Here is a 72,089-nt window from a genome sequence, read left to right on the forward strand (position 1 = left end):
ACCCCCCAGTAAGTAGGGCCCCACCAAAGTCAATTGCCCAGGGTCCCGCAAACCCTGAATCCGCTACTGCATTATGGTCTGATCCACTAGTGATACAGTATATTACCATGCTAACAATATGGTCTGATCCACTAATGATACAGTATATTACCATGCCTGCATTATGGTCTGATCCAGTAGTGATACAGTATATTACCATGCCTGCATTATGGTCTGATCCACTAGTGATACAGTATGTTACCATGCTGTCGTGGCCATAGGCCGTCGGACTGACCCCCTATAGATACCAGAGGGCCTCCGTTGGGCCCAGGCAGTAACACAATAATGGTTCAGTAGAGTAGAAGACATCCAGATATGAAGGGTGATACAGTGCATTTCCTTAAGGTTGTTGAAGGGTGGACCAAAAAGTCATTTTATCTGGTGGGTCCAGAAACCTCGGTCTGACACGGGTTATAGGGCCTGATCATAAAATTTTGGGGCACTGTCTCTTACTTAGCCGCGTCAGGCCTTTAACCCTTAAATGGATTAGACAATAGAGATGCATCTCACACTTTGTTCCTTCGCTGCCTTTCATATACTTACTTTAAGCGTTAAGGTCACTTTTCAAACCAAGATTATAATCCAAAAATTTACAAGCTCTGAACCAAGTGTTTTTGAGAAGAATCCTCTCCTGAAGTGACCTCGTCCGGGCTTTATCATCACTGAGCTCGGTCTCCTCCGCACGAATCGTCTCATCTGTTAGCTTGTTATTTTTTTGGTTAATTTCCTCTTGCATAATTCAGGGTAATATGGCGAGGTCCCGTAAGTCAGTGGCTCGGCCTCTCAGGGCAAATAATTGGGGCCATACATAGTGAGCGCAGCTCTGACAGACGATCGCCAGCCGGCCAGTTATCCACACTAACGAAGCCGCCTGACACAGCCAGAAGCATAAAAGGCCTGGAAACGACCCCGGCGGGATCTCCCCCCACACCGCACATTTATATTTAATAAACCCATTCGTCAGGAATTATTCCGGATCACAAACATTATCTGCGAATGACCGCAACCCAAAAACAACACTCACTGCCGCACCCCGACCATCAGACCCGGCCCCACCAATCATATCTGACTAACTATTAACCCCTGGAGCCATGAAAACAATACCGCACCTCATCCAGGAACTCATCAACAAAACCATACAGAACATGTCTTAAAGGGGAAGGAACATTTTATGTCTATATAATATCTGGACCAAATAGTAAGCGACAAAATCAATGGATAAAACATACAAAAAATAATAATCACACTTCATAGCAGGCGGCACAGCAGAAACCATAGCAGGCAGTATTATCGTAGTTATATTCTTGTACATAGGAGTAGTATTATAGTAGTTATATTCTTGTACATAGGAGGTAGTATTATAGTAGTTATATTCTTGTACATAGGAGTAGTATTATAGTAGTTATATTCTTGTACATAGGAGTAGTATTATAGTAGTTATATTCTTGTACATAGGAGTAGTATTATAGTAGTTATATTATTGTACATAGGGGCAGTATTATAGTAGTTATATTCTTGTACATAGGAGTAGTATTATAGTAGTTATATTCTTGTACATAGGAGTAGTATTATAGTAGTTATATTCTTGTACATACGAGTAGTATTATAGTAGTTATATTCTTGTACATAGGAGCAGTATTATAGTAGTTATATTCTGGTACATAGGAGCAGTATTATAGTAGTTATATTCTTGTACATAGGAGGTAGTATTATAGTAGTTATATTCTTATACATAGGAGCAGTATTATAGTAGTTATATTCTTGTACATAGGAGTAGTATTATAGTAGTTATATTCTTGTATATAGGAGGTAGTATTATAGTAGTTATATTCTTGTACATAGGAGGTAGTATTATAGTAGTTATATTCTTGTACATAGGAGTAGTATTATAGTAGTTATATTCTTGTACATAGGAGCAGTATTATAGTAGTTATATTCTTGTACATAGGAGTAGTATTATAGTAGTTATATTCTTGTACATAGGAGTAGTATTATAGTAGTTATATTCTTGTACATAGGAGTAGTATTATAGTAGTTATATTCTTGTACATAGGAGCAGTATTATAGTAGTTATATTCTTGTACATAGGAGCAGTATTATAGTAGTTATATTCTTGTACATAGGAGCAGTATTATAGTAGTTATATTCTTGTACATAGGAGTAGTATTATAGTAGTTATATTCTTGTACATAGGAGTAGTATTATAGTAGTTATATTCTTGTACATAGGAGTAGTATTATAGTAGTTATATTCTTGTACATAGGAGTAGTATTATAGTAGTTATATTCTTGTACATAGGAGCAGTATTATAGTAGTTATAATCTTGTACATAGGAGGTAGTATTATAGTAGTTATATTCTTGTACATAGGAGTAGTATTATAGTAGTTATATTCTTGTACATAGGAGCAGTATTATAGTAGTTATATTCTTGTACATAGGAGTAGTATTATAGTAGTTATATTCTTGTACATAGGAGGTAGTATTATAGTAGTTATATTCTTGTACATAGCAGGCAGTATTATAGTAGTTATATTCTTGTACATAGGAGCAGTATTATAGTAGTTATATTCTTGTACATAGCAGGCAGTATTATAGTAGTTATATTCTTGTACATAGGAGTAGTATTATAGTAGTTATATTCTTGTACATAGGAGTAGTATTATAGTAGTTATATTCTTGTACATAGGAGGTAGTATTATAGTAGTTATATTCTTGTACATAGCAGGCAGTATTATAGTAGTTATATTCTTGTACATAGGAGTAGTATTATAGTAGTTATATTCTTGTACATAGGAGCAGTATTATAGTAGTTATATTCTTGTACATAGCAGGCAGTATTATAGTAGTTATATTCTTGTACATAGGAGTAGTATTATAGTAGTTATATTCTTGTACATAGGAGTAGTATTATAGTAGTTATATTCTTGTACATAGGAGTAGTATTATAGTAGTTATATTCTTGTACATAGGAGCAGTATTATAGTAGTTATATTCTTGTACATAGGAGATAGTATTATAGTAGTTATATTCTTGTACATAGGAGGTAGTATTATAGTAGTTATATTCTTGTACATAGGAGGTAGTATTATAGTAGTTATATTCTTGTACATAGGAGGTAGTATTATAGTAGTTATATTTTTGTACATAGGAGCAGTATTATAGTAGTTATATTCTTGTACATAGGAGCAGTAATATACTAGTTATATTCTTGTATATAGGAGGTAGTATTATAGTAGTTATATTCTTGTACATAGCAGCAGTATTATAGTAGTTATATTCTTGTACATAGGAGCAGTATTATAGTAGTTATATTCATGTACATAGGAGGTAGTATTATAGTAGTTATATTCTTGTACATAGGAGTAGTATTATAGTAGTTATATTCTTGTACGTAGGAGGTAGTATTATAGTAGTGATATTCTTGTACATAGGAGTAGTATTATAGTAGTTATATTCTTGTAGTAGGAGTAGTATTATAGTAGTTATATTCTTGTACATAGGAGCAGTATTATAGTAGTTATATTCTTGTACATAGGAGTAGTATTATAGCAGTTATATTCTTGTACATAGGAGTAGTATTATAGTAGTTATATTCTTGTAGTAGGAGTAGTATTATAGTAGTTATATTCTTGTACATAGGAGTAGTAGTATAGTAGTTATATTCTTGTACATAGGAGCAGTATTATAGTAGTTATATTCTTGTACATAGGAGTAGTATTACAGTAGTTATATTCTTGTACATAGGAGTAGTATTATAGTAGTTATATTCTTGTACATAGGAGCAGTATTATAGTAGTTATATTCTTGTACATAGGAGTAGTATTACAGTAGTTATATTCTTGTACATAGGAGTAGTATTATAGTAGTTATATTCTTGTACATAGGAGGTAGTATTATAGTAGTTATATTCTTGTACATAGGAGCAGCATTATAGTAGTTATATTCTTGTACATAGGAGGTAGTATTATAGTAGTTATATTCTTGTACATAGGAGGCAGTATTATAGTAGTTATATTCTTGTACATAGGAGCAGTATTATAGTAGTTATATTCTTGTACATAGGAGTAGTATTATAGTAGTTATATTCTTGTACATAGGAGTAGTATTATAGTAGTTATATTCTTGTACATAGGAGGTAGTATTATAGTAGTTATATTCTTGTACATAGGAGCAGTATTATAGTAGTTATATTCTTGTACATAGGAGTAGTATTATAGTAGTTATATTCTTGTACATAGGAGTAGTATTATAGTAGTTATATTCTTGTACATAGGAGTAGTATGTACCTACGGGTGAGCGGTGAAGTACATATTGTAATCCGATGACTGGTCAGGTAATGGAGGGGGTGTACATCACACCAAGACTACTAAGGTGGGTGAGATGAGAAAACTCCAGATAGAACGAGTCCCAAGCCTGCTTCAGTCACATCCCTGTCTCTAGGTCTTACAAACTGAAAGATCCCTTTAAGATGTCCTGTTATAGATGTGGTATATTGACTAGTTAGAAGACCTTTCACCACCTCTACCTGTTGATAGACTGAACCCCACTGATTCCAGCACAGTTGGATTTTTTTTCTAGTCCCCACCACTCTTGAGAAATAAGTGTGGTTAGTTTTTGTGTTATTTAGACTCTGTACGGTCAGGAGGGCGGTGTCAGGCAGGAGCAGACAAGGGGGAGTGACTCTGCCTTGGAGATCTGAAACCTGCTCCTGCCCGTCATTACCCACCTGATAGTACAGATCCTAAAATAACCGCATTGATTGCTCAGGAATGGTGGGGACTAGAAAGAGAATCCAAACTGTCCTGGAATCGGTGGATCGGCGTTTATTGAATGATACAAAGACCTGGATTGGGCAGATCTGGGAAAGGTCCAAAAGGTGGAAAATGCCCCAGGACCAATCCCTCATTGATAAGGAGCAGGTTTCATCAGTTCTCTGATACTTTGTTGCACCCTCTCTCCCTGGTTACTTGTATCCACCCAACCAGTCACATTTCTGCCGTTTGCGTCATCACCGGTCCCTTTAAATAACACTTCCAAGCAGCTGAGTCATCCAGAAGATCCAGTGTCGTCGAGAGCAAACATGACCCCGCCGGACTGATTTTGTCCATCATTGTCTAACACTCGGGAATATTTTGCAAAATAGTCAATCAAGCGAGAGGCAATTTCTTCCTTAAAGACAGAATGAGGTTACATTACAGCGGAAAGTTTATCTGCAGCGTATACATAGACCATGGGCGAGATAATCGCCTCTAATGACTGCATTGTTTTACAGAGTCCATTCTAAAGGGTCGGACGGAGCGGGGGGAGGGCTGGAGGGGTTGTCGGTAATAAGTTGCCGCAGTTCCATTCTGCCTTATCTCCATTATTTAAATTTAGGAGGCATTTGTACCGAGGATCGGCTGCTGAGCTGGACTCAAGCTGCTTACAAGTGATAAATGGATTGCGATCCTGCCTGTGCCGTGCAGCCGCAGTAACCAAGAAGTCTGATGATATATGAATTGCACTTTGCCTATAATGGATGAAATGGAGGGTTTTGTAGTGTGTAATGTAGGAATTACAGCCGAGGCATTCAGCGCGACACCCTTTCGGCTCCAGCCTTCCCTTATATTCGGCTTTTAGAAGTCAGAGATGAAAATATTGAGGAGCAAAAATGGATATCTCAAAGCAACAAAGAGAATCGGAAACTAGAACGACACAGACGTGCCAGGAACAGGCCCCGTATACATGTAGTGTATAGAGAATTTATGGGCTGCAGGGAATCTGTACAAGCCTGCCAGGGGCTCTTTACCAGACTGTGGCAATTCTAATGCACCAGTCACAACCAAAGCTGCATTAAAAAAAAAAAAAAAAAAATCGAATGATGAGCGAGTACTGTTCGGATCAGCCGATCCGAACAGCACGCTCGCATAGAAATGAATGAGGGGGCCAATATGGGATATAATACTGCATAAAAGGGTCACTATGTGACATTATACTGTGTGCAGAGGCCACTATGACATTATACTGTGTCGAGGGGCCACTATAGGATATAATACTGCATAAAAGGGCCTATATGGGACATAATACTGTGTGCAGAGGCAACTATGGGATATTATACTATGTAGAGAGGTTACTATGGGACATTATAATACATCTGGGCCACTATGGGACATTACGGTACATGGAGAGTTACTATGGAACACTATTCTGTCACAGGGATCTTTTGCATGAGAGGGGCATGCTGAACAGCCAAGGACCCATCGCACCCTTAATCCACCGCTATATAGCACATGATTAGAGATGAGCGAGTAGGTATTCGACAGAATACTAGGGTATTCGAAATATTCGTACTCGATTGAATACTACTAGCTATTTGCAGTAAATATTCGATTCAGAGCCAGCGTTGATTGGCCGAATGTTGTACAGTGTACAGCATTCGGCCAATCAACGCTGGTTCTGCCAGACGCTCGTCTGTGAGGAGGCGGAGTCTAAGATCGGACCACAGTAGTCTCCATTGTGATCTGATCTTAGACTCCGCCTCCTCACAGACGAGTGTTTGGCAGAACCAGCGTTGATTGGCCGAATGCTGTACACTGGCCAATCAACACTGGTCAATTCATTCCTATGAGAAAAAGTAAGCTCCCTCATAACAGCAAGCTGCCAGCTCTCCTGACTAGCAAGGACGAGCCTGCTGCAGAACCAGCTCTGATTTGCCGCAGGCTCGTCTTTGCAAGTCAGGAGAGCTGGCAGCTTGCGGTTACGAGGGAGATTACTTTTCATCAGCGCAACTGCAAGTGCTGTGCAGTTAAAGCGCACGGACCCGTTATAGTCTATGGGGTCCGTGCGCTTTAACTGCACAGCGCTCCTCCTAAACTCTCTCCTCCTGCTACTCGTGGACTTGGTGACTCTCCTTTAGTGGAATAGTGGTTTCCCCTGAAATGAGCATTTTTTCCCATAGACTATAATGGGATTCGATATTCGATCGAGTAGTCAAATATTGAGGCTGTACTCAAAACAAATATCGAATCTGGAATATATTTCACTACTCGCTCATCTCTACACATGACGTATAACATTTTCAAGCAAGCTTACCAATAGCATTGTGTTCAGCAGATTGGGAGCAGACATCACCCGCACATTACTACCTCTCCTAATACAATATGAGAACCTAAACATGCTGCACTTGTTCTGGATATATCTGATAGACTCTCATGGTAGCCAGCAGTATTGTTGATGCAGCTCTGGCTGTTACTGGAGTATAAAACTACCAGTAATACAAAATAGGGTGAAAAAAGCAAAAAATCTAAAGTTATTAAACATTATAATTGACCAAACTTAGGAAATTAGTTTAAAGCGTTGGGACTAAGGATAAAGCAACCAAGGGTAGGATGAAGAGGAGTCTGCGAGGGACAATGCGGAAGAATATTTGGCACTGACTACATCTAGGGAGGAGGATGAGACTCCACTACAGTTCTGATCCAGAAAGAGAATCTCATGTGGCAGATGGACATTTTGCCCGTAAAGACAAGTATGTGAGGAAGAGATAACAATGAAGGAATAGGAGAGACTCCGGGGGATTTGTTAAAGAAGCAGCTGATTACAATATTGTGTCTGCATTATATTCCGAAGGACAGATCCAAGACTAAAGTCAGAACTTCAGAAAAGCTCTTAAGTGAATGCAAAAGAGCAACATGTAGTAAGAGGGTTCATATATAATACACAGCACTCATTGTGTAGTGTGTCTACTGCAATACTGCCCCCTATGGGGAGGAAGATATTTATTATAATACTGAGGGGGATTTATTGAGGCTGCTGTGATTTATGTAAGTCTTATATCAGGTGCAAGAGTCGCTAGCATTACGAAGAGGCTCCGGCCAGTCAGCAAATGGTGTCGATTTATGGTATAACTCCCACCAGTATTTGTAAGTCATAGTAATCTGGGGGTCTGAGGAGTCCCCATTACTGACCCCTCCTCCAACGGTCTAACTGATTAGCGGGACACAAAGGCTGAGGCTACAGAGCACCAAGAAAGCACCAGATTGGGGCAAATTATAAACCAAGTCGCAGCCACCCTTGTAAATGTCCACTATAATACCGCTCCTGTATACAGGAATATAACTACTATAATACTACTTCTATGTACAAGAATATAACTACTATAATACTGCTCCAATGTACAAGAATATAACTACTATAATACTGCTCCAATGTACAAGAATATAACTACTATAATACTGCTCCTATGTACAAGAATATAACTACTATAATACTGCTCCTATGTACAAGAATATAACTACTATAATACTGCCCCCTATGTACAAGAATATAACTACTATAATACTACTCCTATGTACAAGAATATAAATACTATAATACTACTCCTATGTACAAGAATATAACTACTATAATACTACTCCTATGTACAAGAATATAACTACTATAATACTGCTCCAATGTACAAGAATATAACTACTATAATACTACTCCTATGTACAAGAATATAACTACTATAATACTACTCCTATGTACAAGAATATAACTACTATAATACTACTCCTATGTACAAGAATATAACTACTATAATACTACTCCTATGTACAAGAATATAACTACTATAATACTGCTCCTATGTACAAGAATATAACTACTATAATACTACCTCCTATGTACAAGAATATAACTATTATAATACTGCTCCTATGTACAAGAATATAACTACTATAATACTGCTCCTATGTACAAGAATATAACTACTATAATACTACCTCCTATATACAAGAATATAACTACTATAATACTACTCCTATGTACAAGAATATAACTACTATAATACTACCTCCTATGTACAAGAATATAACTACTATAATACTACTCCTATGTACAAGAATATAACTACTATAATACTACTCCTATGTACAAGAATATAACTATTATAATACTACTCCTATGTACAAGAATATAACTGCTATAATACTACTCCAATGTACAAGAATATAACTACTATAATACTACTCCTATGTACAAGAATATAACTACTATAATACTGCTCCTATGTACAAGAATATAACTACTATAATACTACCTCCTATATACAAGAATATAACTACTATAATACTGCTCCTATGTACAAGAATATAACTACTATAATACTACCTCCTATGTACAAGAATATAACTACTATAATACTGCTCCTATGTACAAGAATATAACTACTATAATACTACCTCCTATATACAAGAATATAACTACTATAATACTACCTCCTATGTACAAGAATATAACTACTATAATACTACCACCTATGTATAAGAATATAACTACTATAATACTACCTCTTATGTACAAGAATATAACTACTATAATACTACCTCTTATGTACAAGAATATAACTACTATAATACTACCTCCTATGTACAAGAATATAACTACTATAATACTGCTCCTATGTACAAGAATATAACTACTATAATACTACCACCTATGTATAAGAATATAACTACTATAATACTACCTCTTATGTACAAGAATATAACTACTATAATACTACCTCTTATGTACAAGAATATAACTACTATAATACTACCTCCTATGTACAAGAATATAACTACTATAATACTACTCCAATGTACAAGAATATAACTACTATAATACTACCTCCTATATACAAGAATATAACTACTATAATACTACCTCTTATGTACAAGAATATAACTACTATAATACTACCTCCTATGTACAAGAATATAACTACTATAATACTGCTCCTATGTACAAGAATATAACTACTATAATACTGCTCCTATGTACAAGAATATAACTACTATAATATTACTCCTATGTACAAGAATATAACTACTATAATACTACTCCTATGTACAAGAATATAACTACTATAATACTACTCCTATGTACAAGAATATAACTACTATAATACTACCTCCTATGTACAAGAATATAACTACTATAATACTACCTCCTATGTACAAGAATATAACTACTATAATACTACCTCCTATGTACAAGAATATAACTACTATAATACTACCACCTATGTATAAGAATATAACTACTATAATACTACCACCTATGTATAAGAATATAACTACTATAATACTACTCCTATGTACAAGAATATAACTACTATAATACTACCACCTATGTATAAGAATATAACTACTATAATACTACCTCCTATCTACAAGAATATAACTACTATAATACTGCTCCTATGTACAAGAATATAACTACTATAATACTGCTCCTATGTACAAGAATATAACTACTATAATACTACTCCTATGTACAAGAATATAACTACTATAATACTACTCCTATGTACAAGAATATAACTACTATAATACTACTCCTATGTAGAAGAATATAACTACTATAATACTGCTGTTATGTAGAAGAATATAACTACTATAATACTGCTCCTATGTACAAGAATATAACTACTATAATACTGCTCCTATGTACAAGAATATAACTACTATAATATTACTCCTATGTACAAGAATATAACTACTATAATACTACTCCTATGTACAAGAATATAACTACTATAATACTACTCCTATGTACAAGAATATAACTACTATAATACTACCTCCTATGTACAAGAATATAACTACTATAATACTACCTCCTATGTACAAGAATATAACTACTATAATACTACCTCCTATGTATAGGAATATAACTACTATAATACTACCACCTATGTATAAGAATATAACTACTATAATACTACCACCTATGTATAAGAATATAACTACTATAATACTACTCCTATGTACAAGAATATAACTACTATAATACTACCACCTATGTATAAGAATATAACTACTATAATACTACCTCCTATCTACAAGAATATAACTACTATAATACTGCTCCTATGTACAAGAATATAACTACTATAATACTGCTCCTATGTACAAGAATATAACTACTATAATACTACTCCTATGTACAAGAATATAACTACTATAATACTACTCCTATGTACAAGAATATAACTACTATAATACTACTCCTATGTAGAAGAATATAACTACTATAATACTGCTGTTATGTACAAGAATATAACTACTATAATACTACTCCTATGTACAAGAATATAACTAATATAATACTACTTCTATGTACAAGAATATAACTACTATAATACTACTCCTATGTACAAGAATATAACTACTATAATACTGCTCTTATGTAGAAGAATATAACTACTATAATACTACTCCTATGTACAAGAATATAACTACTATAATACTGCTCCTATGTACAAGAATATAACTACTATAATACTGCTGTTATGTAGAAGAATATAACTACTATAATACTACTCCTATGTACAAGAATATAACTGCTATAATACTACTCCTATGTACAAGAATATATAACTACTATAATACTACTCCTATATACAAGAATATAACTACTATAATACTGCTCCTATGTGCAAGAATATAACTACTATAATACTACCTCCTATGTACAAGAATATAACTACTATAATACTACTCCTATGTACAAGAATATAACTACTATAATACTACTCCTATGTACAAGAATATAACTACTATAATACAGTAATTTCATTTTTCATGTACTTCTGTTATACTGAATGACAGACATGAAAGCCTCTCTTGTATTCTGGGTGTCTCTGGTGTTTAGAACGTTATATAGTTGTATATGTAAGAGATTGTTGCCGTTTAGGGCTTCAGGCGAATTCCTTCTAATGGAAACCTAATCCACATAAAATATTGTTCACCTTAGGACTTCCGCGGACTATAATGGGGTCTGTGCGGTTTTCGCTCGGTTTCTGCACAAAAAATGCGGAGATAAAAGTGCTGCTTGCAGCAGGAACAGAATCCTAGAACACAGATGTGAACCTCGTCTTAGATTGTTTTCAGACAAAGAAGGTTTAATAATTTATTGTTGTCAATAAAGAAAAGAAAAATGTAACTTTCATTAATATTTGGTGTGACCTTTGCCGTTTGGAGGAGGAGCCTGGAAGTGATGATCCGGCCCCCACAGACATAGCCCTGATCTCAGCATCGTCCTGTCTGTCTGGGATGACATGAAGAGACAGACGGATTGGAGCAAGTAACACTCACAGAAGATCTGGGCTTAGTTCTCCAAATGGGGGCTGGATAAACCTTGCTGCCTAGATCTGCCAAAAACTGTCTCCAAGGACCGAGAAGAAGGCAAAGGGCAAAGGTCACACCAAATATTGGATTTACATTTCTCTTTTCTTCATTTCCTTCATTTTGTTCAGTGACAGAGATAAAGCATTAACCCTTGTGTTTCTGAACGCTTGTTCCTTCTCCACCTGCCGCAGTACTATATATATACATGGCGTCCCCCGTTGTGACAGCTCTCCTATAAATATACATAGGTGCAGAGTCTTCGTGTTCCAGCAGAGACGTATCTTCCACCTTGTTCTCTCTGGCAGGCGTCCCAGCATTCCCCTATACATAGACTCGGCGCATAAAACTTAATATGAACTTATTAGAAATCACAGAAAGCAAAGAAACCAGCGACAGCGGAAGGTTAGTCAGAAGTTATTACAGGGCAGCAGCAGACGGATGATACCGGCGTCTTCAGATCAGGTGCCCCGGGCCACGTCAGCTCTGCACCACTATAGCTATGGCCTGGTGACAGTCACCGTTTGCGACATGCTGCAAAATTTATATCTAGAGCTGGGCCTGTATTTACTGCAGCTGGTCCCATAAATGGTGCATTGGCAATAAATCTGGTGACCGGGCAGGACCAGGAAGTGCTGTAATCTGGTGGAGACATTCCTGGGGACCCCTTGTGCCTGGGGTCCAACATTATCCACTGGAGCCTCAGTGAAAAATCTGTAAGGGGTCCGCACCTACCATGTGCCATAGAGAATACTGGTACACTTTATAAGACAGAGAACAGTTCAATATACCATAGAGCAGAAGAGGAGAATACATTGTATCAATCTGCCTCAAATGTTGCACTTTGAGACTCTGCAGATTGTCTCAATCTTAGCTATTGTGAGTACTCGGAGTATCCTGTGTTCAGGATGATGGACTGAAGGAAAGGGTTAATCCTATTCGGGTGATTACAGAGCCATAAAAGCCAGAACTGGGATATAATTCGGCCGCTGACCTTTACTAGAACAGCAAACATTGATTTTATGTTATAAACCTTAACAACCACTAACAATGTCAGCAATAACGGAGCCGAGAGGACGGAGGTAACCCCGAGACTGCCGGGCCCAGCGCAGAAATATCAACCTATTATATATCCCCAAAGCCCAGAGAGAACAGGACCGGCTGAATATTATACCGTATGGTAATGATACAGGAATATTATACCGTATGGTAATGATAGAAAAATCTTATACTGTATGGTATTGATACAGGAATATTATACCGTATGGTAATGATAGAGAAATATTATACCGTATGGTAATGTTACAGGAATATCATACCGTATGGTAATGATAGAGAAATATTATACCGTATGGTATTGATACAGGAATATTATACCGTATGGTAATGATAGAGAAATATTATACCGTATGGTAATGTTACAGGAATATTATACCGTATGGTAATGATAGAGAAATATTATACCGTATGGTATTGATACAGGAATATTATACCGTATGGTAATGATAGAGAAATACTATACCGTATGGTATTGATACAGGAATATTATACCGTATGGTAATGATACAGGAATATTATAACGTATGGTAATGATACAGGAATATTATACCGTATGGTAATGATAGAGAAATATTATACCGTATGGTAATGATACAGGAATATTATACCGTATGGTAATGATACAGGAATATTATAACGTATGGTAATGATAGAGAAATCTTATACTGTATGGTATTGATACAGGAATATTATACCGTATGGTAATGATAGAGAAATATTATACCGTATGGTAATGTTACAGGAATATTATACCGTATGGTAATGATAGAGAAATATTATACCGTATGATATTGATACAGGAATATTATACCGTATGGTAATGATACAGGAATATTATAACGTATGGTAATGATACAGGAATATTATACCGTATGGTATTGATACAGGACTATTATACTGTATGGTAATGATAGAGAAATATTATACCGTATGGTAATGATACAGGAATATTATACTGTATGGTAATGATACAGGAATATTATACCGTATGGTATTGATACAGGACTATTATACTGTATGGTAATGATAGAGAAATATTATACCGTATGGTAATGATACAGGAATATTATACCGTATGGTAATGATACAGGAATATTATACCGTATGGTAATGATAGAGAAATATTATACCGTATGGTAATGGTACAGGAATATTATACCGTATTGCAATGATACAGGAATATTATACCGTATGGTATTGATACAGGAATATTATACCGTATGATATTGATACAGGAATATTATGCCGTATGGTAATGATACAGGAATATTATACCGTATGGTATTGATACAGGACTATTATACTGTATGGTAATGATAGAGAAATATTATACCGTATGGTAATGATACAGGAATATTATACCGTATGGTAATGATACAGGAATATTATACCGTATGGTAATGATACAGGAATATTATACCGTATGGTAATGATAGAGAAATATTATACCGTATGGTAATGATAGAGAAATATTATACCGTATGGTAATGATACAGGAATATTATACCGTATGGTAATGATAGAGAAATATTATACCGTATGGTAATGATACAGGAATATTATACCGTATGGTAATGATACAGGAATATTATACCATATGGTAATGTTACAGGAATATTATACCGTATGGTATTGATACAGGACTATTATACCGTATGGTATTGATACAGAAATATTATACCGTATGGTATTGATACAGGACTATTATACCGTATGGTAATGATAGAGAAATATTATACCGTATGGTATTGATACAGGAATATTATACCGTATGGTAATGATAGAGAAATATTATACCGTATGATATTGATACAGGAATATTATACCGTATGGTAATGATAGAGAAATATTATACCGTATGGTAATGATACAGGAATATTATACCGTATGGTAATGATACAGGAATATTATACCATATGGTAATGATACAGGAATATTATACCATATGGTAATGATACAGGAATATTATACCGTATGGTATTGATACAGGAATATTATACCGTATTGCAATGATACAGGAATATTATACCATATGGTAATGATACAGGAATATTATACCATATGGTAATGATACAGGAATATTATACCGTATGGTAATGATACAGGAATATTATACCGTATGGTAATGATACAGGAATATTATACCGTATTGCAATGATACAGGAATATTATACCATATGGTAATGATACAGGAATATTATACCATATGGTAATGATACAGGAATATTATACCGTATGGTAATGATACAGGAATATTATACCGTATGGTAATGATACAGGAATATTATACCGTATGGTAATGATACAGGAATATTATAACGTATGGTAATGATACAGGAATATTATACCATATGGTATTGATACAGGACTATTATACCGTATGGTAATGATAGAGAAATATTATACCGTATGGTAATGATACAGGAATATTATACCGTATGGTAATGATACAGGAATATTATACCGTATGGTATTGATACAGGAATATTATACCGTATGGTATTGATACAGGAATATTATACCGTATGGTAATGATACAGGAATATTATACCGTATGGTATTGATACAGGACTATTATACTGTATGGTAATGATAGAGAAATATTATACCGTATGGTAATGATACAGGAATATTATACCGTATGGTAATGATACAGGGATATTATACCGTATGGTAATGATAGAGAAATATTATACCGTATGGTAATGATAGAGAAATATTATACCGTATGGTAATGATACAGGAATATTATACCGTATGGTAATGATAGAGAAATATTATACCGTATGGTAATGATACAGGAATATTATACCGTACGGTAATGATAGAGAAATATTATACCGTATGGTAATGATAGAGAAATATTATACCGTATGGTAATGATACAGGAATATTATACCGTATGGTAATGATACAGGAATATTATACCATATGGTAATGATAGAGAAATATTATACCGTATGGTAATGATACAGGAATATTATACCATATGGTAATGATAGAGAAATATTATACCGTATGGTAATGATACAGGAATATTATACCGTATGGTAATGATAGAGAAATATTATACCGTATGGTAATGATACAGGAATATTATACCGTATGGTAATGATACAGGAATATTATACCATATGGTAATGATACAGGAATATTATACCGTATGGTATTGATACAGGACTATTATACCGTATGGTATTGATACAGAAATATTATACCGTATGGTATTGATACAGGACTATTATACCGTATGGTAATGATAGAGAAATATTATACCGTATGGTAATGATACAGGAATATTATACCGTATGGTAATGATAGAGAAATATTATACCGTATTGCAATGATACAGGAATATTATACCATATGGTAATGATACAGGAATATTATACCGTATGGTAATGATACAGGAATATTATACCGTATGGTAATGATACAGGAATATTATACCGTATGGTAATGATACAGAAATATTATACCATATGGTAATGATACAGGAATATTATACCGTATGATAATGATATAGGAATATTATACTGTATGATAATGATATAGGAATATTATACCGTATGGTAATGATACAGGAATATTATACCGTATGGGAATGATAGAGAAATATTATACCGTATGGTATTGATACAGGACTATTATACCGTATGGTATTGATACAGAAATATTATACCGTATGGTAATGATACAGGAATATTATACCGTATGGTAATGATACAGGAATATTATACCGTATGGTAATGATACAGGAATATTATACCGTATGGTAATGATACAGGAATATTATACCGTATGGTAATGATACAGGAATATTATACCGTATGGTAATGATACAGGAATATTATACCGTATGGTAATGATACAGGAATATTATACTTACATGATCTACATTCTTGAAATTATTGTTGGGAGGTATAATGGAGTCTTTAGGAACCAAAAACAAACAAAAAAACCTGCAATAGCCATCTATACACTAATGTGATTGGCTGAGCAGAAATCTCCAGAGACTTCTTGTGTGTCCAGAGAAGTCCAGAAAAAAACATCAATAGGAGGGTGAAGGGAAAACTACAGAGGCTGATAGAAGTCTCATCCTACTAATATTATAAATGTGATAGTTTGTGTGTTTGGATGTTTGTTCTTCAATGACGCCCAAACGGCTGAACGGATCGGCGTGAGATTTCACACATACCTGGATGGCCACCGGGAAGGAAAGATAGGCTACTTCGTATACCGCTCCAGCCCCCGAAATCCCGAATGTTACTGGCGAAAGTCTGCTCCGGCTCCGCTGCAGGACCTGTGGTGACGTCAGCCCAGCTCTTTTGGCTGGCCTCCGATAGGTTCGTGTCACGTGCAGGCGATGGACAATGTGCGCTACAGAGGGGGCGGAGCTATAGATGCTCAAGGGGGGCCAGGGTTGCAGGGGGTGGTAGAAAGGGGGTTGGAAGGGGGATGCAATGGAGGGGCCTGGGCCCGCGCTGCAGGTGGGAACGCTGCTGCGGACAAAGTCGCTGATATTGCTAGTAATATATAATATACATAAGAGGAGTTACAGTCCATCATAAAATATTTTAATATACTTTACTTGATAAACAAGGCACTTCATGAAAACATCCTGTAGCTGTGTCGGCCCATTAAAGGGGAACAGCAAAACCATAAGTAAATTCTTAATATATTGCTCTTATCTGCAGCTTCTTCAAGGAGTTATCCACATTCTAATATCGATAGCTTATCTTCAGGACACGTCATCAACATTAGATCTGTGAGTATTCAACACCCAGGACTCCTGCAGATCAGCTGTTGTAGGACATTGGGGCTCCTGGTAATGGTGATATGCGGGGGGCCGGGCTGATCCCTCTGCCCCATCGAAGTCTTCACTTTGTATAGTCTCAACCAGCACCCAGTTTGTAAACATCTATTGGGGTCCTGAGCATCGATTGTCACAGATCTAGGTCAGCAATATTGGAAACTGTTTAACACCTTAAAGAAAAGGCCCCCTTAAGAAACGCAGTTTGGAGGAACTCCTCCCATAAGCAGGAAACAACCTGAAAAGATAAAACTGGCCAGAAATAGGGACACCGACCTTATCCTCCTCATATCAGCCGACATTGGATTCCAGTAAGTGTCTGTACTCCTGAGGGTCTCGGGCTGAACCTCATTGCATCCTCAGGGAGTTTCTGTTCCCCGCAGACGCTCCGTTCATTTATTCACATCATTCTTAGAAAATTGCCAAGCTAGTAATTCCTAAAAGCCAAATCCCTAAGATACTAGGTTACTATCGGCATCTCCCCCTTTACTACAATACCTGGCTGGCACTAATAAGGAGACACATTGTAGCAGTGAGAACGTGCGGGGACATTGCTCCTTATACCCTAGACGTGCTCCTTATACAATGCCATCATATCACATTGTAGCTTCAGACACTTCCAAGTCATTTCCTAATGTTCTATATCGCTCTGCAGATTCTCCGCTAGGCCGTATTAAATCTAAAATTTCTAGATGCAAAACTTGTGTTAACTGGAACAGATGTGATTGTAATGTGTAGTATACAGCAATCAGCGTATGGAATGGATTATATATAGAACAGACGAATACATTCACATGTCTGCCCCATCATGTCAGTAGTAATGCTGAGAAACAAGCTGATATTAAAGAAGATCTTTCATGTCCTCAGGCGCAGGCGGTTTTATATACGGCTAGAAAGCCGACAGTGCGTTGAATTCAGCACACAGTTAGCTTCCCCGTTCTGTGCCTCGGATCTGGAGATATTGACGCCGTTAATTTCGGCACCGATCTCGGCCCACTGTCACTGGCGTTTCTGACGGTCTAGCTGGGCGGTAAGTAAAGCCCTCCGCTACACTGTCAGAAACGCCCTCCTGACAGTGGGCAGAGATCGGTGCCGAAACTCACAGCATAAATATCTCCAGCCCCGGGGCACAGAACAAGAAAGCTTACGGCTTTCTAATGGTATATAAACCACACGTGCATGAGGACATGAAAGGTATGTACACCTCTAATAAACAAAAGACAGTTTACATATAGAATACATCTACATATAAAGACAATGTTGCGCTCGCTATTCTGCTGGTGCAGTCACTGTGTACATACATTACACTACTTATCCTGTATTATACTCCAGAGCTGAACTCACTATTCTGCTGGTGCAGTCACTGTGTACATACATTACACTACTTATCCTGTATTATACTCCAGAGCTGAACTCACTATTCTGCTGGTGTAGTCACTGTGTACATACATTACATTACTTATCCTGTATTATACTCTAGAGCTGCGCTCACTATTCTGCTGGTACAGTCACTGTGTACATACATTACATTACTTATCCTGTATTATACTCCAGAGCTGCGCTCACTATTCTGCTGGTGCAGTCACTGTGTACATACATTACATTACTTATCCTGTATTATACTCCAGAGCTGCACTCACTATTCTGCTGGTACAGTCACTGTGTACATACATTACATTACTTATCCTGTATTATACTCCAGAGCTGCGCTCACTATTCTGCTGGTACAGTCACTGTGTACATACATTACATTACTTATCCTGTATTATACTCCAGAGTTGAACTCACTATTCTGCTGGTGCAGTCACTGTGTACATACATTACATTACTTATCCTGTATTATACTCCAGAGCTGAACTCACTATTCTGCTGGTGTAGTCACTGTGTACATACATTACATTACTTATCCTGTATTATACTCTAGAGCTGCGCTCACTATTCTGCTGGTGCAGTCACTGTGTACATACATTACATTACTTATCCTGTATTATACTCCAGAGCTGCGCTCACTATTCTGCTGGTGCAGTCACTGTGTACATACATTACATTACTTATCCTGTATTATACTCTAGAGCTGCGCTCACTATTCTGCTGGTGCAGTCACTGTGTACATACATTACATTACTTATCCTGTATTATACTCCAGAGCTGCGCTCACTATTCTGCTGGTGCAGTCACTGTGTACATACATTACATTACTTATCCTGTATTATACTCCAGAGCTGCGCTCACTATTCTGCTGGTGCAGTCACTGTGTACATACATTACATTACTTATCCTGTATTATACCCCAGAGCTGCGCTCACTATTCTGCTGGTGCAGTCACTGTGTACATACATTACATTACTTATCCTGTATTATACTCCAGAGCTGCACTCACTATTCTGCTGGTACAGTCACTGTGTACATACATTACATTACTTATCCTGTATTATACTCCAGAGCTGCGCTCACTATTCTGCTGGTACAGTCACTGTGTACATACATTACATTACTTATCCTGTATTATACTCCAGAGCTGAACTCACTATTCAGCTGGTACAGTCACTGTGTACATACATTACATTACTTATCCTGTATTATACTCCAGAGCTGAACTCACTATTCTGCTGGTGCAGTCACTGTGTACATACATTACATTACTTATCCTGTATTATACTCCAGAGCTGCGCTCACTATTCTGCTGGTACAGTCACTGTGTACATACATTACATTACTTATCCTGTATTATACTCTAGAGCTGCGCTCACTATTCTGCTGGTGCAGTCACTGTGTACATACATTACATTACTTATCCTGTATTATACTCCAGAGCTGCGCTCACTATTCTGCTGGTGCAGTCACTGTGTACATACATTACATTACTTATCCTGTATTATACTCCAGAGCTGCGCTCACTATTCTGCTGGTGCAGTCACTGTGTACATACATTACATTACTTATCCTGTATTATACCCCAGAGCTGCGCTCACTATTCTGCTGGTGCAGTCACTGTGTACATACATTACATTACTTATCCTGTATTATACTCCAGAGCTGCACTCACTATTCTGCTGGTACAGTCACTGTGTACATACATTACATTACTTATCCTGTATTATACTCCAGAGCTGCGCTCACTATTCTGCTGGTACAGTCACTGTGTACATACATTACATTACTTATCCTGTATTATACTCCAGAGCTGAACTCACTATTCAGCTGGTACAGTCACTGTGTACATACATTACATTACTTATCCTGTATTATACTCCAGAGCTGAACTCACTATTCTGCTGGTGCAGTCACTGTGTACATACATTACATTACTTATCCTGTATTATACTCCAGAGCTGCGCTCACTATTCTGCTGGTACAGTCACTGTGTACATACATTACATTACTTATCCTGTATTATACTCCAGAGCTGAACTCACTATTCTGCTGGTACAGTCACTGTGTACATACATTACATTACTTATCCTGTATTATACTTCAGAGCTGCGCTCACTATTCTGCTGGTGCAGTCACTGTGTACATACATTACATTGCTTATCCTGTATTATACTCCAGAGCTGCGCTCACTATTCTGCTGGTGCAGTCACTGTGTACATACATTACATTACTTATCCTGTATTATACTCCAGAGCTGCGCTCACTATTCTCCTGGTACAGCACTGTGTACATACATTACATTACTTATCCTGTATTATACTCCAGAGCTGCGCTCACTATTCTGCTGGTGCAGTCACTGTGTACATACATTACATTACTTATCCTGTAGTGAGTGCAGCTCTGAAGTATAATATAAAATGAGTAATGTAATGTATGTACACAGTGACTGCACCAGCAGAATAGTGAGCGCAGCTCTGGAGTATAATGCAGGATAAGTAATGTAATGTATGTACACAGTGACTGCACCAGCAGAATAGTGAGCGCAGCTTTGGAGTATAATACAGGATAAGTAATGTATGTACACAGTGACTGCACCAGCAGAATAGTGAGCGCAGCTCTGGAGTATAATACAGGATAAGTAATGTAATGTGGATCAGCTGTTAATGTAGATGCTTTCTATATTTATAAACAGTGTATTGTCATTAAGGGATTCAGAGACACTTTAAATACATAACAATTGATAAGAACAAAAAACAATAACTATTCACTATATGGTATTTCGGATGTAACATCTGTCCTGCATCGTCACAGTGTAGCAGTCGGCTGGGTGAATGTAATGGGCGGATAAGTGACAACATGCGCCAGGAGATCTCATGAAGATATTGTGCTATTGCAGGTTCCAGGTATAATGATGATACTTTTATGCTTTTCTCTATTAACAAATTGTTGCAGCTTCGGATATGGCCATTAAGAACAGATCCGGAGTTTAACGCTCCATTAATTCCTCAGCTTTTGTGCCCGGAGGCTCCATGGCGAATACCTCAGCGGCCGCTCGGCCTTGTAGATGGATGCTCCCAGTGTCAAAAACAGATTTTCCAGTACGTAATCCAGAGTGTTAGTGATCATCCCCCTGAGATATAAAGTATCTGCTTGTATGTATAAATCTCAGATATGGCGCTCTCCTTAGACAGCGCCGTAGTGTAAACTCCCTATAAAGACCCTTGTGAGCGGAACATCACAATGGCATCGGCCGCCGCTCAAATAAAATATTCCTTTTTAGATTCATCTATTGCCTCCTGCAGGGACGGGTCGTTTTTCAGAGCCACATCTGAGTTTTCTGCAAATTCAGAGCCCTTGTCCTCATTGGTGCGGTATGTCCCCTTTTGTCGGTACAGGTAACGTAGAAGGGCAATGACAAGAAGGATAACAACGATGACCACAGCGGCCACAGTGCCTGGGGAGGAAAGGCAAGAAATAATAACAGTTCTCTGATTAGAATATAAAATGCAAAGGAAAATATTCAAAGGAACTAAACAATATAATACAATGTAACATTACTATAACACACAACATAAAATAGTATGACATCATAATATAAAATTATTTCATGAAATCTACTGATCCCGAGTTGCATCCTGTATTATACTCCAGAGCTGCGCTCACTATTCTGCTGGTGCAGTCACTGTGTACATACATTACATTACTTATCCTGTATTATGCTCCAGAGCTGCGCTCACTATTCTGCTGGTACAGTCACTGTGTACATACATTACATTACTTATCCTGTATTATACTCCAGAGCTGCGCTCACTATTCTGCTGGTGCAGTCACTGTGTACATACATTACAGTACTTATCCTGTATTATACTCCAGAGCTGCACTCACTATTCTGCTGGTGCAGTCACTGTGTATATACATTACATTACTTATCCTGTATTATACTCCAGAGCTGCGCTCACTATTCTGCTGGTACAGTCACTGTGTACATACATTACATTACTTATCCTGTATTATACTCCAGAGCTGCGCTCACTATTCTGCTGGTGCAGTCACTGTGTACATACATTACATTACTTATCCTGTATTATACCCCAGAGCTGCGCTCACTATTCTGCTGGTGCAGTCACTTTGTACATACATTACATTACTTATCCTGTATTATACTCCAGAGCTGCGCTCACTATTCTGCTGGTCACTGTGTACATACATTACATTACTTATCCTGTATTATACTCCAGAGCTGCGCTCACTATTCTGCTGGTACAGTCACTGTGTACATACATTACATTACTTATCCTGTATTATACTGCAGAGCTGCGCTCACTATTCTGCTGGTCACTGTGTACATACATTACATTACTTATCCTGTATTATACTCCAGAGCTGCGCTCACTATTCTGCTGGTACAGTCACTGTGTACATACATTACATTACTTATCCTGTATTATACCCCAGAGCTGCGCTCACTATTCTGCTGGTACAGTCACTGTGTACATACATTACATTACTTATCCTGTATTATACCCCAGAGCTGCGCTCACTATTCTGCTGGTGCAGTCACTGTGTACATACATTACATTACTTATCCTGTATTATACTCCAGAGCTGCGCTCACTATTCTGCTGGTGCAGTCACTGTGTACATACATTACATTACTTATCCTGTATTATACTCCAGAGCTGCGCTCACTATTCTGCCTGTGCAGTCACTGTGTACATACATTACATTACTTATCCTGTATTATACTCCAGAGCTGCGCTCACTATTCTGCTGGTACAGTCACTGTGTACATACATTACATTACTTATCCTGTATTATACCCCAGAGCTGCGCTCACTATTCTGCTGGTACAGTCACTGTGTACATACATTACATTACTTATCCTGTATTATACCCCAGAGCTGCGCTCACTATTCTGCTGGTGCAGTCACTGTGTACATACATTACATTACTTATCCTGTATTATACTCCAGAGCTGCGCTCACTATTCTGCTGGTGCAGTCACTGTGTACATACATTACATTACTTATCCTGTATTATACTCCAGAGCTGCGCTCACTATTCTGCTGGTGCAGTCACTGTGTACATACATTACATTACTTATCCTGTATTATACTCCAGAGCAGCGCTCACTATTCTGCTTGTACAGTCACTGTGTACATACATTACATTACTTATCCTGTATTATACTCCAGAGCTGCGTTCACTATTCTGCTGGTACAGTCACTGTGTACATACATTACATTACTTATCCTGTATTATACTCCAGAGCTGCGCTCACTATTCTGCTGGTACAGTCACTGTGTACATACATTACATTACTTATCCTGTATTATACTCCAGAGCTGCGCTCACTATTCTGCTGGTACAGTCACTGTGTACATACATTACATTACCTATCCTGTATTATACTCCAGAGCTGCGCTCACTATTCTGCTGCTGCAGTCACTGTGTACATACATTACATTACTTATCCTGTATTATACTCCAGAGCTGCGCTCACTATTCTGCTGCTGCAGTAAGTGGCCTAGATTTACTATTGTAGACAGTGTCACAATGTATTATAATGTAAAATCAGTAATATAACATGATGAAATTTGATCCAAAATACTGTAACATAATGTAAGAGAGTACCGATATAATATAGTATAATATAATGCAATATATTACATAGAATATAAATAATATGAATAATGTATATAATGGGATATAAAATACAGTCATGTAACAGAATAGTATAATATAATAGAATCTATCGAACATATTATATAATGTATTTTCTATATTATCGCAAAAAATAGGAGATAGTTAATGTAATATACTGTAATTGAATAAATATTTAATACAAGGTAACACAATGGAACAAATGTTAAATACAATATAGCAAAGTGTATAGATCTATTATTTTATATCGCATACAATAACTTTCTAAAGTAATATAATACGATGTGATATGAAATATAATGTAATACAAAGCAGTGTAATGTAATGTTATAGAATATGTATCACACATGATATAGAATAATGTCATATACTGACTGTATAAGAAGAAAATAATGACTATAATGTAATATAATGTCACATTGTAGAATATTAAAGACAATAACATGTAATATACTAAATATAATATAGCAACATGTTATTGTTTTTTTATTTTATTTTTTATTTTATCTTTTTATTATTTTGCCTAAAATAATGATTGTATAAAGTAATATAATATATAATGTGTTATAGAATGCTAAGAACAATATAACAGAACACAATAGGATGTCACAGAATCTATAAGATACAATAATACTGTAGAATGATATTGTAAAACGTGACTTTGTAACAGAAAACAATGTGGTAAAGTCTGAACGTATGGAATATATATATACCATGATACAATGTAACCTAAGTTTTGCTGTTTGTTCTAATCATCGATCTCCCAGACATTGAGCACTGGTGGGGTCTTAGATCTCGGCCTCCCACCTGCCCAGTAAACCATCAGACCAGCTGGGATTAATATTAGGAGGCTGATAATTTGGTAATGACCGCTGGCTGGTACAGATAGGTCACAACAAGGCCATTGGTGCAGACTGGAGGGATGGATTGTGCTGCAGTCAAGTGCTTGGCCCATGATTCTTATATCCTCTGATAATTCAGGAATCATTTTACATTAGCGCCACCTACTGTTAGCAGTGAAACGCCTTTCTGAGTCCTCCTCTATGAATGAACCAGGGTGGACGCACCTGCTCAGTTCTGCTTCTTGCAAGGGATCCCTGGCATATACAGCCGGGTGCTGCTGAACCTGCAGAGTCCTCTGTGCCTGCCAAAGGAGATGCTGAGCAAGTGATAAGAGAGGGAGACGGCATTACTGCCATTGCACTTGCTCAGTATCTCCTCTGACTAGCAGAGAATACTGAAGAAGCTGAGAGAGAAGCAAGACTGAGCATGTGTGTCCATGAGACACAAAAACTGAGAAGGACACATCCAGGGCTATTCATACTAACAGCAGGTGGCGCCATTCTAACATTATACCTGGAATATCCGGGAACAAATGACCTATGAGATGTAATACTGGACTGCTGCATCAGATGGCGATGACATTACTGCAGGCATTGGCTATTAGATTGAAGTCGGTGGTCTTACCTCCAATGATGGCGGCATTTATTCCACTGCTGGGACTGTCTGGAGCTGCGAAGACATCAGAAAAGAGAAGGTTATTTACTGTGAACTCCAGGGAGAGGTTACATAGATAGGTTGCGGAATAACGGAGCAAACTCAGCACCGCTAGCAGCACTTTACAGGGCGTAATATCTGAAAATAACAACATTATGGATCTTCCTATGTAATTCTGGTAACATATTCACTTGTTATTATTGATGGTCTATCCTTAGTACAGGCCATTAATATTAAAGGTGCAAAGGTCCGACAATGAGGCCCCTCCAGATCAGATACTCCGGGACCGCACCTATAATGTGTACGGTGAGCGAGCGGAACGGCTCCTGCCATATAGACATTACTGGGCGCTGTGCTGCTCTGGAGTATCTGATCTGTGGGGGTCTCGAGTGTCGGACCCTCGCAGATGTCATATTGATGACCTGTGCATAACTGCATGTGCACTGAAGCTGACACCTACCCCTCATGCACGACATGGGGCCGATATGGGGACACTAAACCCCGATGCATAGGAACCTATGGTTGGTTAAGTGTTGAAAATCGCCCTGACGGGTTCCCTTTCAGAGTAAATGGAGGAGGAGGAAAAGTCTGAAAAGTGGGGGGAAAAAGCACTTTTCTCTAATAGATATATTACATTATATTTCATTGGTAAAGTTTGTTGCAACGTCATCGACCCTTCAAGCCATGAAAGATAATGTCCAAAGTGTGACGACATCTAAAGAGTTAATTGTTGAATAATTTGCACAATTTCCACGGTTCATTTTCCTGAGCGGCTGAGGGTCTCCATGATTAATAACGAAGAATCTGCTCTCCGGGTGTCACAACATGCTGGAAGAAAGAAGCGAGTCTGGGACTGCCAAAAAAAAGCTGCGTGCCAAAAACACGACAAAATGGTATTATACACGACACCAAAAATAGAAATGAGATAAATAAGTTGTGTCTTGGCGGTGACTGCGCCGCGGGTGACAAGTGATTGGCAGCAGGTGGCGGCGCGGGCAGCGAGAACCGCTGTACTACAGATGGTTTCAGGAAAATATTGTCATTCTGGAGGAAAAGCGGCCGCCCCACTTCTAATAATAATTTCACATCGCGGCGACGCTTTATTACTTTACTTGATGAAAGCTTTAATTACACGGAAAGAGTTGGATCCTGTCTGATATGTAAAAGCGCGGAACGTTCTGGTCTTCAGGAAATCATAAGATTGTATTCATAGAGAAGTCACCGCATGTCAGGAGGGGAAAGGCCAAGTCACTCTCATCATTACATAGGAGGAGAGAAGATACAATGTACAAGTATAAGCCCCAATAACCGGATCTATCTATCTATCTATCTATCTATCTATCTATCTATCTATCTATCTCCTATCTATCTATCTATCTATCTATCTATCTCCTATCTATCTATCTATCTATCTATCTATCTATCTATCTATCTATCTCCTATCTATCTATCTATCTATCTATCTCTCTATCTCCTATCTATCTATCTATCTATCTATCTCCTATCTATCTATCTATCTATCTATCTATCTATCTATCTATCTATCTATCTATCTATCTCCTATCTATCTATCTATCTATCTATCTCCTATCTATCTATCTATCTATCTATCTATCTGTCTATCTCCTATCTATCTATCTATCTATCTATCTATCCATCTCCTATCTATCTATCTATCTATCTATCTATCTATCTATCTATCTATCTATCTCCTATCTATCTATCTCCTATCTATCTATCTCCTATCTATCTATCTATCTATCTATCTATCTATCTATCTATCTATCTATTATCTATCTATCTATCTATCTATCTATCTATCTATCTATCTCCTATCTATCTATCTATCTATCTATCTATCTCTCTATCTCCTATCTATCTATCTATCTATCTATCTATCTATCTATCTATCTATCTATCTCCTATCTATCTATCTATCTATCTATCTATCTCCTATCTATCTATCTATCTATCTATCTATCTCCTATCTATCTATCTATCTATCTATCTGTCTATCTCCTATCTATCTATCTATCTATCTATCTATCTATCCATCTCCTATCTATCTATCTATCTATCTATCTATCTATCTATCTATCTCCTATCTATCTATCTCCTATCTATCTATCTCCTATCTATCTATCTATCTATCTATCTATCTATCTATCTATCTATCTATCTATTATCTATCTATCTATCTATCTATCTATCTCCTATCTATCTATCTATCTATCTATCTATCTATCTATCCATCTATCTATCTCCTATCTATCTATCTATCTATCTATCTATCTCCTATCTATCTATCTATCTATCTATCTATCCATCTATCTATCTCCTATCTATCTATCTATCTATCTATCTCCTATCTATCTATCTATCTATCTATCTATCTATCATCTATCTATCTATTTATCTATCTATCTATCTATCTATCTATCTATCTATCTATCTATCTCCTATCTATCTATCTCCTATCTATCTATCTATCTATCTATCTATCTATCTCCTATCTATCTATCTATCTATCTATCTATCTATCTATCTATCTATATATCTCCTATCTATCTATCTATCTATCTATCTATCTCCTATCTATCTATCTATCTATCTCCTATCTATCTATCTATCTATCTATCTATCTATCTCCTATCTATCTATCTATCTATCTATCTATCTCCTATCTATCTATCTATCTATCTCCTATCTATCTATCTATCTATCTATCTATCTATCCATCTCCTATCTATCTATCTATCTATCTATCTATCTATCTCCTATCTATCTATCTATCTATCTATCTATCTCCTATCTATCTATCTATCTATCTATCTATCTATCTGTCTATCTCCTATCTATCTATCTATCTATCTATCTATCTATCTATTATCTATCTATCTATCTATCTATCTATCTATCTATCTCCTATCTATCTATCTCCTATCTATCTATCTATCTATCTATCTATCTATCTATCTATCTATCTATCTCCTATCTATCTATCTATCTCCTATCTATCTATCTATCTATCTATCTATCTATCTATCTATCTATCTATCTATCATCTATCTATCTATCTCCTATCTATCTATCTATCTATCTATCTATCTATCTCCTATCTATCTATCTATCTATCTATCTATCTATCTATCTATCTCCTATCTATCTATCTATCTATCTATCTATCTATCTATCTATCTATCTATCTCCTATCTATCTATCTATCTATCTATCTCCTATCTATCTATCTATCTATCTATCTATCTCATACCTATTATCTATGGATCTATCACTCAAAACTATTTATGCTGTCGTGTTTCGCTCATGAAAAACAGATTATACTAATACAATGTTATTTGCAAAGTCCGTCATACATTCATATGTATTTGATTGATTGATTGTATATGTATTGATCCCTATTCACATTGCTGGTTTTTTAATGGCCCTTTTTTCACAGTGTCAACACACCTGACTTTCTCTGACTTTGTCCATCGGCACGGACCGAGCTATTGCCATGTGGACAGACGCGGTGACAGTCCTGGGTTCTACAATAGTCATGTGATTGCCAATTCCAACACATCCGTCCCATGGCCATTATTCACTGCCATGTCATCCCCCCCCCTCCCCCGGCCCCATGTACCTGGTCAGTGAGTAACAGCTCGGCCATAGGCATTAGGCTTAAAGGTAGACGCATGTGATGACAGATATGTGCAAATGGAGAAAATCTGCATATTAATTCATTAGCATTATAGCATTATAGTCAATGAAATATTCTATCGCTCATAAACATGGTGCAGATTTTTGTTTTTTTGTACAAAAATTGACCTATGCTTAAGATTTTACAATGTGCCGCGTGTCAATGTATTTAGGTTACGCCTCTGTCTGTGCATATACATGTGGATTTTCTGTAGGTAAATCCTTATTGTGTCCATGTCCCTATAACGTTATATTCACTGCCTGCAAGCAGATATACTGAAACAATGAAAACTAGAAATGAAACTTATTAGACTTTTTTTTGGCATCGTATTATCTTCTCGCTTCGTGTCTAGCTGAGCCTTTTCATTTCCGGGTGTCGGGTTTGATGTTACTAGAATACACATTTTTATCTTTCACACAATTCAGACTGATATTTCTGGACAAAAGATCCCTGTTCCCATGGGAAGGATGAAGACGTCCTATGAGGCCGATCATACGCTGGTCATGTGTCCTTCCATCCGGCCGCTCTTCCCATACCGTACACGTAATATTGTATAAGTAGATTCTATATCCAATCTGTACCATAAAGCTACAAACTACAATGTTACAAAAGGGAACTGTATAAAGAAAAGCAACCCAGCCAGAAAGCAAGACTGCTGCGAGGAAGCAAAACTCCCCGCAGCTTCACTCTCAGGCCATGAGCAGTAAGAGGAGGCTCCTCCACATGCCGTGATCTCTGCTCATCATAGGAAGGATATAGGTCGCTGTAGACAATCGCAGTATTCTGTATAGTGACGGGGATCCCTGGGGCTGCACCAACTATTTCCATCATAAAGGGGAATATTTTATGAAAAAGTATATGGAGAGAGCTCCTCACTTGGATCCTTATATATGAACATTCCTTAAAGGGATTATCCACTTTCTAATATTGCTGACTTATCCTTAAGATTGGCCATCAATAGTAGATCTATAAGAGGCTGATGTCCAGCTCCCCCGCAGATGGGCTGCTCAGTGATGGCGGGGCTATTAGTAATGCTTACTCACTGTACTGCAGCCTTGCCATATACACTTCAAGGGGGAAAACAGCAGTATCTAAAGTCATCAGGACACTTTGTACAGTGAGTGAGCAGTGCTCCCTGTCCTCACCTGCTTGAAATAGGTTCCTATGAGGGTTCTCATGACTCCTCTCTACTTCGGCTCCCTCGTTCATTTTCATTGTCTTGCTTTCCCATCTTTCCTGACTCCCCTCTCCTTTGCTCATGTCTCCCTTCTTCATTTTCTTCTTGCCCTGTCTTCTCCTGACTCTTTTCCTCCTTCCTTCTCTCTATTCCTGCTTCCTCTCTGCTTCTTCATCTCTCCTACATCCTTTCCTCCTTCTCACCCACCTCTTCTACTCTTCTGCTTCTCTCCTCTCCCCTCTTCTTCTGTTTCTTCTCTTTTTTCCTCCCTCCTCTTCTTCATCTCTACTGTCTCTTCTCTCATGTTTTCTCCTCTCCCGCTTCCTCATCTCTTCTGCCTCCCCTCTTCTTCTTCTTCCTCCCTCCTCTCCCGCTTCCTCATCTCTTCTGCCTCCCCTCTTCTTCTGCTTCCTCCCTCCTCTCCTGCTTCCTCCTCTCTCCTGCCTCCCCTCTTCTTCTGCTTCCTCGCTTCTTCTTCCTCCCTCCTCTCCCGCTTCCTCCTCTATCCTGCTGCCCCTCTTCTGCTTCCTCTCTTCTTCTTCTTCCTCCCTCCTCTGCCGCTTCCTCTTCTCTCCTGCCTCCTCTCTTCTTCTGCTTCCCCTCTTCTTCTTACTCCCTCCTCTGCCACTTCCTCCTCTCTCCTGCCTCCCCTCTTCTTCTGCTTCCTCGCTTCTTCTTCCTCCCTCCTCTCCCGCTTCCTCCTCTATCCTGCTGCCCCTCTTCTGCTTCCTCTCTTCTTCTTCTTCCTCCCTCCTCTGCCGCTTCCTCTTCTCTCCTGCCTCCCCTCTTCTTCTGCTTCCCCTCTTCTTCTTACTCCCTCCTCTGCCACTTCCTCCTCTCTCCTGCCTCCCCTCTTCTTCTGCTTCCTCGCTTCTTCTTCCTCCCTCCTCTCCCACTTCTCCATCTCTTCTGCCTCCCCTCTTCTTCCTCCCTCCTCTGCCGCTTCCTCCTCTCTCCTGCCTCCCCTCTTCTTCCTCCCTCCCCTCCCGTTTCCTCTTCTCTCTTGCTCCCCTCTTCTTCTGCTTCCTCTTTTCTTCTTCCTCCTTTCTCTGCCACTTCCTCCTCTCTCCTGCCTCCCCTCTTCTTCTGCTTCCTCGCTTCTTGCTCTTCCTCCCTCCTCTCTCCTGCCTCCCCTCTTCTTCCTCTCCCGCTTCCTCCTCTCTCCTGTTCCCCTCTTCTTCCTCCCTCCTCTCCCGCTTCCTCCTCTCCTCCTGACTCCCCTCTTCTTCTTCTTCCTCCCTCCTCTCCCACTTCCTCATCTCTTCTGCCTCCCTCCTCTCCCGCTTCCTCATCTCTTCTGCCTCCCCTCTTCTTCTTCCTCCCTCCTCTCCCACTTCCTCATCTCTTCTTCTGCCTCCCCTCTTCTTCTTCTTCCTCCCTCCTCTCCCGCTTCCTCATCTCTTCTTCCTCCCTCCTCTCCCGCTTCCTCATCTCTTCTGCCTCCCCTCTTCTTCTTCCTCCCTCCTCTCCCGCTTCCTCATCTCTTCTGCCTCCCCTCTTCTTCTTCTTCTTCCTCCCTCCTCTCCCGCTTCCTCATCTCTTCTTCCTCCCTCCTCTCCCGCTTCCTCATCTCTTCTGCCTCCCCTCTTCTTCTTCCTCCCTCCTCTCCCACTTCCTCATCTCTTCTTCTGCCTCCCCTCTTCTTCTTCTTCCTCTCTCCTCTCCCGCTTCCTCATCTCTTCTTCCTCCCTCCTCTCCCGCTTCCTCATCTCTTCTGCCTCCCCTCTTCTTCTTCCTCCCTCCTCTCCCGCTTCCTCATCTCTTCTGCCTCCCCTCTTCTTCTTCTTCCTCCCTCCTCTCCCGCTTCCTCATCTCTTCTGCCTCCCCTCTGCTCCTGCACACAGCTGATAAACAGCTCAGCTCCTCCTTGGGAGTTATCAGAAGCTACTGGAAATAAAGTCAAGCAAGAGAGATAAGAGACATGTGTCTGAGTCCTTAATACCTCTGCTGCACTGTACACTGATGGCAGGGGGCCATGTCATTAGGAAGGAAAGCTCATTAGGTGAAGAAGGAAGCAGAAATTTTACACTTAACCCCCTCAGTGCTGGAACAGATGTCGGTGTACAGCAGGAGGCGGCAGTAGGGTACAGGATACAGCTTGAGAAACCCGGAGAAGAAGACCCTGCAGAGCCGCAGATAGAGTCAGATGATGATAGGCCGTGTAATCGGTTGTGGTAAAAGTGTGTGTAAACCCCGGGGACCAGAACCAGCCATGGTAGAAAATCTGCTGAAAGCCTTATGTCTATGGGGTCAAACCAGCAACAGAAATATTGCCGTCCCCCACTTGAGGCTGGGGCTCCATAATATACAGGCATAAGGGTAAAATATTGGCAGGCAAGTGGTCACATGACAAATGACATCCATGCAATATGGCTGCCTATAATAGAAACATCCCCAGCCAGTGTACAAAGAGCAGCTCTGAAGCACAAACTTCTGCTTCAGCACATAAGACACGACTATTGATGAGCACAGGGCAGTGTTAGTATTCTGGTGCAGATACTCCATATCATCCAATCCCACACGTTCCCATTCTAGACCCCTCACCTGTTCCATCTACTTTCTTGATGTCTTCTTCTCAGTTCTTCACTTGCTTTTTATTACAATCTCAGTTAATAAGCAGAAGGTTAAGAAGACAGACCCGGAAAATCAGTGGGGAAAACGTCTTTTACGGAGGCCAGGGGGGGTGAGAAATTATATTGTCTTGTCTGTTCCTTGCCCTCTTCCTCTGGGCACCGTGCCCTCCAGGTCTCCGCCAGCTTTAATTGAATTTAGACTATTAATTTTATGAACTAATGGAAAAAAAGACCCCTGGGATGTTTTATGCATTTAGCTCAAAGTGTTCAAAAGAATGGAAAATGAGACCTTTCCAAGTCAGCCGCAGTTATCAGGAATGCGTGACGGCATCCGGCAAATGACCAGACAACGCCGCGAGACGTGATATCACCAGCAGCTGTGCGAGCGCGATTATATCTGCAGCCATGTAATCCAGAGCCAGCATGTAGAGCCCATATAAAATACCTGATTGTAATCAATACAAAATATACAACAAAGATTATACCGCTAACGAACCAGGGGGTGGAGCTACAGCACAGCACACGAGTCCTTGTATCCTGATGTGAACAGGCCCAAAGCCCAAACTGAATGAGAATCACTATCAGGAGAACATCATGGTGTCTGGTTAGTGATTATGTCCCTTGTGTGGACTCTAGAATTGCTAAAAACAGAGTAATACTGCCCCCTATGTACAGGAATATAACTATTATAATACTACCTCCTATGTACAAGAATATAACTACTATAATACTATTCCTATGTACAAGAATATAACTACTATAATACTGCTCCTATGTACAAGAATATAACTACTATAATACTGCTCCTATGTACAAGAATATAACTACTATAATACTACCTCCTATGTACAAGAATATAACTACTATAATACTACCTCCTATGTACAAGAATATACCTACTATAATACTGCTCCTATGTACAAGAATATAACTACTATAATACTACTCCTATGTACAAGAATATAACTACTATAATACTACTCCTATGTACAAGAATATAACTACTATAATACTACTCCTATGTACAAGAATATAACTACTATAATACTACCTCCTATGTACAAGAATATAACTACTATAATACTACCTCCTATGTACAAGAATATAACTACTATAATACTACTCCTATGTACAAGAATATTACTACTATAATACTGCTCCTATGTACAAGAATATAACTACTATAATACTACTCCTATGTACAAGAATATAACTACTATAATACTACCTCCTATGTACAAGAATATAACTACTATAATACTCCCTCCTATGTACAAGAATATACCTACTATAATACTGCTCCTATGTACACGAATATAACTACTATAATACTACTCCTATGTACAAGAATATTACTACTATAATACTACTCCTATGTACAAGAATATAACTACTATAATACTACTCCTATGTACAAGAATATAACTACTATAATACTGCTCCTATGTACAAGAATATAACTACTACAATACTGCCTATGTACAAGAATATAACTACTATAATACTACTCCTATGTACAAGAATATAACTACTATAATACTACCTCTTATGTACAAGAATATAACTACTATAATACTACTCCTATGTACAAGAATATTACTACTATAATACTGCTCCTATGTACAAGAATATAACTACTATAATACTACTCCTATGTACAAGAATATAACTACTATAATACTACCTCCTATGTACAAGAATATAACTACTATAATACTCCCTCCTATGTACAAGAATATACCTACTATAATACTGCTCCTATGTACACGAATATAACTACTATAATACTACTCCTATGTACAAGAATATTACTACTATAATACTACTCCTATGTACAAGAATATAACTACTATAATACTGCTCATATGTACAAGAATATAACTACTATAATACTGCTCCTATGTACACGAATATAACTACTATAATACTACTCCTATGTACAAGAATATTACTACTATAATACTACTCCTATGTACAAGAATATAACTACTATAATACTACTCCTATGTACAAGAATATAACTACTATAATACTGCTCATATGTACAAGAATATAACTACTATAATACTGCATATGTACAAGAATATAACTACTATAATACTACTCCTATGTACAAGAATATAACTACTATAATACTACTCCTATGTACAAGAATATAACTACTATAATACTATTCCTATGTACAAGAATATAACTTCTATAATACTACTCCTATATACAAGAATATAACTACTATAATACTACTCCCTATGTACAAGAACATAACTACTATAATACTACTATGTACAAGAATATAAATACTATAATACTGCTCCTATTTACAAGAATATAACTACTATAATACTGCTCCTATGTACAAGACTATAACTACTATAATACTGCTCCTATGTACAAGAATATAACTACTATAATACTACTCCTATGTACAAGAATATAACTACTATAATACTACTCCTATGTACAAGAATATTACTACTATAATACTACTCCTATGTACAAGAATATAACTACTATAATACTGCTCATATGTACAAGAATATAACTACTATAATACTACCTCCTATGTACAAGAATATAACTACTATAATACTGCCTCCTATGTACAAGAATATATCTACTATAATACTGCTCCTGTGTACAAGAATATAACTACTATAATACTATTCCTATGTACAAGAATATAACTTCTATAACACTACTCCTATATACAAGAATATAACTACTATAATACTGCTCCTATGTACAAGAATATAACTACTACAATACTGCCTATGTACAAGAATATAACTACTATAATACTACTCCTATGTACAAGAATATAACTACTATAATACTACCTCTTATGTACAAGAATATAACTACTATAATACTACTCCTATGTACAAGAATATAACTACTATAATACTACCTCTTATGTACAAGAATATAACTACTATAATACTGCTCCTGTGTACAAGAATATAACTACTATAATACTATTCCTATGTACAAGAATATAACTTCTATAATACTACTCCTATATACAAGAATATAACTGCTATAATACTATTCCTATGTACAAGAATATAACTACTATAATACTGCTCCTATGTACAAGAATATAACTACTATAATACTACTCCTATGTACAAGAATATAACTACTATAATACTACTCCTATGTACAAGAATATTACTACTATAATACTACTCCTATGTACAAGAATATAACTACTATAATACTGCTCATATGTACAAGAATATAACTACTATAATACTACCTCCTATGTACAAGAATATAACTACTATAATACTGCCTCCTATGTACAAGAATATATCTACTATAATACTGCTCCTGTGTACAAGAATATAACTACTATAATACTATTCCTATGTACAAGAATATAACTTCTATAACACTACTCCTATATACAAGAATATAACTACTATAATACTGCTCCTATGTACAAGAATATAACTACTACAATACTGCCTATGTACAAGAATATAACTACTATAATACTACTCCTATGTACAAGAATATAACTACTATAATACTACCTCTTATGTACAAGAATATAACTACTATAATACTACTCCTATGTACAAGAATATAACTACTATAATACTACCTCTTATGTACAAGAATATAACTACTATAATACTGCTCCTGTGTACAAGAATATAACTACTATAATACTATTCCTATGTACAAGAATATAACTTCTATAATACTACTCCTATATACAAGAATATAACTGCTATAATACTATTCCTATGTACAAGAATATAACTACTATAATACTGCTCCTATGTACAAGAATATAACTACTATAATACTGCTCCTATGTACAAGAATATAACTACTATAATACTACTCCTATGTACAAGAATATAACTACTATAATACTACCTCTTATGTACAAGAATATAACTACTATAATACTACTCTTATGTACAAGAATATAACTACTATAATACTACCTCTTATGTACAAGAATATAACTACTATAATACTACCTCCTATGTACAAGAATATAACTACTATAATACTACTCCTATGTACAAGAATATTACTACTATAATACTACTCCTATGTACAAGAATATAACTACTATAATACTACTCCTATGTACAAGAATATAACTACTATAATAATACTCCTATGTACAAGAATATAACTACTATAATACTGCTCATATGTACAAGAATATAACTACTATAATACTACCTCCTGTGTACAAGAATATAACTACTATAATACTGCTCATATGTACAAGAATATAACTACTATAATACTACCTCCTGTGTACAAGAATATTACTACTATAATACTACTCCTATGTACAAGAATATAACTACTATAATACTGCTCATATGTACAAGAATATAACTACTATAATACTACCTCCTATGTACAAGAATATAACTACTATAATACTGCCTCCTATGTACAAGAATATATCTACTATAATACTGCTCCTGTGTACAAGAATATAACTACTATAATACTATTCCTATGTACAAGAATATAACTTCTATAACACTACTCCTATATACAAGAATATAACTACTATAATACTGCTCCTATGTACAAGAATATAACTACTACAATACTGCCTATGTACAAGAATATAACTACTATAATACTACTCCTATGTACAAGAATATAACTACTATAATACTACCTCTTATGTACAAGAATATAACTACTATAATACTACTCCTATGTACAAGAATATAACTACTATAATACTACCTCTTATGTACAAGAATATAACTACTATAATACTGCTCCTGTGTACAAGAATATAACTACTATAATACTATTCCTATGTACAAGAATATAACTTCTATAATACTACTCCTATATACAAGAATATAACTGCTATAATACTATTCCTATGTACAAGAATATAACTACTATAATACTGCTCCTATGTACAAGAATATAACTACTATAATACTGCTCCTATGTACAAGAATATAACTACTATAATACTACTCCTATGTACAAGAATATAACTACTATAATACTACCTCTTATGTACAAGAATATAACTACTATAATACTACTCTTATGTACAAGAATATAACTACTATAATACTACCTCTTATGTACAAGAATATAACTACTATAATACTACCTCCTATGTACAAGAATATAACTACTATAATACTACTCCTATGTACAAGAATATTACTACTATAATACTACTCCTATGTACAAGAATATAACTACTATAATACTACTCCTATGTACAAGAATATAACTACTATAATAATACTCCTATGTACAAGAATATAACTACTATAATACTGCTCATATGTACAAGAATATAACTACTATAATACTACCTCCTGTGTACAAGAATATAACTACTATAATACTGCTCATATGTACAAGAATATAACTACTATAATACTACCTCCTGTGTACAAGAATATAACTACTATAATACTACTCCCATGTACAAGAATATAACTACTATATTACTACTCCTATGTACAAGAATATAACTACTATAATACTACCCCCTATATACAAGAATATAACTACTATAATACTACTCCTATGTACAAGAATATAACTTCTATAATACTACTCCTATATACAAGAATATAACTACTATAATACTACTCCCTATGTACAAGAATATAACTACTATAATACTACTATGTACAAGAATATAACTACTATAATACTGCTCCTATGTACAAGAATATAACTACTATAATACTGCCTATGTACAAGAATATAACTACTATAATACTGCTCCTATGTACAAGACTATAACTACTATAATACTACTCCTATGTACAAGAATATAACTACTATAATACTACTCGTATGTACAAGAATATTACTACTATAATACTACTCCTATGTACAAGAATATAACTACTATAATACTGCTCATATGTACAAGAATATAACTACTATAATACTACCTCCTGTCTACAAGAATATAACTACTATAATACTGCCTCCTATGTACAAGAATATATCTACTATAATACTGCTCCTGTGTACAAGAATATAACTACTATAATACTATTCCTATGTACAAGAATATAACTTCTATAATACTACTCCTATATACAAGAATATAACTACTATAATACTGCTCCTATGTACAAGAATATAACTACTATAATACTGCCTATGTACAAGAATATAACTACTATAATACTACTCCTATGTACAAGAATATAACTACTATAATACTACCTCTTATGTACAAGAATATAACTACTATAATACTACTCCTATTTACAAGAATATAACTACTATAATACTACCTCTTATGTACAAGAATATAACTACTATAATACTGCTCCTGTGTACAAGAATATAACTACTATAATACTATTCCTATGTACAAGAATATAACTTCTATAATACTACTCCTATATACAAGAATATAACTACTATAATACTACTCCTATGTACAAGAATAAAACTTCTATAATACTACTCCTATATACAAGAATATAACTACTATAATACTACTCCTATTTACAAGAATATAACTTCTATAATACTACTCCTATATACAAGAATATAACTACTATAATACTGCTCCTATGTACAAGAATATAACTACTATAATACTGCCTATGTACAAGAATATAACTACTATAATACTACTCCTATGTACAAGAATATAACTACTATAATACTACTCTTATGTACAAGAATATAACTACTATAATACTAACTCTTATGTACAAGAATATAACTACTATAATGCTGCTCCTGTGTACAAAAATATAACTACTATAATACTACTCCTATATACAAGAATATAACTACTATAATACTACTCCTATGTACAAGAATATAACTTCTATAATACTGCTCCTATATACAAGAATATAACCACTATAATACTGCTCCTATGTACAAGAATATAACTACTATAATACTGCTCCTATGTACAAGAATATAACTACTACAATACTGCTCCTATGTACAAGACTATAACTACTATAATACTGCTCCTATGTACAAGAAGATAACTACTATAATACTACTCCTATGTACAAGAATATAACTACTATAATACTACCTTTTATGTAGAAGAATATAACTACTATAATACTGCTCCTGTGTACAAGAATATAACTACTATAATACTATTCCTACGTACAAGAATATAACTTCTATAATACTGCTCCTATATACAAGAATATAACCACTATAATACTGCTCCTGTGTACAAGAATATAACTACTATAATACTACTCCTATGTACAAGAATATAACTACTATAATACTACTCCTATGTACAAGAATATAACTACTATAATACTACTCTTATGTACAAGAATATAACTACTATAATACTGCCTATGTACAAGAATATAACTACTATAATACTACTCCTATGTACAAGAATATAACTACTATAATACTACCTCTTATGTACAAGAATATAACTACTATAATACTGCTCCTGTGTACAAGAATATAACTGCTATAATACTACTCCTATGTACAAAAATATAACTACTATAATACTACTCCTATGTACAAGAATATAACTATTATAATACTACCTCCTATGTACTAGAATATAACTACTATAATACTACTCCTATATCCAAGAATATAACTACTATAATACTACTCTTATGTACAAGAATATAACTACTATAATACTACCTCTTATGTACAAGAATATAACTACTATAATACTGCTCCTGTGTACAAGAATATAACTACTATAATACTACTCCTATGTACAAGAATATAACTACTATAATACTGCTCCTATGTACAAGAATCTAACTACTATAATACTACTCCTATGTACAAGACTATAACTACTATAATACTGCTCCTATGTACAAGAATCTAACTACTATAATATTACTCCTATGTACAAGAATATAACTACTATAATACTGCTCCTATGTACAAGAATCTAACTACTATAATACTACTCCTATGTACAAGAATATAACTACTATAATACTACTCCTATGTACAAGAATATAACTACTATAATACTACTCCTATGTACAAGAATATAACTACTATAATACTGCTCCTATGTACAAGAATATAACTACTATAATACTACTCCTATGTACAAGAATATAACTACTATAATACTACTCCTATATACAAGAATATAACTACTATAATACTACTCCTATGTACAAGAATATAACTACTATAATACTGTTCCTATGTACAAGAATATAACTACTATAATACTACTCCTATGTACAAGAATATAACTACTATAATACTACCTCCTATGTACAAAAATATAACTACTATAATACTACTCCTATGTACAAGAATATAACTACTATAATACTACTCCTATGTACAAGAATATAACTACTATAATACTACTCCTATGTACAAGAATATAACTACTATAATACTACCTCTTATGTACAAGAATATAACTACTATAATACTGCTCCTGTGTACAAGAATATAACTACTATAATACTACCTCCTATGTACAAGAATATAACTACTATAATACTACTCCTATGTACAAGAATATAACTACTATAATACTACCTCTTATGTACAAGAATATAACTACTATAATACTACCTCCTATATACAAGAATATAACTACTATAATACTACCTCCTATGTACAAGAATATAACTACTATAATACTACCTCCTATGTACAAGAATATAACTACTATAATACTGCTCCTATGTACAAGAATATAACTACTATAATACTGCTCCTATATACAAGAATATAACCACTATAATACTGCTCCTATGTACAAGAATATAGCTACTATAATACTACTCCTATGTACAAGACTATAACTACTATAATACTGCTCCTATGTACAAGAATATAACTACTATAATACTACTCCTATGTACAAGAATATAACTACTATAATACTACTCCTATGTACAAGAATATAACTACTATAATTTTACCTCCTATGTACAAGAATATAACTACTATAATACTACTCCTATGTACAAGAATATAACTACTATAATACTATTCCTATGTACAAGAATATAACTACTATAATACTGCTCCTATGTACAAGAATATAACTACTATAATACTACCTCCTATGTACAAGACTATAACTACTATAATACTACTCCTATGTACAAGAATATAACTACTATAATACTACCTCCTATGTACAAGACTATAACTACTATAATACTAGGGATAATTTCGCTGTCTCTCCGGCACGTTCTGCTCTCCTTGTACATGACTCCGGTGTTTGTCTGTGTAGTTTATGATGAGTGACGGTTGGGTGCGCTGGCTCAGTATTTGTGGGGTGCGGGGCTTGTTACACCCGCAGGCGTCTCCAGGAATATACGGTATAGTAAACATAGTTAATTATGGATCAGGTTTGCTGACAGCTGTCCTGCGCCGTCCCGTGTGTGCTGTCGGCCTCCGCCTGTAACATGGTACCTGTTGGTGCTGGGACGTTGCGGCCTGGGGAGATTTTCTCCTTCTATCTCCTGTACATGTAGCAGGTTACAATACGTTGTGACGTCCCGGAATATGGAGACAATACGTATATGGCGGCACACACCTATCCTGTGCGTCATGGAGAACGTTTTATCAGAATGGCAGAGATAACTTGAGGTCGGATTCGTTAAATGATTCTGATAACGACGTTAATGTTGTGTAATTAGCTGTGAAGAGCAGATGGAGGGACAGAAGTCTCTGGGTCTCCTGGTGTAGTGTCTGGATGTAGCAGAGCCAAACCTGGCATTCTATATGATATAATAGGCTTGTACTTGTCTTACATAAGAACACAGATCAACAAGAGATAACTAATGACAAACTCGGCACAATTACATCTCATCCACTTTGTACAGGAGCATGAATAGAAGAGAGGGCTCGGCATAGCCAAAAATCACAAATGGCCACCTTAGTAGTGCTGGTTATCTGACGCTGGGTGAGCACTGCTACATCTGACACTTCGTCTTACTGCTTCTGACACACTCGTATCTACAACATCACAGGACTCCGTTACATTTGACATGATCCCCTCTGGAGCTTCTTACACACTCAGCTCTGCTGCATCTAACACATTGTGCTCTGCAAAATCTGACACACTCAGCTCTGCTGCATCTGATCATTGTCATATTCAGATTGATGCATGTTAATGGCCCTTCCTTCTTTCTTATTAACTCCTTACCCCAAGAGCTTGCGCTTTCTCACATGTTGGCAGGAGAGCAGAGGGGAGCCGTGACCCTGTGACTGTTCACAGCAGAGGGTTCGTCTTCACTACATATTTTCCTGAACCAACACCCAAAAATTTCCCAGCACAAATTTCTTGCATTGGTAATAATGTGGCCACCACATCACCCAGCTTTCTCAGCCTCCTAAAGGGCCCGGCTACCTAGCGATGTAGAGACATTATACCGTTCTCTGCTTTCTCAGACTCCTGAATGGTAAACCCACCTACAATATTAGGTCCTGCACACTCCTCTGCTCTCAGACCAAGGAGTAGATCGGTTACTATTCAGGACACTAGGAAAGCTGTGTGACGCAGAATATGGCCAGCATCCAGCTTTCTCAGACTTCTGAATGGTAACCCTACCTACAGTATTACATACCCTCCTCTGCTCTCATACATTGGGAATGTTTGGGAAAGCTGGGTGGACACCATTACAGCTCTGCCTAATCCTATAGCGATACCTTCCTCCATATGGCGTAACACTCGCTATCATTCAGCTTTCTCAGACTCCTGAATGGTAACTCTAGCCAGTAGTTCAGTAATATACTCTTCACTCTCAATGGCAGTGGATTTACAAATTTACTCTTCTGGACTCTCAGAAAGCTGGATGACAAGCAATCTGGGCATCATCATCTTTCTCAGGTTCCTGAAAGATATATCAACCTATTGTATTTACGTAGAGAGTCCTAATCTGCTATAAACTGTCTGTATGAGTAGAAAGACTCGTAACTCTGAATACTGGGAAAGCTGGGTGATCTCTAGTATGACCCGGACACATATCCTGCTTTTCCAGGTTCCTGAAATGGTAATTATCCAGTAGTTCAGTAACTTCTCCCTCATTGACAGCAGATCTGGGTGGATTTTCTATTCTAGATTCTCAGAAAGCTGGATGACAAGTAATATGGGCATCATTACAGAAGTATCCATCTTTCCCTGAGTCCTGATCTACTTATTTACATAGAGATACCTTCTCCTGCTATAATCTGGCAGCATGAGTAGGAAGTCCTACAACCCAAATTCAGGAAAGCTGGGTGATGTAGGATAAAGACCCTGCGCATTTTATCATCCAGCTTTCCCAGGTTCCTGAAAAGCAAAACTGCCTCATATGCAGAAATAAATGCCTGACCTGGAGTGTCTGTATAGATGGGCAGACTTACTCTCCAGGTCTGTGGGAGTGGCAGCAGTGACCATATAGGTTGTTACCCAGCTGTCCTAGGAGCAGATTTCCCTGAAAAAGGGATGAAGAGAATTTTGAAAACCTTAAGATGGGGAGAGCTGAAGATTTGCGGGGAAATACTTGTCTCTATTGAGTGCCCTGACCCCCCGGATCCGCAGCGAGGAAGGAAGCAGGAAGATCCTGTTTGTATTAGTGGGAAGATTGACGTTGCGGCGGGCGCGGGACAGATGGGAGCTAATTGAGTGTGATGCTACAATGTGCGGATCCGTGTACCCCGAGCCCCAGGACTGTGTACATGGGAGGATGGCGAAAACTGAACATACGGCGACGAGGGGAGCGCAGCATCAATCACCGCAGCGCTACGGCTGCCCCCGACGCGCTCCTCTCCTGGTTATTAAAAGGACCAATAAACCCAAACGCGGCAGCTGCTCCGAGGATAGCGGGACAACAGCGACGGCAGCGAATGTCATCACATCATAGGAGAAAACAATATGGCAGATGCGACACATTGGGCTCTGCATTGTCTTCTTACAACTCACCGAAGGGGGCAGCAAAAACACAATCTCTGTTTTTCAGATTGAGCAGTTGTGGAGGGCTCACGGTGCCCCCCCTCAGAATGTAACCGTCACCAATTATGTTATTATGTTACAATGTATCAGTGCAGGTTGGGTCACATCTGCGCTGGGCTCTTCGCCATTCGGGTCTGCCGGGGAAGGAAGAGTCGGACCAGCGGTTACACATGGAGACCGGCGGACACCACAGACTATAATATATACTATCACATACTAATATATACTGCAATGGGATCCGCCAGGTGTTTCCATACTGAGAGTGGCACCATCCTATTCTGGCAGCAATGTCTTAATATAAATATATATACGAGTGTAGCTGACTTCTAGCTTTCCATGCTCTGTGGGATATCAGATGCCTTGAAGGGTTAATACCTGTGATCAGAGAGGATTTTTGATAGTGGGCATTGTCACTGGGTCTCTACTGTGTAATTCAGTGGCGCCCCCTGCTGCGCATATTGAATGTGCCAGCAGTCACTGTACTATCACGGCAAATGTCAGCAATGGGTTCAAGTCACATCCACTTACATCTATGTCTGATCGCTGGGGGTCTGACTGCTGGGAGGGCCAGCGATTGCAAGAAACGGAACGCACAGATGTCTCATGTGAATAGGGCGGCGCATTCTCAGCCATTCCTATGAGATCATCGGCCCAGCGGTTCCATACAAGTGAAGGCTACTATCTACGGTCACCAGTTACTACTGCGCTCTGTCCAGTTAAAACACTGACACTACAGGATGACAAGAGTCTACACGGATAACATTGCTCCCCCGGGCGGTCACCTGCAGAGACAAGCCACTTGTATCACCTCTTCCCCCAACTCCTTTCATGACGATTTCAGCTCTGCTACATATATACATGTCAGTAGTCAGGCTATATTTTTGCAGTGCTGGTTGTTTCCTTATCTGCAGACACAGAACCGTATGGCGTTATCTCAGTCATTCACACTCATGATACATGTATACGGCGGCCAGCCCTGCCCTGGGATCCATCACCAAACCTGCACAGAAGTCTATGCACTTACCAAAATCTGCATCCAACAAGTCTCTGGGAAGGGTCTCTCAGAGCTGGCAATGAATGGGTTAAACATGTAATCTCAGGACACCGTGCCTCAGCAGATGGAGCAGAGATATCTGCAGATGTAATAGGAACCATAGCTACAGATATATCGACCACATAGGCCGTCACTTCCCGAGAATTCGGAATGACAGATGAGCCTAGTGATGCCTCTCCTGCACCTCATATGGTAATATATGCTAATGTGTGCCTTGGTGATCACTCAGCTTTCCTACACACAGATAACACGTGTTCTATCCACATTCCCTCCAATAATGCAGACATTTCCAGCCTTGTGATTGACAGCCGCAGTCTCGTTGGGATTTCAGCCTGGAAATCTCTAGATGCAGCCTTGGCGTGCGTTACCCTGGGTCAAATCGGAGAATTCAACTGGAGTGTGACAGCCCTGGCATGTGTCTAGAGTTTTGCACACCGCCTGGTAATTCTACACACAGATAAATCCCCCTGCACTAAGACCCAACATCTCCCCCTCCCCCCTGGATCTCGTTCTTTCAATCCTCTGCAAAAATTTTGGAATATTTTTAGGATTTCTAAAAAAAAAAAAAAAAAAAAAGAAAATCAACAACTTCCTGCGCCGTTCTACTCTTCGCTTCATATATCTCTATTGCTGTTATGTCTATGGAGGAGGAAAGAAAATCCAACATGACTGGCACCTATTTGCCTGCAGGTCCGGGGTTCACATCTGCACATGGGTCCCCATTGGAGAGTTTCACTGAGGGATCCAACGACGCAGGGCTGGACCGGAAACACTGGACTGTCGGGAGCCATGTGCAGAATGTGGGGGGTAGGCAGAATGGGCAGTTTCCTAGGGCACCACTGGAGGGGGCTATTTATGGAAATTCTTGCTTAAAGGGGATGTTCTGGAATTAGATCAAATGCATGGATGGCTGGCCCCTGAAATAAAGTCATATCCCCGACTCGCCGTTGTACAGTCCCGGTCCCTTTTAGTTCCTGTGCTGACAGGATCATGAGCGACATCACAGTCTCTCTCCAGTGACCCCTGAGACCAGTGACCGGTCTGAGTAGTCCGTCAGTCTCTGCTCCTGGCCCGGCGAGTCCTGGCACAGGAGGGAAAGGGGACAGGGAATATACAAGGGATAGCATGGGATAGCTCAGTATTTTTGTAGGTTTGGTTTGGTTTTGGTTTTTCACCCACCCCGGCATCCCTGAGTTTGCTATAATTCCTGGACAACTCCTTTAACCAGGGGCGTGACTATAGTGGTAGCCGTCACTATCGGGCTCTGGACGGTGAGGGGGCCACAAAGGTCCCAGTATTCTAAATGGCACAAGGTAAATAGGGGCCCAGTTATGCGTCTGGACAATACTGTACAAATGCAAGAACATTACACATACATACATAACACGCATGCTTAGCAGAGCCGAACGTGCGTGTCACTGGGTCTGAGGGTGGGGGTTACATTCTAAAGCCTTAGTCATAGCCATAGCCGCATATCAGGGCATGAACTAGTTACAGTACTGGGATATTTTGTTACGTTATGCAAGTATGGTGGGAACCCTGTAACTGGTGACATGTGACCTAACTTCCTGACTGCTAGATTGCAAGCCTCATGACCCGGCTCTGATGCCGGGGGACCCTGAGTGGCATCTGTAACTGTATCTGCGGCAGTGAAGAGGTTAAGACGTGTGTCTGAGGTCATGTGCGCAAACTTACAGCTAGGAGTGGCGCTCTCACCAGGTGTGGACATGGTCCTAGGTCCCTCCTGGGCTGCGGCTGGTGCTGTGCAGTGTTTGCAGGCTGCGGGCGCAGGGCTCCTCTTGCACCGTCAGTTTCCTGACCTCTGTAGAGGAAAAACATGTGTCAGTGGATCATAGAGGAGGGGAGGGGCGCACAAGTTTACAGATAACAGGAACTGTTTTTAGGCAGAGGCTGCGGCTATCAGGGCTGCTGCAGATAGGGATGCAAAAAAACAAGTGCAGGAGGGAAAACCAGAGGGCGGCCAAAAAGTAACAGAACAAAAGCAACACAATAAACAGAGAAGTATACAGAGAGCAGTATATAGTGCTGGTATATACATAGGATACCTTCAGGATCAGTGGGGTCTGACCTCCGGGACCTTTAAGTTTCCATTATTCAAAAGGTAGGGGGTAACTTGCAGATTGGTGCTGGGACCTCCACTCTTCCCAGTTTTATGGACTTTGGGGGCGCATCACTCCATTCATTTCTATGGGAGCGCAGTGTTTGGGGTATCTTGGCTGTCCTCTCCATACAAACCCCCCCACATCTGAGGATTGGTAGGGGGCCCAGCATTCAGACCCCCACCAATCAGCTCCTTTGAATAGCAGGTACTTGCTGTTTGTGGAATACCCCTTTAAGGATATAGTAACATCTGTATCAATGAGATCTAATAAGTGGCGGATTATCATAGAAAATTCATTCATTTCTTAGTTCTATCTGTAGATGGGAAAGCTGGGTGGTAACACATTTGTCCCCCATTACATCTTCCATAGGGGTTGTTTCCCTACTTTCCACGGCTCCTGCACATCATCTGCTGTATGCAATGCTTGGAAAGCCAGACATTTTTCATAAGGAGGCAAAATCATCATTCAGGATTCTAGGAAAGCTGTATTAATGGTCTTAATATTGATCTGTACATAACTGATCATCAGTTCTACAGGGCTGTGTTCACATTGTCACAGCCCATCCTCCACAGGTTACAATGCAGATAGTCTCTGCACCAGTTGCCCCGCTCACACAGCTGAACAGCTGCCCAGGAAAGTGACGGCAGGAAGGCAGAGCAGTGTGGTCGGGGCAGAGGCGCAGGCTCGGTGTGTAGTGGACGAGTTCCACATTTTTGGAGAGACTCCGTCTGGTCACAGTTGCTCTTAAAATTTCTCAGCCCTCTCCTGATACTAATAATATTACAGAGAGTCCTGGGACAGCTGCACAGGGGGTTAACCCCTCACTGCCTGCAGGCTCCTCACCCAACATGACCTGCAAATGGCGCAGACCATGAAACAAAGTAACAAGGTAAAGTAACAAATGTAAAGCACCATGGAATTAATGGCGCTATATAAATAAACAATAATAATAATAATAATAATAATAATAACAAGGAGGGGGACACTAATGATTTATCTATAGAACTATTAATTAACCCCTTCCCGCCAATGGCATTTTTTGATTTTCGTTTTTCACTCCCCTCCTTCTACACCCCATAACTTTTTTATTTCTCCGCTCCCAGAGCCATATGAGGTCTTAGTCTTTGCGGGACACATTTTTCTTCATTAATTATTCTGTAGAATGTACTGGGAAGCTGGAAAAAAATTCAGAATGGGGTGGATTTGAAGAAAAAATGCATTTCTGCGACATTCTTAAGGGGTTCGATTTTACGGCGTTCACTGTGCAGCCAAAATGACCTGTCCCCTGTATTCTGTGTTTTGGTACAATTCTGGGGATACCGAATTTATATGGTTTTATTTACATTTTGATCCCTTAAAAAAATCCAAAACTGTTTTAATTTTTTTTTTTCTAAAAGTCGCCATATTCTGACAGCCGTAACTTTTTTATACGTCCGTGTACGGGGATGTATAGGGCGTCTTTTTTTGCGGGGCCGGGTGTACGTTTTAGTTCTACCATTTTCGGGAAATGTTATTGCTTTGATCACTTTTTATTCAAATTTTTTATCAGAATCAAAACAGTGAAAAAACGTTTACCAAAAATATTTGTATAGCTTTGTAGAGCGGGCGATTTCGGACACGGGGATACTTAACATGTATGTGTTTCACAGTATTTAACTACTTTTATATGTGTTCTAGGGAAAGGGGGGTGATTTAAATTTTTAATGCTTTTTTAATTTTTTAATATATTTTTTTTTACTTTTTTTTTATTTATTTTTTTTTGCATTTATTAGACCCCCTAGGGGTGCTGAACCCCAGGGGGTCTGATCACTAATGCAATGTATTACAATGCTAATGCATTGCAAAAAATCATCCTTTCTTTTGCAGGCTGCATAGATCAGCCTGCAAAAGATAGAGATTGCAGACCGGCCGGGAGGATCTAGGCGCCGGCGATCACCGGCAAATTGGCGCCTCTGGTGCCTTTAACCGTGGCACAGGAGGGGTTAATGCTTCTGATCTGTCTGGGGACCGATCGGAGACATTAGCGCCGGTTGTCTACTGCTTAAAGCTTAAAGCAGTAGACACCCAGCCTCATAACGCCTGCAATGTCTTGCCTCCCTCCCAAAGGCTGTTTTTAAGAGCGTACCTTAATAAAGGATGATGATTTAGAAGACGTGTTATCGTCTGGTGAGTGCCCTCCTCGCTTTTCCTCTTATCTCAACTATTATAACCTCTGCCAGCAAGATGTCCAGGACTATGATAAGTTAAACGTATACACAAAGGACCAATCCGGATAAAACCGGCAAAAAAGGAACTGCGCTCTTCTTATTGGCAACTCACACACAACGCGTTTCGGGCGTATAACCACGCCCTTCTTCAGGTGTAATAGTTTCTATCATCTGTACTTCTCGTGTAGGCACAGTATTCCAATGAAGCCAAAGGTGAGCACCTCAGCTTCAGTCACCTTTGGCTTCATTGGAATACTGTGCCTACACGAGAAGTACAGATGATAGAAACTATTACACCTGAAGAAGGGCGTGGTTATACGCCCGAAACGCGTTGTGTGTGAGTTTGATGCCAATAAATCTGTATTTGCCAATAAGAAGAGCGCAGTTCCTTTTTTGCTGGTTTTATCCGGATTGGTCCTTTGTGTATACGCTTATCCACCCATGTGGTGTTAGGAACATGCTGCCTCAACCCGAAGAATAACCCTTCGGCCTCCTTGTAGTGCGATTTCAGAGTTGTGACTTGGGCTCACAACCCTACAAGGTGAGCGTCTTTCATCTGTTTAAACGCTCTAAACGCTTGTAAAAATACTACACTACGGTCTGCTCGGTGTCTATATTCCCTTTTGTTTTTGAGATATGATAAGTTAAAGGCTCGGCTGGGGGTAACCACTGCTGTCCGTGCCCGGCGGGTACATACCTGGAGCTACCATATGGACAAGCCTGCCAGATCCCAGATGTACGACCAGATTCACATGGTGAAAAAGTGGCTGGAAGCAGACACCTGCACCCCTGCAAAGATGGTGGAGAAGGTGGTCCTAGACCGGTTCACCAGAGCTCTTCCTCCTGCGTTGCAGCACTGGGTTGGACATGGAGACCCCAAAGATGCAAACCAGCTCGTCAGCCTTCTGTAGAGATACCTGGCGACTGAGGCAGAACTCCGTGATGACCCTACAGCGCGACCATCCCCCAGGAACACCCGGCGATGGGCACCTCCCGGTAAGACTGTTCCGTTATTTGAGAGCGGAGGGAAAAGAGCTGGAGATGTGTTGTCTAGGCCGTCCACCAGCCCAAGAAGGGGCTCTCTGCTGGAGAAGCCAGGGCTGGTATAGTGTTGGAGATGCCATGAGTGGGGACATATTGCTGCCCAGTCACCTCTGAGCCAATGGACTGTGGCGCTGGTGGGCATCGATCATTATTTGCCAGACCTGTCTGTGCTGCGGCATCGGGACTAGAGACCGGGCCTCAGGTCTGTCAAGTTGAGGTGAATGGCCATTCTATCCAGGCGTTGTTGGACTCTGGTAGCCTGGTCACTCTGGTGCATGCCAGCTTGATAGCCCTCCCTGGGGCCCTGGCATAGCGCCAGCGGTTGCTTCAGGTCGCCTCATGGCGCTGTTCAGCCTCAACTTGTGGTTGAGCATGCTCAGTTCCACCACTAGGGGTCATAGGTGGGTTAAGCAGCAAACGGGGAAGGAGGTGGAGCCAGAGGAAAATGGGGTGGAGCCAGGGGAAGAGAACAACCTGGAATACAGGTCAGCAATACATGATAGGAACTGTATTTGCTGCCGGAGCAAGGCCTACCCTGGAGGTGCAAGTAGGGGGCGACATTGAGGAATGTGACTACAAGAGCAGACAACTGTAGTCTGTGACCATAGCGACACATAGGCGTGCACAGAAGCTGTATACACAAAGCGGTTTTCTTTAATTAATTAATTATTAAAATTGATTTATTTGAGATGAATGGGGGGGGGGGGGCAAAGCTGAATGGACACAGACAAAGCCTTGGACTGGTGAGAACTTCTTGTCCCCATAAATGTGCGTCCCCGCCAGTGATCAGCCTGTCAGTATGTATACCCCATCGCTCCAGGAGTTTGCGGCCGGTGGCGGCTTCCACAGTGTTAATTTTATTTCATACATGGAAATTATTTTAGTAAGATCTCGCTTACCCCGGCATTTAATTTCGCTGCAGATTTCATTTTCCAATCAAATTAATTCCTTCTAAAAAAATAAGTTAGTGGTCGTAAAACGAATTAAAGTTTAATGCTTGTGTCGGCAAAGCTGAGCTGATAGTGCGCCGCGGGACTGGGGGACGCAACGCAGATAATCCACCCGAGTCCAGCAGCTGGTTAACACTTACAAGCCCCAGCTGATCTACAGGAAGGTACAGACCGAAATCCTGCCCCCTGCTGGCGACTGCGCAGATCCCTGGATCAATATTCTACAGGATTTCCAGCAGTCCTGTTCTGTAGCCGCCAGGTATACAGGGCAATAACTTTCTGGCTTTTGGTGCAGCAAACTGGTATTGAGGGCTAGGACTAGTTTATTTTCTGTAATCACAAAATCAGATCAAATTCTCACCCAAAAGGGATCCGTGCAAGGTATATACTCACCGACACTGAATATACTCCGCCATCTCACTGCTCGTGTGGTCAGTCACCTTATAGGGATTAGATAATCTGTATTCTATCTACAGGACTGCAGGGCTTTGTGTCATCTCCGAGAACACAGAAAGTTCTATGAAGTACAAGCTCTGCATCATTTATACTGAGGTCACAGCGATGGTCAGACCCCAGGGGAGCTCCATATATAACACTAGTGCTTCAGTGGTCCTATCTATCTATCTATCTATCTATCTATCTATCTATCTATCTATCTATCTCTCCATTATCTATCTATCTATCTATCTATCTATCTATCCATCTCTCCATTATCTATCTATCTATCTATCTATCTATCTATCTATCTATCTATCTCCTATCTATCTATCTATCTATCTCCTATCTATCTATCTATCTATCTATCTATCTATCTCCTATCTATCTATCTATCTATCTATCTATCTATCTATCTCCTATCTATCTATCTATCTATCTATCTATCTATCTATCTCCTATCTATCTATCTATCTATCTATCTATCTATCTATCTATCTATCTCCTATCTATCTCCTATCTATCTATCTATCTATCTATCTATCTATCTATCTATCTATCTATCTCCTATCTATCTATCTATCTATCTATCTATCTCCTATCTATCTATCTATCTATCTATCTATCTCTCCATTATCTATCTATCTATCTATCTATCTATCTATCTATCCATCTCTCCATTATCTATCTATCTATCTATCTATCTATCTATCTATCTATCTATCTATCTCCTATCTATCTATCTATCTATCTCCTATCTATCTATCTATCTATCTATCTATCTATCTATCTATCTCCTATCTATCTATCTATCTATCTATCTATCTATCTCCTATCTATCTATCTATCTATCTATCTATCTATCTATCTATCTATCTATCTATCTCCTATCTATCTATCTATCTATCTATCTATCTCCTATCTATCTATCTATCTATCTATCTATCTATCTATCTATCTATCTATCTATGACATGTCCTTCATTCCTCCATTCTCTATCTAGTTACATATATACACTCATGCACAGAAGTATTTGCCCCCCTATAATAACGTTGCGTCCGGGGAACTTGTTTATCTGGACATGGCCGTGGTTGTTTTGAGAATCTGTAGGAAAAGGAGAGGAGGAAAAAGCTCTTAACATTCTTCATGACGTGAGTTCTTCTGGAATTTCCTGACCTCTCCCGTGATTTCGCTTCTGCTGCTGCCTGTGAGGAAACATTTGGGAGTAATATCTGCGAGTATTGACCCGTCTTGTCCTTCCCTGGGAGTCCATTTCCCACCATATTGGCGCTGCTGTTGGAGTGTTAAGCTCCGCTGCGCCGGACACAATCTCCGGTGGACATAAGATCAGGAACCAGGCGGATTATTAGATCCATCAATCCCCTGAATCCTTCCTTTCTGTCGTCTCCGCAGTCCTATAACATTTATCCTGCGCTCTGACCCCAAAGTCATTAGACTCAGCGGTAATAATGTCAGCGATTCTATCGATCACCTCCTGTCGTATCGATCGGCAGCACCTGGGCGCGAACTCATAGCTGTCCATAGAAAGTGCAATATTCTCTGTATTCACTGGATAAATTTTTCAACTTCGCTCCATCCAGTGGTTTTAGACATCAAAAGCAATCCTCTCTCCCTTTAAAAGATCTTGGGTCCCACTTAAAGGGATTGTCCAGGGTCTAAAGATAAAAGACAGCAGTATTATAGATAGCACCTACTAAGTGAGGACTTCTTTACAGTATGGGATCAGTTCTGTTTCCACTGCTACAATGTATCGACCAGGAGTTCTATACAGTGCACAGAGCTTTGTACGCTCTAGTGGTGACACCTGGAACTGCAGCCCCTTTCCCATTCACTTGTATAGGAGCAGAGCTGGATCCGGTGTAATATCTAGTGTATGGCTTCCTGAAGCCAATATGTTGGGACGGGGTCTGGTTGTCTGACCCCAACCGATCTGATATTGATGATGTAACATCCCTATCAATTACCTTCAGATCCTGGACAACCCCTTTAATTCTATCATCCACCTATTCATTAAATAACATTAAGACCACTGCCAAGTGAAGGGAATAAACACTCACCAGACAGCAAGTGGATATGGTGGAAGCAAGAAACATGGGCAAGCGTGAACAATCCTTAAAGGGGTACTGTCCATACTGGCTCCAAAATATGTCACCTGATGTGGCTGAGGAGCAGTTGTAACATTGAAATAAATGTTAGACTGATGGAAAGGAACCCGATGCATGAGTACAATGCAAGAAAGAAAGTAAAGACTGACACAGACAGAGGGAGTGGGAGATTAGATAGAGTATATGACCGCATAGTAGGGCAGGTTTATATGACATATGATAGGAACGGCAACAACCCCTATGGACTCCATACTGGCAGCCATTTGTAGTCGGTCGTTCTTCCTAAAGCAGAAATTGTAAAGTGCAGACTCCTGATCCCTCCGCCTCCGCAGCCCCTCCCCCGCCTCACCGCCATTATTTTGTTTTGATATGTTTAACTTGAATGCATCATTGGTAATAATCGTTTCTGCAGCGCGCGGAGCGTCTTCCAGAGCCGCATGTTAATCCACTGTAAATTATAAATCTCAGCTAAATTACTGGAGACGTGACACTAATAGCAGGTAATGGAGGCGGCGAGGCTGAGCCCGGGATGGGGACTTAGCCACAGACTCATTATAACAATATGCATTCAATATCTGAAGGCAATTGAGATAAAGGTGAAACGTTCTGCATTTCGAGCAAAGCCCTTCATCTGCAGGACCTGCCCTGCAACTACCCGGTATCTGAGAGGTGCACGCCAGGAACCGCGGCTTAGTAACTGTGAAGACCGAAATAGGAAATTACTTCATGTCTGTCAGGAGGAAGAAGAAGGCGAAACCTGCCCAGAAGACAGCGCGGCATATTATATAGAGCTCATAGTGTATAGTGCAGAGCGATATAAGAGCAGCAGATATCAGTGACCTACAGGGGATAGAAGTATCCGCAGAGACGTCACAGAAAGTAGTGGTCGTAGGACAAGAAGATCTAGGCACCTGCTGTCACGTTTTCAACCTGTATGTGACCAGAAATGACTGATAACAGATAGTAATAGACTTTATTCCCCGGTCCTACATTCGGCCTCTCCTGACATGGCTGATAACAGATAGTAATAGATTGTATTAGTAGTTATATTCTTGTATTCTTGTACATAGGAGTAGTATTATAGTAGTTATATTCTTGTACATAGGAGCAGTATTATAGTAGTTATATTCTTGTATATAGGAGGTAGTATTATAGTAGTTATATTCTTGTATATAGGAGTAGTATTATAGTAGTTATATTCTTGTACATAGGAGGTAGTATTATAGTAGTTATATTCTTGTATATAGGAGTAGTATTATAGTAGTTATATTCTTGTATATAGGAGTAGTATTATAGTAGTTATATTCTTGTACATAGGAGGTAGTATTATAGTAGTTATATTCTTGTACATAGGAGTAGTATTATAGTAGTTATATTCTTGTACATAGGAGCAGTATTATAGTAGTTATATTCTTGTACATAGGAGTAGTATTATAGTAGTTATATTCTTGTACATAGGAGTAGTATTATAGTAGTTATATTCTTGTACATAGGAGTAGTATTATAGTAGTTATATTCTTGTATATAGGAGTAGTATTATAGTAGTTATATTCTTGTACATAGGAGCAGTATTATAGTAGTTATATTCTGGTACATAGGAGGTAGTATTATAGTAGTTATATTCTTGTACATAGGAGCAGTATTATAGTAGTTATATTCTGGTACATAGGAGGTAGTATTATAGTAGTTATATTCTTGTACATAGGAGCAGTATTATAGTAGTTATATTCTTGTACATAGGAGGTAGTATTATAGTAGTTATATTCTTGTACATAGGAGTAGTATTGTAGTAGTTATATTCTTGTACATAGGAGGCAGTATTATAGTAGTTATATTCTTGTACATAGGAGTAGTATTATAGTAGTTATATTCTTGTACATAGGAGCAGTATTATAGTAGTTATATTCTTGTATATAGGAGTAGTATTATAGTAGTTATATTCTTGTACATAGGAGCAGTATTATAGTAGTTATATTCTTGTACATAGGAGTAGTATTATAGTAGTTATATTCTTGTACATAGGATTAGTATTATAGTAGTTATATTCTTGTACATAGGAGCAGTATTGTAGTTATACTCTTGTACATAGGAGTAGTATTATAGTAGTTATATTCTTGTATATAGGAGGTAGTATTATAGTAGTTATATTCTTGTATATAGGAGGCAGTATTATAGTAGTTATATTCTTGTACATAGGAGCAGTATTATAGTAGTTATATTCTTGTACATAGGAGGTAGTATTATAGTAGTTATATTCTTGTACATAGGAGTAGTATTATAGTAGTTATATTCTTGTATATAGGAGTAGTATTATAGTAGTTATATTCTGGTACATAGGAGGTAGTATTATAGTAGTTATATTCTTGTACATAGGAGCAGTATTATAGTAGTTATATTCTTGTATTCTTGTACATAGGAGTAGTATTATAGTAGTTATATTCATGTACATAGGAGCAGTATTATAGTAGTTATATTCTTGTACATAGGAGGTAGTATTATAGTAGTTATATTCTTGTACATAGGAGCAGTATTATAGTAGTTATATTCTTGTACATAGGAGGTAGTATTATAGTAGTTATATTCTTGTATGTAGGAGTAGTATTATAGTAGTTATATTCTTGTACATAGGAGTAGTATTATAGTAGTTATATTCTTGTACATAGGAGCAGTATTATAGTAGTTATATTCTTGTACATAGGAGCAGTATTATAGTAGTTATATTCTTGTACATAGGAGGTAGTATTATAGTAGTTATATTCTTGTACATAGGAGTAGTATTGTAGTAGTTATATTCTTGTACATAGGAGGCAGTATTATAGTAGTTATATTCTTGTACATAGGAGTAGTATTATAGTAGTTATATTCTTGTACATAGGAGCAGTATTATAGTAGTTATATTCTTGTATATAGGAGCAGTATTATAGTAGTTATATTCTTGTACATAGGAGTAGTATTATAGTAGTTATATTCTTGTACATAGGATTAGTATTATAGTAGTTATAGTCTTGTACATAGGAGCAGTATTATAGTAGTTATATTCTTGTACATAGGATTAGTATTATAGTAGTTATATTCTTGTACATAGGAGCAGTATTGTAGTTATACTCTTGTACATAGGAGTAGTATTATAGTAGTTATATTCTTGTATATAGGAGGTAGTATTATAGTAGTTATATTCTTGTACATAGGAGGTAGTATTATAGTAGTTATATTCTTGTACATAGGAGTAGTATTATAGTAGTTATATTCTTGTACATAGGAGCAGTATTATAGTAGTTATATTCTTGTACATAGGAGCAGTATTGTAGTTATACTCTTGTACATAGGAGTAGTATTATAGTAGTTATATTCTTGTACATAGGAGCAGTATTGTAGTTATACTCTTGTACATAGGAGTAGTGTTATAGTAGTTATATTCTTGTATATAGGAGGTAGTATTATAGTAGTTATATTCTTGTACATAGGAGGTAGTATTATAGTAGTTATATTCTTGTACATAGGAGTAGTATTATAGTAGTTATATTCTTGTACATAGGAGTAGTATTATAGTAGTTATTAGAGTTGAGCGAGTACTGTTCGGATCAGCTGATCCGAACAGCACGCACGCATTGAAATCAATGCACGCAGCCGGCACGCGAAGGGTTAAGTGGCCGGCTGCCGTAAAACCGGAAGCACCAGGTGCTTCCATTCATTTCAATGCGTGCGCGCTGTTCGGATCGCTGATCCGAACAGTACTCGCTCAACTCTAGTAGTTATATTCTTGTACATAGGAGTAGTATTATAGTAGTTATATTCTTGTACATAGGGGCAGTATTATAGTAGTTATATTCTTGTACATAAGAGTAGTATCATAGTAGTTATATGCTTGTACATAGGAGTAGTATTATAGTAGTTATATTCTTGTACATAGGAGTAGTATTATAGTAGTTATATTCTTGTACATAGGAGTAGTATTATAGTAGTTATATTCTTGTACATAGGAGGTAGTATTATAGTAGTTATATTCTTGTACATAGGAGTAGTATTATAGTAGTTATATTCTTGTACATAGGAGTAGTATTATAGTAGTTATATTCTTGTACATAGGAGTAGTATTATAGTAGTTATATTCTTGTACATAGGAGGTAGTATTATAGTAGTTATATTCTTGTATATAGGAGGTAGTATTATAGTAGTTATATTCTTGTACATAGGAGGTAGTATTATAGTAGTTATATTCTTGTACATAGGAGCAGTATTATAGTAGTTATATTCTTGTACATAGGAGTAGTATTATAGTAGTTATATTCTTGTACATAGGAGCAGTATTATAGTAGTTATATTCTTGTATATAGGAGGTAGTATTATAGTAGTTATATTCTTGTACATAGGAGCAGTATTATAGTAGTTATATTCTTGTACATAGGAGTAGTATTATAGTAGTTATATTCTTGTACATAGGAGTAGTATTATAGTAGTTATATTCTTGTACATAGGAGCAGTATTATATTAGTTATATTCTTGTACATAGGAGTAGTATTATAGTAGTTATGTTCTTGTACATAAGAGTAGTATTATAGTAGTTATATTCTTGTACATAGGAGCAGTATTATAGTAGTTATATTCTTGTACATAGTAGTAGTATTATAGTAGTTATATTCTTGTACATCGGAGCAGTATTATAGTAGTTATATTCTTGTATATAGGAGTAGTATTATAGTAGTTATATTCTTGTACATAGGAGTAGTATTATATTAGTTATATTCTTGTACATAGGAGTAGTATTATAGTAGTTATATTCTTGTATATAGGAGGTAGTATTATAGTAGTTATATTCTTGTACATAGGAGCAGTATTATAGTAGTTATATTCTTTTACATAGGAGTAGTATTATAGTAGTTGTATTCTTGTACATAGGAGCAGTATTATATTAGTTATATTCTTGTACATAGGAGTAGTATTATAGTAGTTATATTCTTGTACATAGGAGTAGTATTATATTAGTTATATTCTTGTACATAGGAGTAGTATTATAGTAGTTATATTCTTGTACATAGGAGTAGTATTATAGTAGTTATATTCTTGTACATAGGAGTAGTATTATAGTAGTTATATTCTTGTACATAGGAGTAGTATTATAGTAGTTATATTCTTGTACATAGGAGTAGTATTATATTAGTTATATTCTTGTACATAGGAGTAGTATTATAGTAGTTATATTCTTGTACATAGGAGTAGTATTATAGTAGTTATATTCTTGTACATAGGAGTAGTATTATAGTAGTTATATTCTTGTACATAGGAGTAGTATTATAGTAGTTATATTCTTGTACATAGGAGTAGTATTATAGAAGTTATATTCTTGTACGTAGGAGTAGTATTATAGTAGTTATATTCTTGTACATAGGAGTAGTATTATAGTAGTTATATTCTTGTATATAGGAGGTAGTATTATAGTAGTTATATTCTTGTACATAGGAGTAGTATTATAGTAGTTATATTCTTGTATATAGGAGGTAGTATTATAGTAGTTATATTCTTGTACATAGGAGGTAGTATTATAGTAGGTATATTCTTGTACATAGGAGTAGTATTATAGTAGTTATATTCTTGTACATAGGAGGTAGTATTATAGTAGTTATATTCTTGTACATAGGAGTAGTATTATAGTAGTTATATTCTTGTACATAGGAGTAGTATTATAGTAGTTATATTCTTGTACATATGAGTAGTATTATAGTAGTTATATTCTTGTACATAGGAGCAGTATTATAGTAGTTATATTCTTGTACATAGGAGCAGTATTGTAGTTATACTCTTGTACATAGGAGTAGTATTATAGTAGTTATATTCTTGTACATAGGAGCAGTATTGTAGTTATACTCTTGTACATAGGAGTAGTATTATAGTAGTTATATTCTTGTATATAGGAGGTAGTATTATAGTAGTTATATTCTTGTACATAGGAGGTAGTATTATAGTAGTTATATTCTTGTACATAGGAGTAGTATTATAGTAGTTATATTCTTGTACATAGGAGGTAGTATTATAGTAGTTATTAGAGTTGAGCGAGTACTGTTCGGATCAGCCGATCCGAACAGCACGCACGCATTGAAATCAATGCACGCAGCCGGCACGCGAAGGGTTAAGCGGCCGGCTGCCGTCAAACCGGAAGCACCAGGTGCTTCCATTCATTTCAATGCGTGCGCGCTGTTCGGATCGCTGATCCGAACAGTACTCGCTCAACTCTAGTAGTTATATTCTTGTACATAGGAGTAGTATTATAGTAGTTATATTCTTGTACATAGGGGCAGTATTATAGTAGTTATATTCTTGTACATAGGAGTAGTATTATAGTAGTTATATTCTTGTACATAGGAGTAGTATTATAGTAGTTATATTCTTGTACATAGGAGTAGTATTATAGTAGTTATATTCTTGTACATAGGAGTAGTATTATAGTAGTTATATTCTTGTACATAGGAGTAGTATTATAGTAGTTATATTCTTGTACATAGGAGGTAGTATTATAGTAGTTATATTCTTGTATATAGGAGGTAGTATTATAGTAGTTATATTCTTGTACGTAGGAGTAGTATTATAGTAGTTATATTCTTGTACATAGGAGCAGTATTATAGTAGTTATATTCTTGTACATAGGAGTAGTATTATAGTAGTTGTATTCTTGTACATAGGAGCAGTATTATATTAGTTATATTCTTGTACATAGGAGTAGTATTATAGTAGTTATATTCTTGTACATAGGAGTAGTATTATAGTAGTTATATTCTTGTACATAGGAGCAGTATTATAGTAGTTATATTCTTGTACATAGGAGTAGTATTATAGTAGTTATATTCTTGTACATAGGAGTAGTATTATAGAAGTTATATTCTTGTACATAGGAGTAGTATTATAGTAGTTATATTCTTGTATATAGGAGGTAGTATTATAGTAGTTATATTCTTGTACATAGGAGTAGTATTATAGTAGTTATATTCTTGTATATAGGAGGTAGTATTATAGTAGTTATATTCTTGTACATAGGAGTAGTATTATAGTAGTTATATTCTTGTACATAGGAGGTAGTATTATAGTAGTTATATTCTTGTACATAGGAGGTAGTATTATAGTAGTTATATTCTTGTACATAGGAGTAGTATTATAGTAGTTATATTCTTGTATATAGGAGGTAGTATTATAGTAGTTATATTCTTGTACATAGGAGGTAGTATTATAGTAGTTATATTCTTGTACATAGGAGTAGTATTATAGTAGTTATATTCTTGTATATAGGAGGTAGTATTATAGTAGTTATATTCTTGTACATAGGAGTAGTATTATAGTAGTTATATTCTTGTATATGGGAGGTAGTATTATAGTAGTTATATTCTTGTACATAGGAGGTAGTATTATAGTAGTTATATTCTTGTACATAGGAGTAGTATTATAGTAGTTATATTCTTGTACATAGGAGCAGTATTATAGTAGTTATATTCTTGTACATAGGAGTAGTATTATAGTAGTTATATTCTTGTACATAGGAGTAGTATTATAGAAGTTATATTCTTGTACATAGGAGTAGTATTATAGTAGTTATATTCTTGTATATTGGAGGTAGTATTATAGTAGTTATATTCTTGTACATAGGGGGTAGTATTATAGTAGTTATATTCTTGTACATAGGAGTAGTATTATAGTAGTTATATTCTTGTACATAGGAGCAGTATTATAGTAGTTATATTCTTGTACATAGGAGTAGTATTATAGTAGTTATATTCTTGTACATAGGAGTAGTATTATAGAAGTTATATTCTTGTACATAGGAGTAGTATTATAGTAGTTATATTCTTGTATATTGGAGGTAGTATTATAGTAGTTATATTCTTGTACATAGGGGGTAGTATTATAGTAGTTATATTCTTGTACATAGGAGTAGTATTATAGTAGTTATATTCTTGTACATAGGAGTAGTATTATAGAAGTTATATTCTTGTACATAGGAGTAGTATTATAGTAGTTATATTCTTGTATATAGGAGGTAGTATTATAGTAGTTATATTCTTGTACATAGGAGTAGTATTATAGTAGTTATATTCTTGTATATAGGAGGTAGTATTATAGTAGTTATATTCTTGTACATAGGAGTAGTATTATAGTAGTTATATTCTTGTATATAGGAGGTAGTATTATAGTAGTTATATTCTTGTACATAGGAGTAGTATTATAGTAGTTATATTCTTGTATATAGGAGGTAGTATTATAGTAGTTATATTCTTGTACATAGGAGGTAGTATTATAGTAGTTATATTCTTGTACATAGGAGTAGTATTATAGTAGTTATATTCTTGTACATAGGAGCAGTATTATAGTAGTTATATTCTTGTACATAGGAGTAGTACTATAGTAGTTATATTCTTGTATATAGGAGGTAGTATTATAGTAGTTATATTCTTGTACATAGGAGTAGTATTATAGTAGTTATATTCTTGTATATAGGAGGTAGTATTATAGTAGTTATATTCTTGTACATAGGAGGTAGTATTATAGTAGTTATATTCTTGTACATAGGAGTAGTATTATAGTAGTTATATTCTTGTACATAGTAGTATTATAGTAGATATATTCTTGTACATAGGAGTAGTATTATAGTAGTTATATTCTTGTACATAGGAGGTAGTATTATAGTAGTTATATTCTTGTACATAGGAGCAGTATTATAGTAGTTATATTCTTGTACATAGGAGTAATATTATAGTAGTTATATTCTTGTACATAGGAGCAGTATTATAGTAGTTATATTCTTGTACATAGGAGCAGTATTATATTAGTTATATTCTTGTACATAGGAGTAGTATTATAGTAGTTATATTCTTGTACATAGGAGGTAGTATTATAGTAGTTATATTCTTGTACATAGGAGTAGTATTATAGTAGTTATATTCTTGTATATAGGAGCAGTATTATAGTAGTTATATTCTTGTATATAGGAGTAGTATTATAGTAGTTATATTCTTGTACATAGGAGCAGTATTATAGTAGTTATAGTCTTGTACATCGGAGTAGTATTATAGTAGTTATATTCTTGTACATAGGAGTAGTATTATAGTAGTTATATTCTTGTACATAGGAGGTAGTATTATAGTAGTTATATTCTTGTACATAGGAGTAGTATTATAGTAGTTATATTCTTGTACATAGGAGTAGTATTATAGTAGTTATATTCTTGTACATAGGAGCAGTATTATAGTAGTTATATTCTTGTACATAGGAGCAGTATTGTAGTTATACTCTTGTACATAGGAGTAGTATTATAGTAGTTATATTCTTGTATATAGGAGGTAGTATTATAGTAGTTATATTCTTGTACATAGGAGGTAGTATTATAGTAGTTATATTCTTGTACATAGGAGTAGTATTATAGTAGTTATATTCTTGTACATAGGAGGTAGTATTATAGTAGTTATTAGAGTTGAGCGAGTACTGTTCGGATCAGCCGATCCGAACAGCACGCACGCATTGAAATCAATGCACGCAGCCGGCACGCGAAGGGTTAAGCGGCCGGCTGCCGTCAAACCGGAAGCACCAGGTGCTTCCATTCATTTCAATGCGTGCGCGCTGTTCGGATCGCTGATCCGAACAGTACTCGCTCAACTCTAGTAGTTATATTCTTGTACATAGGAGTAGTATTATAGTAGTTATATTCTTGTACATAGGGGCAGTATTATAGTAGTTATATTCTTGTACATAGGAGTAGTATTATAGTAGTTATATTCTTGTACATAGGAGTAGTATTATAGTAGTTATATTCTTGTACATAGGAGTAGTATTATAGTAGTTATATTCTTGTACATAGGAGTAGTATTATAGTAGTTATATTCTTGTACATAGGAGGTAGTATTATAGTAGTTATATTCTTGTATATAGGAGGTAGTATTATAGTAGTTATATTCTTGTACATAGGAAGTAGTATTATAGTAGTTATATTCTTGTACATAGGAGCAGTATTATAGTAGTGATATTCTTGTACATAGGAGTAGTATTATAGTAGTTGTATTCTTGTACATAGGAGCAGTATTATATTAGTTATATTCTTGTACATAGGAGTAGTATTATAGTAGTTATATTCTTGTACATAGGAGTAGTATTATAGTAGTTATATTCTTGTACATAGGAGCAGTATTATAGTAGTTATATTCTTGTACATAGGAGTAGTATTATAGTAGTTATATTCTTGTACATAGGAGTAGTATTATAGAAGTTATATTCTTGTACATAGGAGTAGTATTATAGTAGTTATATTCTTGTATATAGGAGGTAGTATTATAGTAGTTATATTCTTGTACATAGGAGGTAGTATTATAGTAGTTATATTCTTGTACATAGGAGGTAGTATTATAGTAGTTATATTCTTGTACATAGGAGTAGTATTATAGTAGTTATATTCTTGTATATAGGAGGTAGTATTATAGTAGTTATATTCTTGTACATAGGAGTAGTATTATAGTAGTTATATTCTTGTATATAGGAGGTAGTATTATAGTAGTTATATTCTTGTACATAGGAGGTAGTATTATAGTAGTTATATTCTTGAACATAGGAGTAGTATTATAGTAGTTATATTCTTGTACATAGGAGCAGTATTATAGTAGTTATATTCTTGTACATAGGAGTAGTATTATAGTAGTTATATTCTTGTACATAGGAGTAGTATTATAGAAGTTATATTCTTGTACATAGGAGTAGTATTATAGTAGTTATATTCTTGTACATAGGAGGTAGTATTATAGTAGTTATATTCTTGTACATAGGAGTAGTATTATAGTAGTTATATTCTTGTACATAGGAGTAGTATTATAGTAGTTATATTCTTGTACATAGGAGTAGTATTATAGTAGTTATATTCTTGTATATAGGAGGTAGTATTATAGTAGTTATATTCTTGTACATAGGAGTAGTATTATAGCAGTTATATTCTTGTATATAGGAGGTAGTATTATAGTAGTTATATTCTTGTACATAGGAGGTAGTATTATAGTAGTTATATTCTTGTACATAGGAGTAGTATTATAGTAGTTATATTCTTGTACATAGGAGCAGTATTATAGTAGTTATATTCTTGTACATAGGAGTAGTATTATAGTAGTTATATTCTTGTATATAGGAGGTAATTTTTATTAGTAAAAACAAAACAAAAATACATTACATTCCAGCAGAATTAATAACTAATTAATAATAATAATAATAATATAACATAAATCAGACATGTCTGTCAGATAACAAAAATGAGAATCACTTTAACTTAAGAGTCCATTGCTGGCAGGATAAAGAGGGGGAAAAAATAAATAAATCCATAAATAAATGAACAGACTTATTTGCAGTGTTATCAGAATATTCAGCAATCGATATATACATTTCTCCACAATTTTACATTATCAGACTTTTTTCTGACCTCCAGAGACTTTATCCACCTCAGTTCAGACATGATATATGTGACAGCGGTCATATGACGGAAGGGCTCTCTGTGTAGGGACACCTGGGTCCTCGTATGCCAGTGATAATATTTGATGACAGTAATAATAATATACAGGGTCTCCCGGTTAATGTCACCTATATTAGTTGGGATGCCATATATGATTTCGGGGTATTTGAGTGATTGTAATCGGGGAATTTTCAGCCTCCGGGATATTTCCCGCCAGATCTTTCGCCCTCCCCCGCACTCTGATATAAAATGTGCCATGGTCTCCTCCTGCTGACAACCTAATGGACATGCCCGATCTGTCACACTGAGATGCTTTAAGTTGCCTCTTACAAAAAGTTTCCCATGCAGAGATAGCCAGGCAATGTCAAAGAACTTTGCAGGGAGCCTCAGACCAGTGAGGAGCCTCAGACTATCCTGCAGGGTTATAGATGTACAGTCCCTCAATGCCGGCTGGAGACAATAGAAGGTCTTACATACCCTGGTGTATAGATCTCTCCTGGTCTTACTCACCAGATAGGTCTTTTCAATACCCCATTTTTTTAGGCACCTTATGCCATAGTCCAGATACTGGGGGAGGTAGTCACGAGTCGATCGACCCCTCTTAAGGCTGCCGCCTCGCACCCAGGATTCTGCAAAAGGCAATATCCAGTCCCTGATACTATTTACCCACAGGGAGCTGTTATCTGAGTCCAGGCAACCAAAATTTACTTTTAGAAACATGGAGTCAAAAAACACCCTTGGATTTAACATATCCAGCCCACCCTCTCTCCTCTGTAGGTAGGTTATCCCTCTTTTTACTGGGTTCAACCTGTTCCCCCACAAAAGTTGGAAGAACAGGCTAAAGAGCCTAGCGGAGAAAGATTCTGGCAAAGGAAAGACAACAGAGACGTACAAGAAGACAGGGACCAGGTAAGTCTTCAACATTTTAACCCTTTCTCTATAGGTCAGCCTCCAGTTCTTCCATCGCTGAACCTTTGCATTTCCGGATTCCAACTTTTCTTCCCAATTTAGTCTGCAATTATCATCCCTCCCGAATTTCACCCCAAGGATCTTAATATAGGAGGAGGCCTGGGCAAACTGCGGCAGATCAAATGTAGGACCAGTATGACCCGTCCAGAGAGCTTGACTCTTCTCAAGGTTGACAAGAGACCCGGAGGCCTCTGAGTAACTTCTGATGGCTGCAGACAACATCTCCACCTCACGAGGCTCAGATATCACCACAGTCACATCATCCGCGTAGGCAACAACTCTCAGGGGCAAGCAGTGGGGGACCGGCGCCCCCTGAAAATCACACTCCTGCAGTGACCTAAGAAACGGGTCTATGGCAAACACATACAGTAATGGACTCAGTGGGCAACCTTGTCTCACCCCTGCAAGCATCACCCTGCCAACCATTAATCAGAGGAAAGCTCTCCGCCTCACGGTACAAAGTTCTCAGCCAATCCACAAATTGTCCCGGAATACCGTACTTTGTCAAAGTCGCCCATAGATACTCATGGTCTACTCTGTCAAAGGCCTTAGCCTGGTCAAGACTCACAACATATCTCCCACACCTCAGAGCTTTACATCTCTCAAACATCTCCCTTATCGAGATAACTGCTCCAGAGATGTTCCGCCCTTTAACTGTGCCAAACTGTGAGCCTGCCAACAGTGCCGGGGACAAACAAACTAATCTAGAGAACAGAATTTTTGCAAGAATCTTCCTATCGACATTCAAGAGGGCAATCGGCCTCCAGTTCTTGATGTCACTAGGCTCTTTACCTTTAGACAGCAGGATCAGGGAGGACACTCTCATGGATGGAGGCATCAGGTGGTTTTCTAGACTAGTTTTGTATACATCCACGAGAATTGGTGCCAAGAGGTCTCGGAATTTCTTATAGAACTCAGCTGTAATCCCATCTGGACCTGGTGCCTTCTTCAGATGTAACTTATCTATGGCCTCTTTCACCTCCTCCACTGTTAACTCTGCTGTCAAAGGAGAAAAGTCCAAATCATTAGTATCAGGACCTGGAGTTGCCTCCAAGAATTGAGCCACCTTCTCTCTATCCAAAACCTTCTTCTGAAACAAGTCAGCATAGTAAGTTCTCACCACCCCCAGGATACCCTCCCGAGACTCCTGTAACACACCCTGGGAGTCAGTGAGACCTGTGACCGATTTATTTGCCACCCGCTCCCTGCAATTCTCAAAAGGATCCGGAGCCCCTAAGGACCCATAATCCCGTTCAAGAACCAGGGATGTATACCTGCGGTACTGATACTGACTGATCTCAGATTTCAGCCGGTCAATCTTCTGTTGGTTATCCCCGCCCGCCGAATAGAGTGACTCTAATTCTTTCCGCAGCCTGAGATACTGGCTATACTTACTCTTCCCCTTCTTAACTGACAGTCTCCTTAAGAGGGATCTGATCTCCTCCTTGACATCCTCCCACCAGTCTGCCATGTTATCATAAAACACCACTCTCTCAAGCTGGTTCTGAAATAGAGAGTGGACACAACTCCGGACACAGTCATCGTCCAAGAGGCTGGAATTCAGCTTCCATAGGCCTCTCCCAATATCAGGGCGTTTTGTGGAGCCCAAGCAAAAATACAAAGCCAGATGGTCAGAATAAGGGACTGTCTTTTCACTTTTCTCACTAACATGCTCAGCGGGACTGACCAGAGCTAAGTCTATCCGACTGCATCTACCAGCGCAGGAGTAAGTGAATTTTGGTTTCCTACCACCCTCAGTAAACACATCAGACAGACCAGCCTGTGAAATAATTCTGCTTAAGACCTTGCAGTCCCTGGTGAGAGGCCGACCAGTAGGTCTGTCACTGGATGACATGGTGGCATTGAAGTCCCCTGCCATGACTACCGGAACAGATGTAAACAAGTACTGCTTGACTTCATCAAACAGACGTGCCCTTTCCATCACCGACTGCGGTGGACCATAGATATTAATGAGTCGGAGCCTTCTGCCTCGGATGGTAACTTCTAAAACCAGGCACCTCCCCATCAGAACCTCAGTTAGTCTGTGTATGGTGACATCAGGGGTGTTAAACAGTATAGAAACCCCGGCATAAGGTTCCACAGCCAGAGACCAGAAGGACGGGCCAGATTTCCATTCTCTCTCTGCTTCTCGTATTAGTCCTAAAGTATTTAAACGGGTTTCTTGTAAGAAATAGACATCGGCATCAAGATATCTCAGATGTTCATACACTGCGTGTCTTGTCCTCCTTGCTCGGATGCTATTCACATTACTAGAGATAACTTTAAGATAGAAACCTGCCATCAGAACAACTAGGAATATGAGAAACAGAGAGATGGGCCCCATTGTCATAGATCAGAGTCAGAGGTGTCCTGGTGACCAGCTGTTTCCATGTCTGATTCGGACTGCCCCTCATCTCGGTGGGGTCTCCTCTTATTGGGAGGATCACCCTCTGGTTCATCCTCATACTCCGCCATCATTCGTGAGAGTTCTCTGTCTAGTTCTGCTTCTCCGTCTGACTCTGATAGGACACTAAATCTATTCCCCGTTGCAGTGACCTCGCCTGCACTACTTACTCTCATCTTTGTAGGCTTTTCTACCGTGGTCCACTCACCCTCAGGCTTACGGCTGGCTTTATCCTTCTTCCTCCTTTTATTATTGTTGGATGATCGGGCAGGAGAAGAGACGACCACTGAGGGTTGTACAACCTGCTCGACAACCTCCATGGTCGTCTCAATGGGACCTGACTCGGCCTGGTCTTGGGTGGTATCACCTGTATGTGGTTGAGGCTCCGCCTCCGTGACTACTGACCCTGACAATAGCGCCTCCTCCTCCTCCTGTATGTCATCAGCCGCTGCCAGCAAGTCCTCATCAGGGCTATCCTTACAGATGTTATGCCAGGCATCAGGACAATCTCTGTGGGGGTGACCGATCCGACCGCACAGGTTACACCTAATGCTTTGGCATGTGGCACTCACGTGGCCCATTTCATTACATAGGCTACACTTTACCATGGAGCATACACTGGCCACATGGCCGGCCTTCCCACACTTGAAGCACCGGCGAGGCTGACCCGCATAGAAGCAGATCCCTTTTTCTCGGCCTATAAAGAACGAATTGGGCAGATGTTGGGTTATGTTGTTCTGCTGACGCAACTTCACCAGGACCCTCCACCCACCGGTCCAGACCCTGTCTTCATCCCTGTTCTTACTAAGATCGGACATGAGGTCACAATGCCTCCTGAGCCAGATGACAATATCCTGAGGGGGAACGGCTTCATTCCAAAATACAATTGTGACAGAGGCTGTATCTGGCCTAGAGATGGGGATGAAACTGAACTTATCCCAACCTTCCGTATCTCTCAACCTGGTGAGATTGGCCCAGAACCGGTCCAGATCAGACATCAGCTTAAAACTAACATCATACCCCTGGCGGTCAGGAAGGTTTATGACGGCCAGGATATCAGTCGGCACAAAGCCCATCTGGGTACATAGGAGCTCTCGGACCACAAACCTCCTATCCGGCAGATCCTCCTTGGCACCTCCGTGCCTAAACCTGACTACATTCCTCCTCCTGAAAGCCTGGCCTGTATAACTGGAGTTTGATGCAAAAGATGGAGCACCGCGGCTCCAGGCATTCCCTGAGGAGGTACGGCCGGATCCGCCATCTTGGCGTGTTTGTGGGCGCTGTGTGGGCTGCTGAGCACCTGTACCATGTGGTTCTGCTACTGTGCGAGTATCCAGAGGGGGAAAGTCC

General features: G+C 37.7%; 1 protein-coding gene across 2 annotated transcripts; it reads right to left on the reverse strand.

The window, feature by feature from the left end:
- Positions 1-21,987: 21,987 nt before the first annotated feature.
- On the reverse strand, positions 21,988-49,180 carry GYPC (glycophorin C (Gerbich blood group)). 2 transcript variants are annotated; one of them, XM_075285759.1, is made up of 4 exons: positions 49,087-49,180; positions 48,737-48,842; positions 26,552-26,596; positions 21,988-22,874 (listed from the first exon to the last, which is right to left on the reverse strand). In XM_075285759.1, exons 2-4 carry the CDS (start codon positions 48,747-48,749, stop codon positions 22,678-22,680), a joined length of 255 nt encoding a protein of 84 aa, XP_075141860.1. In that variant the 5' UTR covers positions 48,750-48,842; positions 49,087-49,180; the 3' UTR covers positions 21,988-22,677. The 2 variants fall into 2 exon arrangements, with proteins under 2 accessions (XP_075141860.1, XP_075141859.1); XM_075285758.1 differs by having other exon boundaries at positions 48,716-48,842; positions 49,087-49,179.
- Between the last annotated feature and the right edge of the window lie 22,909 nt (positions 49,181-72,089).

This window comes from Leptodactylus fuscus, chromosome 8, assembly GCF_031893055.1.
Source record: "Leptodactylus fuscus isolate aLepFus1 chromosome 8, aLepFus1.hap2, whole genome shotgun sequence".
NCBI classification, from domain to species: domain Eukaryota; kingdom Metazoa; phylum Chordata; class Amphibia; order Anura; family Leptodactylidae; genus Leptodactylus; species Leptodactylus fuscus.

What these genes read in the sequence shown, in the direction of transcription:
- GYPC (XM_075285758.1), bottom strand. Translation starts at nt 48,749, where the DNA reads ATGTCCACACCTGGTGAGAGCGCCACTCCTAGCT. An exon ending in TGAGAGCGCCACTCCTAGCT is followed by an intron (nt 26,597 to 48,715) that starts GTAAGTTTGCGC and finishes ATGTCTTCGCAG; the next exon opens with CTCCAGACAGTCCCAGCAGT. An exon ending in AAATGCCGCCATCATTGGAG is followed by an intron (nt 22,875 to 26,551) that starts GTAAGACCACCG and finishes TTTCCTCCCCAG; the next exon opens with GCACTGTGGCCGCTGTGGTC.